Source organism: Danio aesculapii, chromosome 16 (assembly GCF_903798145.1).
Source record: "Danio aesculapii chromosome 16, fDanAes4.1, whole genome shotgun sequence".
NCBI lineage: Eukaryota > Metazoa > Chordata > Actinopteri > Cypriniformes > Danionidae > Danio > Danio aesculapii.
Window position 1 is genome coordinate 33,420,895 of NC_079450.1, and position 72,089 is coordinate 33,492,983.

General features: G+C 33.8%; 3 protein-coding genes across 3 annotated transcripts; 2 read left to right on the top strand and 1 right to left on the bottom strand.

The window, feature by feature from the left end:
- Positions 1-15,463: 15,463 nt before the first annotated feature.
- On the top strand, positions 15,464-24,271 carry LOC130243496 (uncharacterized). The gene is made up of 8 exons (XM_056475673.1): positions 15,464-15,579; positions 16,222-16,545; positions 16,638-16,958; positions 18,565-18,603; positions 18,699-18,866; positions 19,310-19,357; positions 19,436-19,492; positions 21,812-24,271. Exons 1-8 carry the CDS (start codon positions 15,507-15,509, stop codon positions 21,886-21,888), a joined length of 1,107 nt encoding a protein of 368 aa, XP_056331648.1. The 5' UTR covers positions 15,464-15,506; the 3' UTR covers positions 21,889-24,271.
- A 1,609-nt stretch (positions 24,272-25,880) lies between these two features.
- tuft1a (tuftelin 1a) lies at positions 25,881-52,557 on the top strand. Its single transcript, XM_056474886.1, has 12 exons — positions 25,881-26,049; positions 35,487-35,561; positions 36,865-36,966; positions 37,531-37,617; positions 37,708-37,773; positions 37,868-37,945; positions 43,119-43,229; positions 45,692-45,915; positions 46,001-46,106; positions 47,279-47,362; positions 49,680-49,774; positions 49,896-52,557. The coding sequence occupies exons 1-12, from the start codon at positions 25,993-25,995 to the stop codon at positions 49,966-49,968; spliced, it is 1,158 nt and encodes a 385-aa protein (XP_056330861.1). The 5' UTR covers positions 25,881-25,992; the 3' UTR covers positions 49,969-52,557.
- Positions 52,558-55,283: 2,726 nt separating this feature from the next.
- On the bottom strand, positions 55,284-65,059 carry c16h1orf43 (chromosome 16 C1orf43 homolog). Its single transcript, XM_056475324.1, has 7 exons — positions 64,860-65,059; positions 62,526-62,627; positions 59,960-60,068; positions 59,822-59,875; positions 58,251-58,417; positions 56,429-56,487; positions 55,284-56,050 (listed from the first exon to the last, which is right to left on the bottom strand). The coding sequence occupies exons 1-7, from the start codon at positions 64,914-64,916 to the stop codon at positions 55,843-55,845; spliced, it is 756 nt and encodes a 251-aa protein (XP_056331299.1). The 5' UTR covers positions 64,917-65,059; the 3' UTR covers positions 55,284-55,842.
- Positions 65,060-72,089: the final 7,030 nt, after the last annotated feature.

Sequence of the window (72,089 nt, forward strand, 5' to 3'; positions counted from 1 at the left end):
GACTCATTTAACTCAGTCTAGCCAGCAGCCAATAACTGATGACTTTTTAACTTACTAGCCACTCCCTAGCAACCACTTACAGCACCCTAGCAACTGTCCCATAGACTTCCATTGTAAAAGACTCCCATTTACTTAACATTGGATCAACCTTTGTGAGCTCATAACTCTGCATCAGACTGTCCTACAGACTAGAGTCTGGTCTCATTCAACTCAGTCTAGCCAGCAGCCAATCACTGATTACCTTTAAACTTACTAGCCACTCCCTAGCAACCAATTTCAGCACCCTAGCAACTGTCCCAGAGACTGTGACTAGCTATTCTAACACACGCTAACAGTTTTAACATCCTACTCACATGCTAATCTTGCTAGAAAGGTGCTAGCAACACGATAGTGACATGCTAGTCATGCTAGTAACATGTTAATTCATGCTAGAATCATGCTAACAACATGCTAATTCATGCTAGAAACAAGCTAATTCATGCTAGAATCATGCTAGTAACATGCTAGTTACATGCTAGTTAATGGTAGAATCATGCTAGTTACATGCTAATTCATGCTAGAAACATGCTAATTCATGCTAGAATCATGCTAACAACATGCTAATTCATGCTAGAAACATGCTAGTAACATGCTAATTCATGATAGAAACATGCTAGTAACATGCTAGAATCATGCTAGTAACATGCTAATTCATGCTAGAAACATGCTAGTAACATGCTAATTCATGCTAGAATCATGCTAGTAACATGCTAATTCATGCTAGAATCATGCTAGTAACATGCTAATCCATGCTAGAATCATGCTAGTAACATGCTAATTCATGCTAGTAACATGCTAATTCATGCTAGAATCATGCTAATAACTTGCTAATTCATGCTAGAATCATGCTAGTAACACGCTAATTCATGCTAGAATCATGCTAATAACATGCTAATTCATGCTAGAATCATGCTAGTAACATGCTAATTCATGCCAGAATCATGCTAATAACATGCTAATTCATGCTAGAATCATGCTAGTAACACGCTAATTCATGCTAGAATAATGCTAGTAACATGCTAATTCATGCTAATTCATGCTAGAAACATGCTAATTCATGCTAAAATCATGCTAATAACATGCTAATTCATGCTAGAATCATGCTAATTCATGCTAGAAACATGCTAGTAACATGCTAATTCATGCTAGAATCATGCTAGTTACATGCTAATTTATGTTAGAATCATGCTAGTTACTTGCTAATTCATGCTAGTAACATGCTAATTCAGACTTGGCTTTTCAAGCCACCATAAAGTTTGTCCTCAAACTTTAATATCTAGTTCTTCTTCTTCTTCTTCTTCTTCTTCTTCTTCTTATTCTTCTGAGACTAATTTCTAAGTGTATCTCCTCCTAGGCCTTTCAAGCTACATACTTCAAACTTTCGTCAAACCTTCGAACTGGTCTGACTCGGGTTGCTATATCTTTTCTAACTGATCCGACCTTGGGTTTTCCGAAAAACGACCCAGAAAAATCCCAAAAGTCCCATTGACTTAACATTGGGTCAAACTTTGTGAGCTCATAACTCTGCATCAGACTGTCCTACAGACTTCTAACTGGACTCATTTAACTCAGTCTAGCCAGCAGCCAATAACTGATGACTTTTTAACTTACTAGCCACTCCCTAGCAACCACTTACAGCACCCTAGCAACTGTCCCATAGACTTCCATTGTAAAAGACTCCCATTTACTTAACATTGGATCAACCTTTGTGAGCTCATAACTCTGCATCAGACTGTCCTACAGACTAGAGTCTGGTCTCATTCAACTCAGTCTAGCCAGCAGCCAATCACTGATTACCTTTAAACTTACTAGCCACTCCCTAGCAACCAATTTCAGCACCCTAGCAACTGTCCCAGAGACTGTGACTAGCTATTCTAACACACGCTAACAGTTTTAACATCCTACTCACATGCTAATCTTGCTAGAAAGGTGCTAGCAACACGATAGTGACATGCTAGTCATGCTAGTAACATGTTAATTCATGCTAGAATCATGCTAACAACATGCTAATTCATGCTAGAAACAAGCTAATTCATGCTAGAATCATGCTAGTAACATGCTAGTTACATGCTAGTTAATGGTAGAATCATGCTAGTTACATGCTAATTCATGCTAGAAACATGCTAATTCATGCTAGAATCATGCTAACAACATGCTAATTCATGCTAGAAACATGCTAGTAACATGCTAATTCATGATAGAAACATGCTAGTAACATGCTAGAATCATGCTAGTAACATGCTAATTCATGCTAGAAACATGCTAGTAACATGCTAATTCATGCTAGAATCATGCTAGTAACATGCTAATTCATGCTAGAATCATGCTAGTAACATGCTAATCCATGCTAGAATCATGCTAGTAACATGCTAATTCATGCTAATTCATGCTAGAAACATGCTAATTCATGCTAAAATCATGCTAATAACATGCTAATTCATGCTAGAATCATGCTAATTCATGCTAGAAACATGCTAGTAACATGCTAATTCATGCTAGAATCATGCTAGTTACATGCTAATTTATGTTAGAATCATGCTAGTTACTTGCTAATTCATGCTAGTAACATGCTAATTCAGACTTGGCTTTTCAAGCCACCATAAAGTTTGTCCTCAAACTTTAATATCTAGTTCTTCTTCTTCTTCTTCTTCTTCTTCTTCTTATTCTTCTGAGACTAATTTCTAAGTGTATCTCCTCCTAGGCCTTTCAAGCTACATACTTCAAACTTTCGTCAAACCTTCGAACTGGTCTGACTCGGGTTGCTATATCTTTTCTAACTGATCCGACCTTGGGTTTTCCGAAAAACGACCCAGAAAAATCCCAAAAGTCCCATTGACTTAACATTGGGTCAAACTTTGTGAGCTCATAACTCTGCATCAGACTGTCCTACAGACTTCTAACTGGACTCATTTAACTCAGTCTAGCCAGCAGCCAATAACTGATGACTTTTTAACTTACTAGCCACTCCCTAGCAACCACTTACAGCACCCTAGCAACTGTCCCATAGACTTCCATTGTAAAAGACTCCCATTTACTTAACATTGGATCAACCTTTGTGAGCTCATAACTCTGCATCAGACTGTCCTACAGACTAGAGTCTGGCCTCATTCAACTCAGTCTAGCCAGCAGCCAATCACTGATTACCTTTAAACTTACTAGCCACTCCATAGCAACCAATTTCAGCACCCTAGCAACTGTCCCAGAGACTGTGACTAGCTTTTCTAACACATGCTAACAGTTTAAACTTCCTACTGACATGCTAATCTTGCTAGAAAGGTGCTAGCAACACGATAGTGACATGCTAGTCATGCTAGTAACATGCTAATTCATGCTAGAATCATGCTAACAACATGCTAATTCATGCTAGAAACAAGCTGATTCATGCTAGAATCATGCTAGTAACATGCTAGTTACATGCTAATTAATGCTAGAATCATGCTAGTTACATGCTAATTCATGCTAGAAACATGCTAGTAACATGCTAATTCATGCTAGAATCATGCTAGTAACATGCTAATCCATGCTAGAATCATGCTAGTAACATGCTAATTCATGCTAGAATCATGCTAGTAACATGCTAATTCATGCTAGAATCATGCTAATAACATGCTAATTCATGCTAGAATCATGCTAGTAACATGCTAATTCATGCTAGAAACATGCTAGTAACATGCTAATTCATGCTAGAATCATGCTAGTAACATGCTAGATCATGCTAGAAACATGCTAGTAACATGCTAATTCATGCTAGAATCATGCTAGTAACATGCTAATTCATGCTAGAATCATGCTAGTAACATGCTAATTCATGCTAGAAACATGCTAGTAACATGCTAATTCATGCTAGAATCATGCTAGTTACATGCTAATCCATGCTAGAATCATGCTAGTAACATGCTAATTCATGCTAGAATCATGCTAGTAACATGCTAATTCATGCTAGAATCATGCTAGTAACATGCTAATTCATGCTAAAAACATGCTAGTAACATGCTAATTCATGCTAGAATCATGCTAGTAACATGCTAATTCATGCTAGAATCATGCTAATAACATGCTAATTCATGCTAGAAACATGCTAATTCATGCTAGAATCATGCTAATAACATGCTAAATCATGCTAGAAACATGCTAGTAACATGCTAATTCATGCTAGAAACATGCTAGTAACATGCTAATTCATGCTAAAATCATGCTAGTAACATGCTAATTCATGCTAGAAACATGCTAGTAACATGCTAACTCATGCTAGAAACATGCTAGTAACATGCTAATTCATGCTAGAATCATGCTAATTCATGCTAGAAACATGCTAGTAACATGCTAATTCATGCTAGAATCATGCTAGTTACTTGCTAATTCATGCTAGTAACATGCTAATTCAGACTCGGCTTTTCAAGCCACCATAAAGTTTGTCCTCAAACTTTAATATCTAGTTATTCTTCTTCTTCTTCTGAGACTAATTTCTAAGTGTATCTCCTCCTAGGCCTTTCAAGCTACATACTTCAAACTTTCGTCAAACCTTCAAACTGGTCTGACTCGGGTTGCTATATCTTTTCTAACTGATCCGACCTTGGGTTTTCCAAAAAACGACCCAGAAAAATCCCAAAAGTCCCATTGACTTAACATTGGGTCAAACTTTGTGAGCTCATAACTCTGCATCAGACTGTCCTACAGACTTCTAACTGGACTCATTTGACTCAGTCTAGCCAGCAGCCAATAACTGATGACTTTTTAACTTACTAGCCACTCCCTAGCAACCACTTACAGCACCCTAGCAACTGTCCCATAGACTTCCATTGTAAAAGACTCCCATTTACTTAACATTGGATCAACCTTTGTGAGCTCATAACTCTGCATCAGACTGTCCTACAGACTAGAGTCTGGCCTCATTCAACTCAGTCTAGCCAGCAGCCAATCACTGATTACCTTTAAACTTACTAGCCACTCCCTAGCAACCAATTTCAGCACCCTAGCAACTGTCCCAGAGACTGTGACTAGCTTTTCTAACACATGCTAACAGTTTAAACTTCCTACTGACATGCTAATCTTGCTAGAACGGTGCTAGCAACACGATAGTGACATGCTAGTCATGCTAGTGACATGCTAATTCATGCTAACAACATGCTAATTCATGCTAGAAACAAGCTCATTCATGCTAGAATCATGCTAGTAACATACTAATATGCTAGTTACATGCTAATTCATGCTAATATCATGCTCGTTACATGCTAATTTATGCTAGAATCATGCTAGTTACATGCTAATTCATGCTAGAATAATGTTAACTACATGCTAACTCATGCTAGAATCATGCTAGTAACATGCTAATTCATGCTAGTAACATGCTGGTAACATGCTAATTGATACTGGAATCATGCTAACAACATGCTAATTCATGCTAGAAACATGCTAGTAACATGCTAATTCATGCTAGAAATATGCTAATAACATGCTAATGCATGCTAGAATCATGCTTACAACATGCTAATTCATGCTAGAATCATGCTAGTAACATGCTAATTCACGTTAGAATCATGCTAATTCGTGCTAGAATCATGCTAATAACATGCTAATTCATGCTAGTAACATGCTAGTAACATGCTAATTCATGCTAGAAATATGCTAATAACATGCTAATTCATGCTAGAATCATGCTAACAACATGCTAATTCATGCTAGAATCATGCTAGTAACATGCTAATTCATGCTAGTAACATGCTAAGTCATGCTAGAATCATGCTAATTCATGCTAGGATCATGCTAGTAACTTGCTAATTCATGCTAGAAACATGCAAGTAACATGCTAATTCGTGCTAGGATCATGCTAACAACATGCTAATACATGCTAATCCATGCAATAATCATGCTAGTTACATGCTAATTCATGCTAGAATCATGCTAATTTATGCTAGAATCATGCTAGTTACATGCTAATTCATGCTAGAATCATGCTAATTGATGTTGGCAACTGCCTAGCAACCACTCAGAATACTTTAGCAACCGCCTAGCAACAACCTAGAAACATGCTAACATATATGTACTTGTCTATGCCGACTGTTTAAAACTTCATAAAAACTGCTTCAGTTATTTACACTTTAAAACGACTTCAAACTTTTAGACTCGGCTTTTCAAGCCACCATAAAGTTTGTCCTCAAACTTTAATATCTAGTTATTATTCTTCTTCTTCTTCTTCTTCTTCTTCTTCTTCTTATTCTTCTGAGACTAATTTCTAAGTGTATCTCCTCCGAGGCCTTTCAAGCTACATACTTCAAACTTTCGTCAAACCTTCAAACTGGTCTGACTCGGGTTGCTATATCTTTTCTAACTGATCCGACCTTGGGTTATCCGAAAAACGACCCAGAAAAATCCCAAAAGTCCCATTGACTTAACATTGGGTCAAACTTTGTGAGCTCATAACTCTGCATCAGACTGTCCTACAGACTTCTAACTGGACTCATTTAACTCAGTCTAGCCAGCAGCCAATAACTAATGACTTTTTAACTTACTAGCCACTCCCTAGCAACCACTTACAGCACCCTAGCAACTGTCCCATAGACTTCCATTGTAAAAGACTCCCATTTACTTAACATTGGATCAGCCTTTGTGAGCTCATAACTCTGCATCAGACTGTCCTACAGACTAGAGTCTGGCCTCATTCAACTCAGTCTAGCCAGCAGCCAATCACTGATTACCTTTAAACTTACTAGCCACTCCCTAGCAACCAATTTCAGCACCCTAGCAACTGTCCCAGAGACTGTGACTAGCTTTTCTAACACACGCTAACAGTTTTAACATCCTACTGACATGCTAATCTTGCTAGAAAGGTGCTAGCAACACGATAGTGACATGCTAGTCATGCTAGTAACATGCTAATTCATGCTAGAATCATGCTAACAACATGCTAATTTATGCTAGATACAAGCTGATTCATGCTAGAATCATGCTAGTAACATGCTAGTTACATGCTAATTCATGCTAGAATCATGCTAGTTACATGCTAATTCATGCTAGAAACATGCTAATTCATGCTAGAATCATGCTAACAACATGCTAATTCATGCTAGAAACATGTTAGTAACATGCTAATTCATGCTAGAAACATGCTAGTAACATGCTAGAATCATGCTAGTAACATGCTAATTCATGCTAGAAACATGCTAGTAACATGCTAATCCATGCTAGAATCATGCTAGTAACATGCTAATCCATGCTAGAATCATGCTAGTAACATGCTAATTCATGCTAGAATCATGCTAGTAACATGCTAATTCATGCTAGAATCATGCTAATAACATGCTAATTCATGCTAGAAACATGCTAGTAACATGCTAGAATCATGCTAGTAACATGCTAATTCATGCTAGAAACATGCTAGTAACATGCTAATTCATGTTAGAATCATGCTAGTAACATGCTAATCCATGCTAGAATCATGCTAGTAACATGCTAATTCATGCTAGAATCATGCTAGTAACATGCCAATTCATGCTAGAAACATGCTAGTAACATGCTAATTCATGCTAGAATCATGCTAGTAACATGCTAATTCATGCTGGAATCATGCTAATAACATGCTAATTCATGCTAGAGACATGCTAGTAACATGCTAATTAATGCTAGAAACATGGTAGTAACATGCTAATTCATGCTAGAATCATGCTAGAATCATGCTAGAAACATGCTAGTAACATGCTAATTCATGCTAGAATCATGCTAGTAACATGCTAATTCATGCTAGAATCATGCTAATAACGTGCTAATTCATGCTAGAAACATGCTAGTAACATGCTAATTCATGCTAGAATCATGCTAGTTACATGCTAATCCATGCTAGAATCATGCTAGTAACATGCTAATTCATGCTAGAATGATGCTAAAAACATGCTAATTCATGCTAGAATCATGCTAATAACATGCTAATTCATGCTAGAAACATGCTAATTCATGCTAGAAACATGCTAGTTACATGCTAATTCATGCTAGAATCATGCTAGTAACATGCTAATTCATGCTAGAAACATGCTAGTAACATGCTAATTCATGCTAGAATCATGCTAGTTACATGCTAATCCATGCTAGAATCATGCTAGTAACATGCTAATTCATGCTAGAATCATGCTAGTAACATGCTAATAAATGCTAGAATCATGCTAGTAACATGCTAATTCATGCTAGAAACATGCTAGTAACATGCTAATTCATGCTAGAATTATGTTAGTAACATGCTAATTCATGCTAGAAACATGCTAGTAACATGCTAATTCATGCTAGAATCATGCTAGTAACATGCTAATTCATGCTAGAATCATGCTAGTAACATGCTAATTCATGATAGAAACATGCTAGTAACATGCTAATTCATGCTAGAATCATGCTAGTTACATGCTAATCCATGCTAGAATCATGCTAGTAACATGCTAATTCATGCTGGAATCATGCTAGTAACATGCTAATTCATGCTAGAATCATGCTAGTAACATGCTAATTCATGCTAGAATCATGCTAATAACATGCTAATTCATGCTAGAATCATGCTAGTAACATGCTAGAATCATGCTAGTAACATGCTAATTCATGCTAGAAACATGCTAGTAACATGCTAATTCATGCTAGAATCATGCTAGTTACATGCTAATCCATGCTAGAATCATGCTAGTAACATGCTAATTCATGCTAGAATCATGCTAGTAACATGCTAATTCATGCTAGAATCATGCTAGTAACATGCTAGAATCATGCTAATAACATGCTAATTCATGCTAGAATCATGCTAGTAACATGCTAATTCATGCTAATTCATGCTAGAATCATGCTAGTAACGTGCTAATTCATGCTAGAAACATGCTAGTAACATGCTAATTCATGCTAGAATCATGCTAGTAACATGCTAATTCATGCTAGAATCATGCTAATAACATGCTAATTCATGCTAGAAACATGCTAATTCATGCTAGAAGCATGCTAATAACATGCTAAATCATGCTAGAAACATGCTAGTAACATGCTAATTCATGCTAGAAACATGCTAGTAACATGCTAATTCATGCTAGAATCATGCTAGTAACATGCTAATTCATGCTAGAAACATGCTAGTAACATGCTAACTCATGCTAGAAACATGCTAGTAACATGCTAATTCATGCTAGAATCATGCTAATTCATGCTAGTAACATGCTAGTAACATGCTAATTCATGCTAGAATCATGCTAGTTACATGCTAATTTATGTTAGAATCATGCTAGTTACTTGCTAATTCAGGCTAGTAACATGCTAAATCAGACTCGGCTTTTCAAGCCACCATAAAGTTTGTCCTCAAACTTTAATATCTAGTTTTCATTTTATTGTACAAACTGTCCTTTTATTTAATGCACACATTTAATAAACAAGGAGTTAATGTTTAGTATAGTACATTTTAGATGTTATTTGTAAAATATTTTTCTATATTCTGGCAACAGAAACAGATCAAAATAAATCCATAGCAGTTGTTTAAGTGTTGCCCGCTTCTGAGTAATGTCTGCCTACTAATTAAATAAATCAGATGAATCAGTGGAATAAATGATTCTGACTCACTCATATAGCAATGTGTCACTTGCATGACAAAGCACACTTAAAACAATGTTTTTCTATCTTTTTAAATGTTTTACTTCCCATATAGGCTGTGGAAATGTTTTCTACACATTCTGATTATTCATATATCTTTCTTTGCTTTGGATACAAAAAAAAATCCCTTTTGTTGTTGTTGTTACTGCTTTGTGGCTATTTTGTCTACTGTCTGTCAATTTTTTCACTTTTTCCATAAAATATATATACACTATCAGACAAAAATTTGGGGTTAGTTTTTTTTTTATTATTAAAGTTTGTTTAATAACTGAAACAAAATTATTCTGTTCATCAAGGCAGCATTTATTAAATGTAAAAAAAAAAAAAGTTAAATACTTATTTATTAAATATTTACTTATTACTAATTTTATGTAGTTTCAAATGAAATTATTACTCCAGTCATTATTGCTTTTATTACTATTAACATTCATTCATTTGCTTTTCAGCTTAGTCCCTTTATAAATCCAGCACGTGTTTTACACAGCGGATGCCCTTCCAGCCCCAACCCAACACTGAGAAAAACACCCACACACTCTTGCACACAATCACATACACTTCGGCCAATTTAGTTTAATCCATTCACCAGTACCACATGTCTGTGGATTGTGGGAAAGAAACCCACGCAAACATGGAGAGAACATGCAAACTCCACACAGAAACACCAACTGACCCAGCCGGGGCTCAAACTAGCGACCTTCTTGCTGTGCGGCAATTGTGCTACCTACTGCGCCATTGTGCTGCCCCACTATTAGCATTAATAATAATAATAATAATGATAATGATAATAATAGTAATAATAATTAATATTAGAGTGATTTCTGAAGGATCGTGTGACTCTGAAGACTGGAGAAATTAAGCTGAAAAAATCATCATTAAAATCACTGGAATAAATGATTAAATTAAATGATAAACTACTTTTGATCAGTTTTTTATAGTGCAATAACATTTCACAATTTTACAATTTGTACTGTATTTATGATTAGATAAATGCAACCTTGGTGAGCAGGAGAAGCTTATTTTAAACCATTTAAAAATCCCACTGACCCTAAACTTTTGACCGGTAGTGTATACAGTATATAATGAAAATGATTCATGCTATGAAAATAAATAAGGTTCTTTTAAAAAAACTGTTTACTAAAAATTATTTGGCAAACAATAGGCATTACATTAAAAACATTGTCATTGCACCAATACTATTAAGAGTGCAGATCTTAATACCTGTATATAAACCAGCCTAGACGTTTGCATGTTCTGCCCATGTTCGCATGGGTTTCCTCCGGGTGCTCTGATTTCCCCCACAGTTCAAAGAATTGCGCTAATTGTGAATTGGGTAAACAAAAACTGACCATAGTGTATGAGTGTGTGTGTGAATGAGAGTCTATGGGTGTTTCCCAGTACTGGGTTGCAGCTGGAACAGCATCCGCTGTGTAAAACATATGCTGGAATAGATGGCGGTTCATTCTGCTGTGGTGACCCCAATCAGGGACAAAGCCAAAGGAAAATGAGTTAGTAAATAAACTAGTCTATTTCAACCCCAATTTATTCCATTTTTTTCTAGTGATTTAATTTCTTTGGTAAAAACTCTAAAAGTAGTATTGTTTATTAAATAAATCAAAATTAAATAAACAGTAAATAAATGTGAATCTTTCTAACAAACCAGTTGATCTTGACTCATTCTCAGCCTGCTTTTTAACTTGTAATGTACACACTATGGTCTGGTTGTCAGTTTACATGGTCTTTACACTACAACACTATCTGGCCTAGATTTTTCCTAAAATTGGTAAAGTTATTTAACCTACAGAAATACTGTATATATATGTATGTATATATATATATATATATATATATATATATATATATATATATATATATATATATATATATGTATGTATATATATATATATATATATATATATATATATATATATATATATAATTTTTTTAATAATAATTTTTATGTAATTATTTCTATTCTAATGTATGCAAAATGGTATGCCTCTTGACATTTTACACAATCTCGTTTCCTATTTTGCCACTTTAAAAAATGGTGTTGGATGGTAAAGAAAGCTCCTGTGGCTTTTGCTTATATTCAGTTCTGCAGTGAGGTACACTTTGTATGCGATGGGGAGTTTTCTGTCTTCATATTTCTTCTAGATGTTCGAACAGCAGCATTGATCTGATGGTGCTGTTAGCCTAAACACTTTGATTTTTCTCGTTTGATTGTAACAACAGAGACGATTTGGCTTACTTCTGGCAGCCTTTTTGGATGACTGTGAGTATCATATAGGACACTGTCTGTTTTTTCTGCCTTTTTAAGTGTAGCTACTTAAAGTACATCCACCTTTTCAATGATTAGTTGTCAGTCTTTTCTAGATATTTGAATTGCAGCTTCATTTCTAACAGTTATTTTCTAATACAGCTACATTGAGAAGTTTTATAAGTTTTAAAAGTTGTCAAATAGACATTATTCATGTTAGATGGAAACAGGAAAGCAACAACTGGATGGCAGTCTCTGCAGTGACACATTAAAAGTCCTAAATCAAAAAGAAAAAACTTTTATACATTTTTCCTCAGCTGATCACTTGGTATATCGTTAAACAACAGTACAAGTCATTGATTATGGCTTACTGTACGAATAATGTTTACAGATTTTTTTCCATTCCCATCAAATATGCTTTAGATTAACAACGTCTATAGTGTTTGAATGCTGAAAACTGTCCATCACATGCAGAAGCTCACAACAGGCCACAAAACTCAGATCTCAGATCTCTTTTTTCAGATGCAATCTAGAGTACTGAAACTATAATTGATTATTAAGGGAAAGTTACTTGTTTTATGGCTTGTACTGAAAACTAATATGTCTTAAAATGAGTGTCTATATACAATATAATAGGATTTATTCAGTCTTCAAATTTCCTGCTTTTGAGTATTCTTACAGTGGCTTTACTGGAATCTCAAGGTAAATTTAGGTACTGTTGCTGACCTTCGTTACAGTAGCACGCTATGAACGGCAAACCACTAGAGTAAAATCATCCGTCATTCATCTATATTGTTTGGAGGTGATTAGCAATTAACAAAAGACTCAAAGTCAGAAGTAAATTTTTTAAATGGCTCAAATTTACAACTAATTATAATTGTCAAGTTGTCTTGTTAAGATCCATGACTTATGAGCAACCATTTACAGGTTTTCTCACTTTTGTACATTTTTCAGATCAGAATGTATTTTGCAAAACACAATAGATTACCTGCCAAAGCCAGTCTCTTGCTCAAAAGTATTAGTTCATCCCTCAAAAATAAATCTCTGTGTCAATGAACATGCCAGAATTGCAGAATAGCAAGTCCTTCTGTCATTGTGTATAGATAAGACAGTCAAATTGCTTAGTCATGTTGTCAACAGTGCACTCTGAAGGGATTCTCTGATGTAAACTATGGCTACAGTTTTAATTACAAATATATTATATATTTTTTTTGCTCATAAAGTTATCATGTCAGCGTGATACAGAAAGGAAAACACAGCACTGCATCGCATAAAGAGAAATATAGAAAAGAAAATAGAAATGTTAACATACTGTAGGCCAAACTCCTTCGGGAAAAACTGTACATGCAGTGCTGTATGAATTACAGTGCAGTCTTCTCACACCTTCTGATGTTACTGTCAAATGTCAAGTATCAAGTATATATACATACATCATGGTTCATTAGATGCACCTTCACTAGAAAAGTCAAGGTTTTTCCTGGCTGCAATTTACCAATTCAGGACAGATTTTAAAAAAAGTCTAATGGAAATGTTTAGAACAATGCATTATGGCAAAATAATGTGACAACTTGTTAAGCCATTTTGCATGTTGATCAAAATGACATAAGCAATTGATAATGTCGAAAACATCAGAGAATTGTACATAATTATTTGCAGGGATTTGAAGATTGAACAGCCTGGGTTGGCTAGTTTTGAGAATTTCAATTCTGATCTGAGTACTTTAACAAAGCAACTGAGAAAAACTGTAATATATAAGCAGGTAATAAGCCAGTGGTTAAAAGTGTGAATTTTTACTTAAAAAGTGTTGCTGAATCAATTGAAATAGAAGACTGCAGTAATGACTGCTGAAATCTGCATTTTACAATATACACTACCTAATAGAATACACTAATATACACTCAAAAGTTTGGGGTCATTAAGATTTTGAAATATTTAAAAAAAAGCTTCTGCTCACCAAGGCTACAATTATTTCATCAAAATACAGTACAAATTGTGAAATGCTTTTGCACCATAAAATAAGTGTTCAAACATAGTTTATAACTTAATTTAATCATTTAAACCAGTCATTTTAAAGATGAATTTTCAGCTTCATTACTCCAGTCCTCAGAGTCACATGATTCTTCAGAAATCACTCCAACATGAATAATTAATAATATTATTAATGCTAACAGTAATGAAAGCAATAATCACTGGAGTAATAATTTCATTTGAAACTGCATACAGTAAGAAAGCAGTTATTTAAAGTTTTAATAAATATTTAACAATTGCTTTACATTTAATAAATGCCACCTTGATTAACAGAAAAATTTTCTTAAAAAAACAAATAAAAATAAAAATAAATAAATAAATAAACTGACCCCAAACTTTTGACTGCTAGTGTAAATATTTTACCAAAAATAGTACCAAACCAAAAACTCCAATCAGGCTCTATCTAACCTCACCCCACTGTGGAACAATCAGGACAACAAGCAACAACAAAAACACTTCATTTCCAAAAATAGGCAGAAGAGGGCATCACGTATTAATCATGCTTTTCATTACAAACATGGTTTCATTTTCTTTCTTAGTCCATGATTACGGTATCGGAAGAAATCACTTCTTGAATTATTTACAACTCAAATCACCTATTTACTGTAATTCGAAATCAACACCAGAACCATCAATATTCACAATCCACTGTAGCATATGCAGCAGAATTAATTTATACTCCACGAAAAAAATACTTTTGAAAATAAACACATTTATAATCGATTCAAATAAAACCATAATTTTACTAATAATCAAGTGGAAAGAAGACCTTACTATTGCTCCGGACACCAACGTCTGTACTATATTCTAGAAAATATTTATATCATGACTAAAAACATTGAGTCAAGTCACTGAAACCTCCTGGGCTGCTCCCTTTATCCTACTCACTCTGTAAACTAAACAGAAGAATATCCTTTATTAAATATCCTTTTTTAGAATATATATATATATATATTATTGTGTATTATCCTTTTTTCAAAAATACCAAATGTAAAACTAAAATGTATTTGTCTAACAGGAAAGTGAATACTGCCTTTGTGCTCTAAATGCTTGCATGGTGCCTGGAAGACTTTTTAGGTGAGATGAGCCCATAATGACATACTTCTAACAGTCTTAAACATACTTATTGGTTTCAGAAAAAAATATTCTGATAAACTAATGGAATAAATGATTTGTATGGTCATGTTATCACTATATAATCATGAAGCTGATCGATTCAATGATTTCAAATGTGAGCAAAACTACTTGTCGCTTGACATTTCACAGAAATCCCATTTCCTACTTTGGCAATCTGAAAATAACTCGGGAGAAAAAAGTTCTGTGGCTTCTGTTTATATTTTATTTGTCTGCAATGAGCTGCTTATTTGTCTGCAATGAGCTGCTTCTTTATACTTTCAACTTCTATATCTTATTATAGCAGCTTTCTGAATAGATGCATCAGTTTAAAGATGCACATAAGCGGCTGAAATGCACAAGATCTTACTTCCTCATTTCACTTTACATTTCGTTAACCTAGAAAGTGGAGTGATGTGGCCCGTGCTCACATAGAGGTCTTTTACCCTGCAGTGAGCATTTGTAGATGATGGGGAGTTTTCAGCTTTCATATTTCCTACTTTTAAATCTTTTTATAGCTGCTTTATTGGAATGCGGAGGTAAGTGTTTTTTATATGAAGTCAAATTACTTACTAAAGCAAAATGCGTATTGTATATGCACTTGGGTGTGTAAATGTGCCATGGGTGTAGCATGCATATCATCAATGCCATTTACACGTTACATAATGTTAACTTATTAGGAAGTTGACCTCAGTTGATCTTTTTGGTGTGTTTATGTACAGGTTCTGTTCTAAAATGATATAAAAATAAAAGTAATAAGAAAAGGGTTACTGTAGAAGAAATTGTGTTACTGAAGATGGTATTTGTTTTAACTGTTTGTTTGTTGTGCGACAACTTGACATAAAATTGATATAAACCTTAATGCTGATCATTTGCAATTATGTGTAGCAAAATAGCAAAGAGCAATACAGTTGTTACAGTATTATTTCTAATTAATAATAACAGGCATTTTTCTTTAAGCTTAATTAATGCTTCAGATATATTTTTCATTGTTTGGGTTGGGTTTACTGTTGTAAAGTGCTACAGAGTAAATTATGAATTAAATATTTTATACACTTACTGCATTCAGCAGGATAATTATAGAAAATGATATCTTTATTGTAAACCATGTGGTATGTCCTATCTTTCTACATCTCAGTTCTCCAAAGATTTCTCATTTCCCTTTTTATTTTCACTTTTAGCTCAGAGACCCTGTGAACAGCTTCAACAGTTGAACATAAGCTGTGTTCAGCGTGACAGCATGTCTATTCCTTGTTTAAGCATAACCCACCCACTGGAGTCTTTAACAGTGAAACTACGCAAGAATAACCCAGTTCAGGACATCCTGATCTATCCAGACATCTCTCCAGCATCAGAGAACCAGAGATGGTCTGTGAGAAAACATGCTGGAAATATTCAACTTGATCTGAAAGACATCCAACTAACAGATGAAGGCCTTTATGACTGTGAGGTCTACAAAGATCAGGACTGCCTTAACGTAACTCGATTTACCCTGACAGTCAAAGGTGAGAATGCACATTTTTAAACAAGCAAATAATCCCTATTATGGATCATAAACATGCATTGTATGACTACTACTGTATTTCTTCGGTTTTAGACTGTAAAAAATTGGAGTCTGTCTCTGCAACATTAGGCTCTGCAGTGCTGCTGCCATGCTCTGAACATCCCCAACGTAACAAAACTGATCAAGTCACTTGGAAAGTCATCGAAGGTCACAGGTCAACAGATATAACACAATATCGCTCATCATCCAAGACCTCAAACAGCACAGAGAAACTCTCGAAGCCTCTGTTTGAGAGAGTGAGACAACTAGAGAACGGTTCTCTGCTTATAAGAGATTCAGTAAAGGCTGATGAACTGTGGTATCGGTGCAGAGTGAATGACAAAACCTGCCATGAAGTGAAGCTGCAGTTCAAAGGTGCGTTTTAAAATAATTTAACTTTTTTTTCAATCTAATCAATATTATTAAACAAACTGCATTTTTTCAGTTACTTTATTTAATGATGTCTAAAATGAAATCATTTAACAACACTTCTAACAATACTACTATTTCCTGACACAAACAGTTCACCCACAAATAAAAACTCACCCTCACAAAACCCCTGAGATCTTTATAACACATTTAAAGATATTTTAGATGAAATCCAAGAGCTCTGGGACCCCTTGAATTCACAGAAAGAGTTGCAGTTCAGAAAGGTACCAAAAATGCCTTTAAACAGTCCATGTATTTCTCAGAGGTTAATTTGTAATGTTACGAAGCTACTAGTATAATTTTGTGAACACAAAAATGACTTTATTCAACAATTACTTCTTTTTATTATCAGTTCAGGCTGTGCATTCATGAGCGATATGCTGTGCTCGGTTTATGCTTGTTATTTGTTTCAAACAGAGGAAATTGTGTACAAGTATCTGGAGTAAACACCAAACAGAGGAAACTGTTGAATAAAGTCCTGTGACTCTTGCCATCTGTGTGGTGTCAGAGGTCTTGATTTTCATTTAAAAATATGCGGTACGGTGACATGTAGCACAACTGTTCTTTGGGCATCCTGAGTTCATGCCTCGCAGACCTTTCCCAATTTGATTCCATTCCATCCCGTCTCTCTCTCTCTCTTTTTCTCCCTCTTAATTTCTCCAACTTTGCTCCCAGTCAAATTACTGTCCTATTACACATTCAAATCAAAATTTAAGCCTCATTCACACTATAAGTGACTTGCAGCGGCAAAGCGACAACGACAAGTGACTGTTCATTTCAACGGAGAGTGAGCGACTTCTGGCAACCTCTGTCTACATTAGCGAGCAGGTGGGCGTGTTGAGTGATGCGACAAAGAGAATCCTTCGACTTTATGCAAATGAAGATCAACCTTCTTGAGCGACAGGCAATAGGAGCATCAGTAGAGCTTACGTTATCCTCCATGCGATAGACCTACACAGACCTGCATTTGCAGCAGATCGCCACCAAGAGCGACAGGCAGCAACAAGGTCGCTGCTAGTGTGCATGATGCATTAATCCTTTAGATTTTTTGGGACAACTTAATTGTTTTATAATTAATCTACATAAATTTGTGGGAAAAAAAACGATGGAATTAACTTAATTTATTTGTGTTTGGACAAATTGAAGTAATTGTGTGGAACCCATCATTTATTACAGTGCACTAAATTAAAAACATAAAAAATCTATAAATTTGTGTTCTGAAGATGAACGAATTGGTCTCAGGGGTTCTGAACAACATGAGGATGGGATTTTTTTTATTTTGGGGGGAACTAACCCTTTAAAAAATTCTCACTAGTAATGCATAACCTGGCAATCTTGCTTTTTATAGGACAAGAATCAGCTGAACAATTGTATTGGGGTCTAAAAAATCTTTTAAGGAGAATAAGATTTTTATAAGTATAATAAATGTATCAGATTTAGTCATTAAAACAAGACATATAATTACTCCCAGGCTGATGTGTTTATATAAAGCATGCTAAATCCAACTGATTTTTAGATTCTTAATAAAAAATTGTTTGCATTTTACTTACAGATCTTGTTATTGCTAAATCCACAACACTGCGTACCACAGGTAAGATGTGCTTGAATATATGTGAATGTGCCTGTCTGTGATTAAAATTGTCTAACCAAATGCACTGATAAAATGCAATCATATATTTAATGCAGGTACTCTTAAAACTCCTGCTGGCCATAACAAAGGCAACACTGACACAACAGCAAACAATCTGACAGCAGTAGTGACGGCCACAGTGGTGTCTCTGCTTACCATCTTATCACTGATCATCTGTGTCATTGTTTATTTCAAAAAGCGAAAGCACAGAAACAACAGCCACAGTAAGTCCACCACTGAAATCTATAAATGTTTAACACTATTGTCTGTCAGACAGACAAATGACTTATTGGAACAGAGATAGTAAGTGATGACTTTTTTTGTCATCAGAACCTCAGTTTCATACCTTGTATACTTGTTTAGCACCTTCCTGTTATATTCTTGACTCTAACAGAAAAGCTATTCAAACCAAACCCACAATCAAATACACTGAGTGCTATAATATCTTACATATTTTCATTTTGTAGATGCTTTATTCAAATGAGTGAATGTTAGTAAAGATGTGGTTATATATTTGCAAGATTAAGATAAATGGCAAAAAATATGAAGAATTTAGGAGTTTTGTAATCACCTGGGTTTAAAGACTAATGAAGCTGTGTTGCAATGAAATGTTTTAACATGTAACTTTCATGCATGATGGTAAAATGCCTCTTTTTGTCTCTTCTAGCAGAGCTCAACCGCCCGTTATCTGTATATTATTCATATGTTGCAGAAGGTACAGTAAGTGACATTCATGTTAAATGCTTAAATGGCATCAAAAAGCGTTTAAAAGGTTGTTTTTTTGTTCTGGCAGGGTATGATGTCCCGTTGTATTCTTTGGTTGAACGGACCTCAGAAACCATGTCAACCTGTAAGTTACTGCAAATTATTATTGATATAAGTATTGTATTTACCTTTTCTGAACTACACTTTAAAAATATGTAATAAAATCTAATATTTAATCTAATTTTAAATGTCAAGGATAACTAGAATTTTACATATTAACACATTTACTTCATGTAGTAAATGCATTGAGTGGAAAAAGAAGAATACATTTTCTTGCAATATTTAATTATGTTCTAATCATTGTAAATAAACCTAATATTAAGTTAATTTTAATTGAAATGTGATGACTTGGTTGATATATCAGGGATCGCCCAGATTATAAGTTGATAAAATAAAGTAAAAATTTATTAAAGAAAAACAAATGTAGTTTGTAACAAATAATTGACAAAAGCAATGTTCCTTCAGCTAAAAAAAAAGAACTTTATTAATGTAAATAAATTCAGGGCGGCACGGTGGCGCAGTGGGTAGCACTGTTGCCTCTTAGCAAGAAGGTCGCTGGTTCGAACCACGGCTGGGTCAGTTGGCATTTCTGTGTGGCGTTTGCATGTTCTCCCCGTGTTCGTGTGGATTTCCTCCGGGTGCTCCGATGAATTGCTATAGGTGAATTGGGTAAGCTAAATTGTCCTTAGTGCATGTTTGTGAATGAGGTTGTATGGGTGTTTCCCAGAGATGGGTCGCAGCTGGAAGTGAATCCGCTGCATAAATCATGTGCTGGATAAGTTGGTGACCCCAGATTAGTAAAGGGACTAAGCCGAAAAGAAAATGAATGAATATATTAAAAATTGTTTTAGATATTGACACTTTACATGATATTGACAAGCTAATTGTACTTGAAATAAGATTACTCAAATTTACTTGAATTTACTTATAAAGATTTGTTATGATTTTATCAAGTAATTATTAAGTCATTTTATTTTTCAGCGTACAGTACCAGTGTCAAATTAAAACAAGTTAACAGTTAAACTGGGATAAGTCACATAAAATTGTGTTAGAATTTTTCCATTATGCTTTCTACACTGAAAGTTTAACGTTTCTAAATCAAATAAAAAATCTGATTGATTTCCAAATGTAAACATGAAAAAGAAAATTTTTTGTTTGTTTTAAAATGTTACAACAAGGTTGTATTAATGTTGTATTAGTTGTATTAATTAGTGCATTTCTAACATAACAATACATTTATTACAGTATATGTTCCTTAACATTATTCAACGACAATATGGTTGTTTATTGTTAGTTCATGTTAACTCACAATGCATTAACTAATGTTAACAAGCATGAATTTGGATTTTAATAAAGCATTAGTAAATGTAGAACCATCATAAATAAATGCATACAAGTAAAGAGTTCATCTAAAATCTCCTTTTAAAAAATAGCATTTCTTTCCTTAGTCTTCTATGTTTATGTTCAGTTATTTCATTTTAAAGACAATGAAAATAACTTATTAAATGCCATAAAAGTTAAATTACTGAACCTACTCACAGGAGCCTTAGAATCAGATTTTTCCCCAAGTATTGTTCAAACTTAGTTTATGTTAATACATTACTGCACTGTAAAATGGTCTGTTAGTTTGACTAAAAAAATTAAGTTACCTAGTTGCCCTAAAATTTTGAGTTCATTGTAACTATGTGAGTTATAATAACTTGAGTCATTTGTTGTTTCAACTCATTTTTCTAAAGTTTTGTATTGCATCAACTTCATCAAGCAGTTTAAGTGGACTTACAAATTTAAGTAAACTCAACTTAATAGTGTAAAATTGTTGAATAAACTACTTTTTAAGTAAACTTAATCAATTTGATTACTTGAAACAGTTAATACAATATAATTTGAAGTTTTTTTGAAGTGAACAAAAGATTTGTCAACTCAACTACAAGTTTAGTTTGTTGTAACAAAAACAGAAAAAGTTACTTGGTTGCCTTAAAATTTAAATTAAATGAACTAAATATAGCTTGTTGTAACAACTAACTAAGAAGTTTACACTCTTGCCTTAAAATTATGAGTTAAATTAACTTTAAAAAGTTTGTTATAACAATTAACATCAAGTTAACATGAGTTAGATGTTTTCAACACAAGTTAGCATGACATATGTCTTTTTTTAAAAATAAGCCCAGAACATCAGCACAAAGAAACTGTAATAACATTTATTTACATTTAATTTACATTATAATTGTTTATTATAACTTAAAGTAAAGTCATCAGTTCAATAAATTCATATTAAAACACCTTGAAGCAACAATATTTTATTTATAAATAGGATATTATGAAGGATATTATAAAGTGTGACCCTCTTTTTTTTAATAATGGCAGGTGGTGTAAAAATAATATTCTGAATTTTATCTCCCAACAGTTGACACCAAACCCTCTGAAGCTCTTACATATGTACCACAAGGCAAATGTGAAGATTATCAATTCAGAAATGAATAATGATTGTTTTAATGTTTTTGACAATAACATCTTTAAGTATGTCCCAATTTAGCAATTATATGGCATCATCTATCAAAAGAGAAAATCTATCATACGCAAATAACTCTTGGTAATGCTGTTATGATTTCATTGTTTTTAATGCTGAAACGTGAAACTAATAATATGTTGTCATAAGGTCTTTCAAGCTCAACTTAAAATAGTAAAATTTGTGATTTTTATTATACCAGTCATGATGTAATTTTTGTGGGGGACAGTCATAGCATGACACAGACTGATGATCTGATAACTGAGATCTGATGCAAGAACTAAACAGTTGGAAACAGAAGTTTTAGATTCATATAGCACCTGGTTTAGCAAAGTTAAACGTATAAAATGTGAAAGGAAATACACAATAGACAGGGGTTGGGCTTCCAGAAAAGCTTATTGTGGTTTTTGAAGTTATCCATCAGTGTCTTGTTTCCATTGCTTATTTATATAATTCTTAACAAGTTGATATTATTATGATCATTCAAGTGAAACCATCTTTAGGTACAGTGCTGGAACCACCTTTATATGACATACAAAAGCAGACTATTAATCGCTGAGCCTTTTTTGTCTTTTACAAAGAGGAGTCGAAATCCACACCCTTGACACACACTGCGTATAGTATCACTGATCCATCCCAATCTGTGGAAAAATCTTGCTTAATATCAACTGTCATAAGGCATGTACAAATTGCTGAAACTATTTTTAAAATGAAGGGTCGGGTTTCTTAAAGTAATGCCAAAGGCTATTTTTCATGAATGACTGATTATTTCTACTAAGTATAGTTTACCAAATAACCAATTTATATTTAAATACAATTTAAAGCCAAAGAGCAGGGGTGACCAAACTTTTTCTTATGAAGGGCCAAAATCCAAGCTTGATTGAGAGCTGTGGGCCAAAAGTAAGTATAGCAACAGTATTACATTTGTACAACATTGAAGTTGCCACGTGTAATTTCCTAATGTATATTATAATAGTTATAAATAAATAGAAAAAATTACTTCAACCGTATTTACTGATGCATTCTATATTTTTTTGAAACTGTATATTATTTTAACAAACTTGTTACAATAAAACCCAAAAACACCAATTTATGAAACAATAGAGTTCACTGCGGAATACACTAGTCATGCTGAATTTGTCTTTGCCTTGATTTGCACGCTGACGCCTTCTGCTTTTTCTATTATTCGTTAAGTGAAATCATGTAACTTAAAAATATATCTGATTCATTTACAACATTTAATTGAAACATTTAATTTCAGTTTGCTTCTTTGTAGCTCATCAGTAAAACAAACAAACAAAAAGTTACATTAAAATAGAAATGAGAATCTCTGTTAAAGTCACTACTCAACCTTTCCCAATCATTTTCCCTCTGGCGGGCCAAATCAAATTATACAAAGGGCAAACTTTGACCCGCAGGCCCCAGTTTGGGCATCTCTGTCTTAGAGGCATTACTGAGACAATTGAAACTGCTATAAACAAACTTAAATGCATTTTTCTGTCACATTTATATGGCTTTTTTATATTTATATAAGTCTTATAAAGTTACATTTATATGTCTTTTGCGGGATTTAACAAGTCAAATTTAACATTATTGAAACGCTTGGGCTTAAGGATTTGAAACTAAGATGCTTCTAATAATTTAATGCTGATATTTCTATAAATAACTGCTTTTTTATTTATTTATTGTTTTTATTCTAGCAGTGATCACATTTAAAAGTCATTCTCTACAGTCAGAAGAGTTAATGCTTGAAAGTATGACAACATTTTATTGATTTATAGAAGAGTTCATTGCGGTTAAAGGAGCAAACTTGATAACATGGGTGTGATGCCTTTATATGTACACATTCATTTGTTTTTGTAGAATGACGTTTGGGTTTGTTTGTTTTTTTCACCTATTATGTTTTGTAATATGTGTACTAACAAAGTAAAAACAAAGAGAGACTGTATACTGACACATTTGGAGTTCTTGTCCATCATTTTATGGTATTCCAGCACACGACTGAATAATTCCTTTTATGGTATTTCTACAAGCTCTGACTATGTTGATTTCCTCAGAAGGAATCTGGCAAGACATTATGAATGAGATTCACTCAACTTAATTTATCTGTGACTAGGCATGGGACAATAACCGTTTTCAAGGAATATCGTTGTTTGGAAAAGTCAAGGTTTTAAAACCGGCAACATTTTTGCTATACTGTTCCTATATGTAAGATTTTTTATTTACTTTTTTAGGACAACAGTATCTCCAGATGTCATTTTAATTTCAATTGGTGGTTTTGAAACTAATAAAGACAGCAGAAGTCAATGATTTTCTATTTCAAATGATGAATTTCAATTGTTTAGCCTGACATGTTTACTGTTCCAAAATATTTAAAATGTTTCTCAAAATAAAGTATATTGTGTTCAAAGGGGAAAAACGTCTTAGTTTTTTGTCCAGACATTTAAAAAGAATTTATTTTAGAGCAATAATCACAATACTGTGAAACCGTGATATTTTTATCCAAGGTTATCATACCATCAGAATGTAATACCTGTGACATACAATTATTTAGTTTAAAGCGTTAAAATGGAAGGACAAATTTCCAAGAACTTTTTATCATTGGATTATGGATCTTATGTACCATCTTATAATGGAGAAGTTTCAGTACTTCACCAAAGGTTACAGTCAAATATTTGATTCAAGCCAGTGCTGATATACAGAGCAAATGGATCCAAACCTAATATTTGCAGTTTGTGCAGTTTGGCTGTTATTTGTTTGTTTTTCTCTTTTTTTCTTTCCTCCATTTTATAAAATTTTGAATTTATGTTTTCAAATATATATATATATATATATATATATATATATATATATATATATATATATATATATATATATATATATATATATATATATACACACACACACACACACACACACACACACACACACACACACACACACACACACACACACACATATGTATATACACACACAATAAATGAGTGAATATATAAGGGAACTTGTATTTGCTTATGTACAGTATGTATGTATATTTCATAATATGAAATAAAACAGATTAAGAAAGTGCATAATATAATGTATAGAATAGTGCAGTGAGCGGGGGGCTCTGTTGGAGCGAAGATAAATTGTCTCTATTTTTCAAATCGTTTAGAAATTGTTGTTTTATTGAGAAAAATGTCAATAAAAACATCTGGAAAAAATTACTATGCTCCAAAACTGCTTATCAATCTCCAGCCCTCCTTTAATACCAGTTGTGTCTGGTTTGGACCACAATGATGCAAAGTTGTTAAATATGTACTTTCAGTGTGCAATACATGCACTAATTATAGCCTGTCACAAGAAATAAATGACATAGCCTCAAATGGAATTCAGATGAATGTTAAGTCACACAGAAGTGTCATTACTTTGTAACTCTCATATTGCATTTTTTCCTCTTCACCTATATATTTTTTTATAATTAGCTAGCCTATTTAACTACTAACTTATTACTAGCACAGACAGCTTAGGGCTAACTTTTAAAAATTCCACATAACTGAAATGACCTTAAGTATAATCAGCCACATGTAGCCTACCCCGAGCTTTGTATGTGTGGACTTGTCTTGGGTTTCTGACTTACCTGAAGTAGACCTGACATGTCCCAGCTATTCTGAAAAAAAAACTGCCAAGCCTAGCTTTCTACACATATTCTGTCTGTTTGTATTACTTAATTTCCGTAACCTCGGGATAGTGGGATGAGATCGTGTCTCTCAGGTGAAACACATCAACATGCTGCGGTCCCCCGCGGGCTGAGGCGAAACAAACGGAAAGACATGCCGAAGAAATGAAGTCACACGACAGATTTCACACTGTGACGCGTTACAACGACCCGTGAAACCTGCGAGAAGGGAGGGAGGTGAAGGAGGAGAGGGAGGGGAGTGTCTATCAAAACCGTTCAGCTTGCGGTGAAAGCAGCACCGAGCCTATTTATTATTCAGCGTATCGGACAACACAACAAAACACTCCGCGCGCGCAGAGGGACATTCAGCTTCTGCTGCTCTTATTTAACTTATTTAACTTTTTAATCAAGAAACGCTAAAATGAATCGAATGGGGAGTATGTGCACATTTGATGAAATCCGAATGGATGACAGACTGGTATGTAGCAATTTATTCACTCTTTATTCAATATCTATCAAGAAAAGGATGATTTGCTGACCATATTTTTTCTCTTCAAGTCTAAATAGTTATATATAAACCAAACAGATACATGCTACACCTCACTACCACCCCACCATGGCTTTATTGTGGTAAAAGTGTAGACAGCTTGTTTTCTGGTGCTTGTTTATTTATTTTTTATTGTTATTATTTGTATATCCACAAATATCAAGGTTAAACTCTAGAGTAGCAAAATCATGAGTTTTGAGGTTGTTTTTTTTTTACCACAATAACCAAGTGTTTTGTTTGATTTGTTTTGTTCTGTTTGTCATAAATCATTGGTTAATATTCGTAGTGGACTACAGGAAGATGGTTGTACTGTGTTTTAAAGTGTAATTTATAATTTAAGTATTTAGTATTCATTTAAAAATAACATATAGAACTGGATATTTCTTGTAATTATACATAATTTACATTAGTAAGCACATTTGTAACTGGGGCACTGTAAAGTGTTACCGTATACTGAATAAGAACTAGTATTTATTAAAATTACACATCTTGCCAGATTGGGGTAAAGTTGGTTTGATATTCGCATGTTAAGACTTTTTCCGTAATAATATAATTTCAAAGTGTTCTTTGCAAATTCTAAATAGGGAAATCAAATTAACAGCCAACTATCAAAGTACACCATTGTTCACAGTCATACCTGCATGCAATTTCAGATCAAATCTTCAAAGTAGCATGGTAAACACAAAACGGACCATTTCACAAGTTATCACTGTTCAAAAATGAATGAATGTGTGAATATAAAACCAACTTTACCTCAATTCTTACCACAATTAGGTTTTTGGGTCATTTTCCCACCATGCTCATAAAAGAGAACTTTGATCCTCTGTAACGTATTTCTGCCTGGTAAAATATTAAATGTGCTCTGCATTCCAGATTAGGAAATTATCTACTGCTTGGTTCAGTCCTTCAATCATCCATTCATAGGCTATCATCAAATTTAAGTTTGTGAAAGCAGGTCATCTAAATGTATTTTTAAAAATAGATTAACAGAAGTGACAAGCTGCGCTAAACCTCCTTTACCACTCGCCCTTCTCTGTTCACAGCAGATGCTTAATCAGGTTTAATGTCACTTACTAGATATTTGGTTTCGCTAATAACCCGTGAGAGGCAATTCTGCTTGCACAGGGGGTAGTTAAGCCAAATACCAGCTGTAGTTGTGCCTGCCAATTCACCAGTATACTGTATATAAAGAGTTTTTATGTCGAGTTAGATGATTATTAACTTGATCTTTCCATCCAGTTTGTCATATCGATGATCGTTGCTGGGCAGCCTAGTGCGCTTACTGGTTTTATAGCCTATTTGCACCACACGATATAATCTATATAACAGAAAGGTCTGCATTTTGCATGCAAACTGGCCAAAGGAGTAGGAAGTTAGACAGGGCTCAAGCATTTGCTTGATTGTGGCAGGTTTCCTTCCTTTTTTAATATAATGGCCATTCAGACTGACTTAGGAATTTAACAGGTCTGATGTGATAAAGCACCGTATTGTATGTTAAGCCTACTCTTTTGCATGAATTTTATTTGCAAATATGAAAACAGAACATTGAGTCTTTTTTCAACAGGAAGCTTTTTAATGGACCCATCAAGCATTGCAAGGTCAAAGACCTACAGTATGAGTTGCATTCTTAGAGTCACATGTTTCCTTTTTAAATGACTTTTAATGATTTCATGCAATTAAGTAGAGTGAAAAAAATTAGCTTTCATTTTTCACTCTTGTTGTTTCAAAATGTGTTGGAGAAGAAAAAGCAAGAAAGTTAAAATAATCCTATTTTTTTAATGTGAAGTAAAATTCTTTAAAAAAAAAAAATAGACTAGTGTTGTAGCTAATTTGTTTTCCAAGTTTTGTCAGATGACCTCAGGTTACTGTATACAAGGCGTTTCCCATTTTTTAAATCAGCTTCACAAAAAAAACCCTTTGTTCAACCTGCTGTGTACTGTATGTATGTTTACTTTCTCTGTCCTCCATTTACTTGCTCATTCACCGCTCCTTCAATCAATACCTCTTTCACTTGTGACATGAAATTCCGAGTCAAACAACAAATATTTAACTTGTGTTTATGTGGCGTCTGTGAAAGGAAAGGTCTTGCCTCCCTCATCAAGTTCTCATTAAGAAGCAGGGAGCATGATAAGCATTAGCTCTGTGTGTCTATGATAATTATCGTTGCGTGATATACAGTACACAGTGAACAGTAGCAATAAATATGTACACAACATGAAATTTGGCTCAGTCGTGTTGCCTTGAGCAGTTACACAGAATGCTGTGGTAAAATGTCCTCATGATTCAGCTTGTCGTGTCAAGTCTTGGAAGTTATTGTACAGTACACAAATGATTATTAAGTTAGGGTAGTATTTACAAGTGATCACTGCGTAAACTCATTTGTGTATAAGAATTTTAAATGCTTTATTATTATTATTATTATTATTATTATTATTATTATTATTATTAATCTTATTATCTCTGGATTAATGATTTATAGTTATCTGTTTGAGTAAAATTTAGTTTTCAGCCACAGCAAATAAAAAATATATATATTCTAACCAGTTGTGATTTATAGAAAAAGGAAAAAAACTCTAAATAACAATATTTATTTTTCTTTTTTGTTATCAGACCTTTATAGAATAAAACAAATGATGACATTTTAATATGTTAACTTTTGGTTTATACTATGTATACAGTTCTCAGTATATACAGCATAAGTACCCCCTTATAAATATTTTCTAAGCTATACTGTATTATATTTGTGAATATGCATTAATTTTTGCATTACTATTCAGTACTCAAGCCAAATCTGGAGCTCATCTAACAAAATAATTTATGATAACAGTCCAAAAACTAGTACACCAAAATTTATTTGTCAGGGACAAATATTAAACATAAACGTAAAAAAACAGGAAACATCAAGAGAAGCAAATTATATCTAAAATTTTGTGGAGATTTTGCAGTTTATATATATTTTCTGGTATATTTTGCTTGATTTTAAATGGATTACATTTCTGTTTCAAAACATGATCCGAATCACGTTTTGAAATCGAATCAGTTTTGTTCAAATGGACCAAAATGTATTGCCTATATTGACTGAGAAATGGATAAAAACGTTCATTTTCAAAATAGGGTGTACTCAATTTTGCTGAGCACTGAATATAAATTATATACAGCATAAATATTTTGCCCCAAATGTGTCAATGGACTTTGTGGCAACAGTATATGCAAATACCCTTGATATTGCAAGACAACATTAACAATTATGAACATATTTCCATATTTTTTTAACAAATATATATTTATATATTTTATTCACTCATTCAGTCATTGTCTTTTTTAAAACCTTTTCTATACTTAATAAACACATTTGTTTTCTTGTCTAACATGCCACAATTAATCTAGGAAGTCGGCATTGTCAGTGTACAGTCTCAGGTTTCCAGCAGCTATTCAGATTTCTAGCGTGACCTTTACATCTTTTCCGAGGAAAGAAACGCTTGTGTGATTAGCCGAGTCTTTTGTTCGTCTCTTTGAGGGGTTCAGAGGCATGGATCCAATGACAGTCTCGTCACGTCTTTCAAAAATCTCTCTCTTTTCCCTCTCTTTTCCTGCCGCCCCGTCTGTCTCTTGAAGCTCTTCTCTTTGTACCTCACACCTGCGATCAGGTTTCACCCTGACCTGGTTTGATTTTTAATGAACTCACACCACTACGCTCAATCTGTCTGTGCATCTGTTATTAATCGCATGTTTGTTTTCCACACCTCCATGCCACCGCCTCTTTTTCTAGTTCCTTGGTACTTGAATATGAAAATCTTATGCTGCTTATATAATCTATGAATACAATTCATTCCTGTGTGGCAGTATTTGTTCAGCCAGAGGCTTTATGTGTGTGTGTTACAGTACAATATATGTGTCCATTGGAAAGTTTTGATATGTTACACTCTTGTGTAATTAATAATGGCTTGTTGTTCTGATGCCTCTAGAAAACTTTTTTTTTCCACAAAGTATTCCTTTTCCATTACAGGCGTGATAATTGTTTTTTGTGGGCTGCGTCTCATTTTGCAGGTGTGTGTTGCGTGCTTTTGTTAGTCTCTTGGGTTGAGGTGTGGTGTTGAACTTGGCTTGACTCTAAACACAGCTTTGCCTTCTATGGAAACACGCGATTCAGACACAGTCACAGGACGTCCAAACCATTGAACCTGTAGATTTTATAAGGTAAATATAATATATATAATGCTTTATAGATGGAGTTTAGAGTCCTAAACAAACTTTTGTAGTTTTTTCTTTGTCGTCGTTTTGTCTACTGAATGTTCGGCTGTGTTTCTTTTGCTTTGTTCGTTTTCCTGATGGTGTCATAATTGTTTTGTCTTGCTTATGGGATTACGATAAATGTGTTGTTTTGGTCTGGTGGGTTGAGGTGTGGCTGTGTGTTTTGTCTGATTTAGTAAGTGGTATACAATTATAATAGATCTTTCGACTCAGACAGGTTACGGTTGCAAACTTGCACCACTAGACTAGTCTTGAAATCCCTGTTGATGGCATGTAGTTCAATAGTGTGTATTGTAACTTCCAGCTTTACATGAAATGTTTTGACCAAACATGTTGATTTCAGAGTGTGTTTTGGTGGTAGTTTGCTGAAAATAGCATCATGTTAGGATTAGTTTGTTGTATAGTTTAGCTATCTAAGGTCATTTTCATTTACAGCATGTCCATATGTACTCTGCAGCATCATTTTGTGATAAAGCATGTATGTCACTATTTGATAATAGCCTATATACTGTATACTGTTGTACAGAGTATCTGTATTGTGTAACAGCTGGACTTTGACTGAAGTCTGTACATCTGGCATTTAGCTGGCTACATGAATACTGTCAGTATACTGTATTAATTGTACATATGATGTATAGGCTGCAGTTTATATATGATATAGTTGAAGTCAGATTTTTTCAACACATTTCTAAACATAATAGTTTTAATAACTCATTTCTAATAACTGATTTATTTTGTCTTTGCCATGATGACAGTAAATAATATTTGACTAGATACTTTTCAAGACACTTCTATACAGCTTAAAGTGACATTTAAAGACTTAACTAGGTTAATTAGGTTAACTAGGCAGGGTAGGGTAATTAGGCAAGTTATTGTATATTGATGGTTTGTTCTGTAGACTTGTTCGGAAAAAAAATAGCTTAAACGGGTTAATAATTTTGGTTTGAAATGGTTTTTAGAAAATTAAAGAATGCTCTTATTCTAGCCAAAATATAACAAATAAGACTTTTTCCAGAAGAAAAAATATTATCAGACATACTGTGAAAATTTTCTTGCTCTGTTAAACATCACTTGGGAAATCTTTAAAAAAGAAAAAAAATTGAAGGGGGGCTAATAATTCTGATATACTATATATATATATATATATATATATATATATATATATATATATATATATATATATATATATATATATATATATGGCTTTAACTGAAATCTGAATGACAGTTTTGCACTTTGGAACATTATTTCACCCATATTTTGAAACAAATTTCATGAAATACATTAGACACTTTTTAAAATTAAATGTTTATGTTTTGTAAATGAAATCACTTTTGTAAATGTATTTTTATCAGAACGCGTGGCTTCTTTTTTATTTACTTTTTTTTATTGTTTCACTGTTGTATTGTTTAACTCTGCAGTGCAGTTCTTGCTGTTGTTGTTTCTGTGTTCTAGAAGCTTCTTTTATCATGAAGGCAGATTCTAACTTGAGAAGAAAGACTGGTCAGCTGCAAAGAATGCCACTGGCATCTGACAGCACACAGTCATTTTGTTCCCTTGATATGATATGGTTATAAATTAGACCATATGTTCAGGGTAAACATAGTGTCTGATAAAGCTGTAGCCTCTTCTTGAGTGTCAGACACTGATTTAGAACCCGGTGATCAAAGTCAAAATCAATTCAAATAAATAAAAATGATCATATATACATACGCATTATTCTATATATCATTCTACAAATAACAAAATGACAAGCATGTAATAATAGTATTAAACGTTAGCTTAAATTAATAAAAATATATATTTATATATATATATATATATATATATATATATATATATATATATATATATATATATATATATATATATAGATATATAGATATATAGATATATAGATATATAGAAATATACTTGATTACTTAATCACATAATGTCATATAATTTTCTTTGACCTTCAATAATAACATGCAACTTATTGTATTTCATATTCTGTCTCATTATTACGGTTTCATCCTGGTATTTTTGTACTATTATTGTGAACTCACTTTAGCCTTTTATTTATACATGAAGTCAATTTGACTGTAACAGTCATCCTCCCATTATAACGCATTATCACTGACTGTACACATCACCGACTCTTTTTCTTTTTAATACTCCTTGTCATCAGTCTGTTGCCTTCTATGGTAAATTCTTACATAATAGCTGCTCTAATGACAGTAAACATAAATCACCTCCAATCTATTGGAGCACGACTGGAATGTGTCGCATGTGAATGTGTAATGTTCCCTCTCACCTTTGCTCTGGCTTTTTAGGCACTTGATCTTCACCCCAGTAATGACCAGGGACATTTTCACAGTCCGTTTAGACCCGTCTCACACATATTTAATAAATATGTCACAGTTTATGCTCGCTGTCTGACGCACATAAACAATCCTTTAGGACCCATATTGACTCACACTGACTGCTTTTAGACTCTTCTAGAGTTCTGAATGAACACAAACACACACTCACATGCACATTTGCAGTTGGTTTGATTGGTCCACTCTTCAATGTTGTACATTCATGAAAAAAAACTTTCTCTGCATTTATGATGTATTGATTTGAGTTAAATGATAATGTTTGTACTTAAAGTTCTGATAAAACTGTTGGCACCAATAGCCTAGTGGTGAAGTGTGCTGACATATAGCACCATGTGCTCACGGCCACCTGAGTTTGATTCCAGACTTGAGGTCTTTTTGCTGACCCTTCTTCTCTCGCTGTTCTCAATAATTTCCTGTCTGTATCCTCCACTGTGCTTTCTAATTAAAGGTGAAACCCCCCTAAAAAATAATTATTATATATACTGTATATACACCAGTTCAATGTGGTCATGTTATTGGCCCATGAACTTTTCCTGCTTGTTGTCAAACTATTTCATAACCATATTAAGAGGCAATTCAATCATAACTTAACATTAAATAGATATCATAACCATATTTATCAATATGCAGACTTTTTTGGTTCTCGAAAGCTATGGAAATTAAAAATGTAAAACAGGAAATACGTTACAACCGTTATTGTTTACATCCCTCAAAATGGTCTCTAGGGCGACGCAGTGGCGCAGTAGGTAGTGCTGTCGACTCACAGCAAGAAGGTTGCTGGTTTGAGCCTTGGCTTGGTCAGTTGGCGTTTCTGTGTGGAGTTTGCATGTTCTCCCTGCATTCGTGTGGGTTTCCTCCAGGTGCTCCGGTTTCCCTCACAGTCCAAAGACATGCGGTACAGGTGAATTGGGAAGGCTAAATTGTCCGTAGTGTATGAGTGTGAGTGAGTGTGTATGGGTGTTTCCCCAGTGATTGGTTGCGGCTGGTAGGGCATCCGCCACGTAAAACATGTGCTGGATTAGTTGGCGGCTCATTCCGCTGTGGCGACCCTGGATTAATAAAGGGACTAAGCCGAAAAGAAAATGAATGAATAAATGAATGGAAATGGTCTCTGTCTCTCTCTCTATATATAAATAAACAAAGGTCTGATAAAACTTCTTTCATATTTTAAATATTTCAATAAAAATATATATTTTTAAAAATCTTATAATTACAGTTGGTCAGAATAAAAAGTGTTTTATTTGTTGTGATTAAATTGTTGAATTAGTGAATTTGGCGGTTATTCCACCAAATGTTGATTGCTTAACCCCTTTAGAAGTTTTAACATTGGTATTGTGTTATGTTAAATTAAATAAATATATCTGAAAAAATGCTGAAATGTTTTGTTTTATTATTCATTAAAATGTTCTATATATTGACATATTTTAAGTTTGGAACAAATGTAATCAGCAGTTAAAAAACATTTTTTAGACAAGCAAAATTATAAATAGAGCAGTTTCATGCAAATGTCAACCTTGCAATGAAATAAATTAAGTTTTCACCTAAATACGGAACCTGTTTCTAAGTTTCTTTGTGTAAGAAAGTATTTTACTGTACTTTAGAAACACTAAGAAATGTTTTCAAACTATTATATTTGATTTACCAAAGTCACAGAAGTGGCAATGTCACATCGGTCACATCCATAATGGAGAGATGTCACATCAATAACAACACTTTTTCCTCATAAATGAAAAAATATTAAAACAATTCAAATGAATAATGTTTGTTATATATAGAGTCAACTCTTTTTGATTAGCATTGTTTCTTTTGGTGGGTTGTGCTGTAAACTCGCAGACGTTTTTGGTCACATCGATAACGCATGTTTTATTTTCCTCATTTAGGATATAAAACATGTTTACAGATTGATATTTTTCTGGTCCCTTAACTCTGTGGTCAGTTGTTCTGGAAAATATAAACAGAAATTTCAATATAATGTTAATATAAACTTTCTATGTGAATTTATGTTTTGAGTTTTTACTGTAAATGTCACATCCATAACGATGGAATTGCTCAATAGTTAAAAAAAAATAATAATAATAATAAAAATAAATAAAAATAATAAAATAATTATTAATAAAAAAATAATAAAATTTTTTTTTTTTTTACATTTTAATCAGATTATGCCATATAAAGTGATTCTGACAAGTGAATTTCATTATATCTTAATTTGGTCATGTGGATGTTATCATACAGTATGCTGTATATCTGTGTTTGTGTTGTTACCAGAGCTTTACAGTCTCTGCTTTGTCTCTTCCTGTGTCCAGCAGGCACAGTTTATGTTGTTGATGGAAGTCTGTGTTGTCATGGTGATATTCCGTCCGGCACTGGAGCACATTGTGCCGTTTAGATTTGTGGTGTTCCGCCTCTATCTTTGTGACGATTCAAATTTACATTCAAACACAAAGTTTTGGCAAAGCCCACAAGGCTCAAGAATTTTCCAGAAGCTGAGGAACAAATCAAATCTGACTTACTGTGTATACGCTTGGGACTGGTTCGTAAATGCCTTTCGCTTTCGTTTTTTTCCCCCTTTCACATTGAGTAACCACAGACTTTAATGGGCCACTGGCCTCCAGTCAGTCTCTTTCCCTCAGAGGGGCATTACTCAGTTTCTCCTCCCCACATGTTCCCCTCATCCACTCAGCTCCCACCCATTGGTTTTCTATAACGGTCTCTTTGTTGCATCCCTCACTCACATTCGTACATTTCGATTTGCAGAACGGCCACAGGACGCTCAGGCTGACTCTCCACGAGCAGAACCAGCAACAGCAGCAGCAGCCTGTCACAGACAAGGTAAAGTCTGGTACATACAGGTTCACTTTTTTGTCAGGCATTTGGCAGATTTAGGCATCTAATTTAATTTTTTTAATATTTCAAAATGTAAATATATATTTCCATAAATGTAAATGTAATGGATGAATGAGGTTCAATGTTTATAACCAGTTTAATTTGACCAGAATGTAAAAACCAAGAGACTAGTATTATCTAGCCTTACTTTACTTGTATATGTGTTTGTGTTTTGATTTATTTACATTCAATGTAAAACAGTTTTGTATCACATCAGATACTATAGTGGATGCTTTTGGTTTGTAGCCTCACTAAACTTTATTTATCCATTTATATGTATTTACATATAAATTAAATGTAATATTTACACATATATTAATATAATGATAGATATTATTTAGCATATTTTGATTAATTGTAATTGCAGTGTTTTTATGGTTTGTAGCCTGACTTAACTATATATTATATATATAGTATATTAAATATATACTATATCAATATATTGATATATATATATATATATATATATATATATATATATATATATATATATATATATATATATATATATATATATATATATATATATATATATATATTTACATTTTATAGAAGATATTTTTCATTCCTTTTTCATTTTGACAATTGATACATTTTTGCATGTTTTGTTTTGTTGATTATAGCCTGACTGACTTATATTTATGTTATAAAATGTGTTTTATTTTATACCAAATACAAGTTACTCCTTTATCTCTAATGTAGGGTATGACCTGGTTATTAGTGGTTATGATCTGATAGTGATTCTGTGGAATAAGCACAGATTGATTGGAATAACACATACACACACACACACGCACACACACACACACACACACACACACGCACACACACACACACACACATAGACAGTTTCTGTCTGTGTGTCTGCCAGAGCTTTATAAACATAAGGAGCATGTGGCTTTGTTCCAAAAGACGTTTTTGTAGGACCAGAGCCTCATTGTTTCAGATTCCTGAAATTGCATAACTTTCCAAGTCCCTTTCTCCCACATCTACGTCCATTCCTGCTCTTTAGGGGTTTCCTTCTGCCCTTTGTGTGTCAGTTATTTATACTTGTTCAGAAAGAGGCCCTTGTCTTCTGAAAAGACTTGCGAATTTAAAGGTGCTTTCTGAGAAAGCGAAACTGGCAGCTTTTACAGTATGAATTCCATCAAATGAAGACTACAGGACTATTTAAAGTTTCAGATATCATTGAAAGTTTTAACACATCAGCTTAATATGAGCTTAATATGTATTCTTCATTTAATTTCAGCCAGTCGGCAGAGCATTTGCTTTGATACAACCAACTTATGAGAGGAAGCCGCTGAAGTCTGATTTGATCAAGCCGTCTGACGATCAGGGTGAGGTCATCAAGGTGGGTGTGTCCTCACATTTGACTGACAGATCATTTACATTTAGAAGCCGTGGTGTACTGTGAAACAACAATAAACTGATTCTCTGAGTTTGTACAGTAGTTAAAACACACTAGACGGAACTGGTGAAGCAGACCTCAGAGCCTACCTACAAAATAAAGCACAATTTTAAAGGACATAAAATAAAAATAGGGATTTTTTATAAGTAAAGAGTGAAAAATCTGAGTTAAATTTTACAGTGTGCATAACATTTTCAGACCAACCAAGCAATCAGATTGATAGCTCCTTCATTTACCATCCACCAAACAATAGAGACACACAACTGAAAACTAGCCAGCATATTATAATTTCTTACTTACTAAATGTAGGATTTTTCTTTCTTACTATTAAACAAACAAACAAACAACTATTTTGTGTTATTTGATTAGGTAAGCCAGCATTTAATCAGTTATGTACCCTTACGACTTGGCAGAACTGGACTAATTTATAAAATCATTACACATTTCATTCAGGCTTTTGTTAAAATCAGTGTTTAAGTGCTTATGATCTTCGGCTTTATTTGTCAGGTATATCTGGAGGACCGCAAAGAGGCACAAGCCAGACACCAACAGAGTCTAAAGATGCTCTCAGAGGAGGTTTCACAAATACAGGAGGTCAGAGCGCATCTTCAGTATCATTTCCCCACTTTTCTGTATGTGGATGTTTTCAGGAGATGTGCATTAACAATGTTGTACTGTGTGCAGGTGAGATACTGTCTGAAGAGCCTCAGAGAGCAGATGGCAGCTAAAAGTCACAGAGCCGAACATAAGGTGAGACAAAAAAAACAGCACAGATACAGTATGTTGTTCTTCTGAGAGAGATTAATCGTAATGTGTTTGCTAATTCCTCGTTTCTCACCCCTAGCTGGTGTTATCTGGTGCCAGAAAAGTCAATGGTACTCATTCAGCACTGACACAGAGCCTGAATGGTTTAGAGAGACAGGTAAGAGATTTACAGTTTGTTACATTTAATAGTGCATGTTGCTTTTTTGCACTTTTTTATATTTACATTTACATTTACATTTAGTCATTTAGCAGACGCTTTTATCCAAAGCGACTTACAAATGAGGACAAGGAAGCAATTTACACAACTATAAGAGCAGCAGTGAACAAGCGCTATAGACAAGTTTCAGGCGTGTAAAAGTCTAAGAAGCAAAACATTAGTAGAATTTTTTTTTTTTTTTTTTTTTTTTAGAGAGAGAGAGAGAGAGAGAGAAAGAGGGCTCAGTTAGTGGTATAGCCAGAGAGGCAATTGCAGATTAGGAGGAAAAGTGGAGACTAAACAGTTGCGTTTTTAGTCGTTTCTTGAAGACAGCAAGTGACTCGGCTGTTCTGATGTAGTTAGGGAGTTCATTCCACCAACTGGGCAGATTGAATGTGAGAGTTCGGGAAAGTGATTTCTTCCCTCTTTGGGATGGAACAACGAGGCGACGTTCATTCACAGAACGCAAGTTTCTGGAGGGCACATATATCTGCAGAAGTGAGAGCAGATACGAAGGAGCACAGCTAGAGGTCACTTTGTAAGCAAACATCAGCAATATCACTAAATACACCTCACCTCACAGCAAGAAGGTCGCTGGTTTGAATCCCAGCTGGGTCAGTTGGCATTTCTGTGTGGAGTTTGCGTGCTCTCCACGTGTTCATCTGAGTTTCCTCTGGGTGCTCCAGTTTCCCTCACAGTCAAAAGACATGCGTTATAGATGAATCGAATAAACTAAATTGACCATAGTGTATGAGTGTGTCTGAGTGTGTATGGATGTTTCCCTGTACTGGGGTGCAGCTGGAAGAGCATCCGCTGCGTAAAACATATGCTGGATAAGTTGACAGTTCATTCCGCTGCGGTGGCCCCTGATGAATAAAGGGACTAAGCTGAAGGAAATGAATGAATGAATAAATAAATAGACATGTTTGCATACACATCATTAAAATATTATTATACATAAATTGACTCGGGGCATTTTAATTAATTGATTTTAGCTTTTAGTGTCTTTATTTTACTTTGTAAATAAATTATTATGGTAATTTCGCCACAGTTTTGCATTCAGATTATATTTGCCATCATCAAAACCTAAAAATAACATATATTTGAATAGCGTTAAATGTAATCCTTAGCAAATATATGAATTAATAAGCAGTTTTTTATGCTGAACATCATACTATTATACCCACTTTCAGAAGCAAAAGTGTCTTTTAGTGTTTTATTTTATATTTATTTAGAAAAATATATAATGCACATTACTTATTATTACTTACATATTTTAATTTGGCCTCACAGCAAGAAGGTCGCTGGTTCAAGCCCCGGCTGGGTCAGTTGGCGTTTCTGTGTGTAGTTTGCATGTTCTTCCCGTGTTTGCCTCCGGGTGCTCCGGTTTCCCCCACAGTCCAAAGACATAAGCTATAGGTGAATTGAATAAGCTAAATTGTCCGAAGTGTATGTGTGTGAATGCAAGAGTGTGTGGGTGATTCCCAGTGATGGGTTGCGGCTGGAAGAGCATCCACTGCGTAAAACATGTGCTGGATAAGTTGGCGGTTCATTCCGCTGTGGTGACCCCTGAATGAAAATGAATGTTTTAAATTTATAACTTTGATTTCTTTAAATCGTTAAAGTCTAATAATTTAGTAAAACTCTGATTTAATATACATATTCAAATTGTAATATTTCAATGTCTAAATTCATTTGTCGCATTTAAAAACACAGATTTTAGCAGATTTTTTTATTGATTTGTCTATTTTGACAAAATACTGTAGTATATTAATTTGACAAATATACACTTGTAATAATCGTGCTAAAATTAGTCATAACTTTAGTTATTAAACATTTTTAAATAACCCTATCAATACTGTATCTATGCCAATCCCTAATTCTAATAGAAAATAGAGATATATTCTCGTAAACATAACCCCTCACACAAACACATGCTGAATTTTCTATTAAAATGTATAAAAACAAGCAATAACCACTTCAGATATCATCCAAACGCTGAGCATGCTTTGCATCATGTAAAGTTACATAATATTCCATGCCAAAAAAAAAATCTGTCCTTTAGGTCATAATTGTTTCTTCATCTGTCATTCAGCCAACAGCTTATTCACACCCATATTACCAACCTCACACTCTGATAGCAAAACCTGCAGCTGTAAACACCCATCAGTGTTTGTGTTATCCAAGAAACCACACAAAAGCACACAGCCCAGGACAACACGTTATTCCACCTCTAATAATTATCCACAGGCCTTTATTATCGATGCTATTTGATCAACAGGTTTATAACGATGCCCACATTCCGCACATTCTCGTCTTTTGTGGCCTGATGAACCAAAACACGGCAGCAGCACATTCTTTCGAAGGATTGAATAGTGTGGATTAGCCTCCCAGCAGGATGTGTGTGTGTGTGTGTGTGTAGTTAGAGTTGGAGTATGGGTGGAAAAACTTGAGTTGTGACAACACACGTCAGTATTTTACTGTTAGAGCACACACCCTAGTGACGCACATACTGAAATCCCTCCCCCTGTTTCTGAAATGTACATTGTACACAGATACAAAAATAGCCCCTGGGAGAAATGTGGGTTTGTTTCAGTGGAAAACATTTGGGAGGACGTATATTATGTTTGAGTGATGATGATTTGGTTTGCAGTTCAGTACTATTTGTTCGGATTTTTTTTTATTGCTGAAACCATTAAATTGCGTAACTAATGAAAGACAGATGTGGGTTAAAGACAAAAAGGAGTTGATGTGTGAGACAGTGCTCAGCATATATGAGTACACCCCTCACTAATCTCTCATTTAAATTCATATTTTAAACAGGAAGCTTTACATTATTGTTATTTTTGTGCATATACATTAGATTAGTCAGTACTGAAGCCAAATCTGGAGCTTATCTAATAAAATAACTTACAAAAATGGTTCAAAAATTAGTACACCCAAATGTACATGTAATAGAAAAATATTAAATAAATATAAAAAAGAGGAAAAATCAAGAGAAACAAAAAATATATACAATTTTGTTGAAATGTTGTAGTTTGATTTTTTTTTTTGCAATATTTTGCATGAATTTAAATGTATTATCTTTCCATTTCTAAATATGTTCTGACTTAAATGTAATTTTAATAAATATATCTGTTTAATAAATCTGTTTTGTTCAAATGCACTAATATATATTACCCATATTCACAGAGAAATGAAATCTGAGAAATTTAATGCTAATTTTTTTCATTTATGCTGAGTACTGTACATCTTTTCTGTATGTTTACACAAGCCTAGAGTTTTTCTTGTAATGAATATGAAATGATGTACCAGTTTTAACTATAATTTCCAAAAGACACTCACTAAATGCATCAGTCAGTATAACAAACGTTGAACATCATACTATTATACCCACATTCAGAAGTAAAAGTGTCTTTTAGTGTTTTATTTCATATTTATTTAGAAAAATATATACTGCACATTACTTATTATTACTTACATATTTTAATTTGGCGTCACGATGGCGCAGTGGGTAGCACAATCCCCTCACAGCAAGAAGGTCGCTGGTTCAAGCTGGGTCAGTTGGTGTTTCTGTGTGGAGTTTGCATGTTCTCCCCGTGTTCGCGTGGGTTTTCTCCGGGTGCTCTGGTTTCCCACACAGTCCAAAGACATGTGCTATAGGTGAAATGAATAAGATAAATTGTCCGAAGTGTATGTGTGTAAATGCAAGAGTGTGTGGGTGATTCCCAGTGATGGGTTGTGGCTTGAAAAGCATCAACTGCGTAAAACATTTGCTTGATAAGTTGGCGGTTCATTCCGTTCATTTCACAGAGAAATGAAATCTGAGAAATTTTATGCTAATTTTTTTCATTTATGCTGAGAACTGTACATCTTTTCTGTATGTTGACACGAGCCTAGAGTTGTTCTTGTAATGAATATGTAATGATGAACCAGTTTTAACTATTATTTCCAAAAGACACTCACTAACTGTATCAGTCAGTACAACAAACATTTATATACATATATACATATATATATATATATATACAGTATATATACAGTATATATATATATATATATATATATATATATATATATATATATAGCCCTATTAAATGTTTAGTTTGATAAAATAAGTATCAATAACAAAATTCTAATCACATATTTTTTCATAATATTTTTCTAATTATTTTGCAAGATACTTAAAGTGCTTAACTAGGTTACAGGGTTAACTAGGCAAGTTAGATTAATTAGGCAAATCATTGGATAGGTTTGTTCTGTCGCTAATCAGGAAAATAAATAAAAAATACATTCTTAAGGAGGCTAATAATTTTGACCTAGAAATGAATAAAAACAGAAAACTGTTTTATGTTTTGTATAGTAATTTTAATAAATAAAAAATGATCAGGCATATTTAGAAGACATTTTAAATATTTAAAAAAACTAAAGACTACTTTAAGATCACAGTGCAAACCGCTACATTTGTCAGGAAGTTTGTTTGTCTATTTCATTTTTGCCATGATGATAGTATTTAATATATTTGTAAAGGTATTAGTATTAATTTATACTTATATTTTATAATCTTATAGTGCTTAACTAGGTTAACTAGACATGTTAGATTAATTAGGCATGTCATTGGACAGGTTTGCTCTGTAGCCAATCAGGAAAATTTTGAAAAAAAAAAAAAACATTCTTATGAAGGCTAATAATTTTGACCATAGAATTTATTTATTTATTTATTTATTTATTTATTTATTTATTTATTTATTTATTTATTTATTTATTTATTTATTTATTATTTTAATTACAACATCTGTTTTATTGTTTTATGCTTTACATAATAATTCAAATGAATAAATAAAAATTGTCAGGCATGTTTAGAAGACATTTTAAAGATTTAAAGACATTTTTAAAACTTTTTTAGACTCGATATATATGTATATTATATATATATATTATATATATGATCGCTTGGTCTATTATACAGCTTTTTTTGTCATTTTATGCAAAAACAATAAGGTATTTAGTTTGATACAAACTCCAAAATGAGAAATTGTATCTTTTCCTCATAAAACAAACCTGACTGTAACAAAATTCCACCCTCCTTTCACTAACACAGTTCACATTATTCTGTCTCTCTTACTTTCTTCAGGAGAGTATGGATGAGCAAGAGAAAGAGAAGATGAGGGAGGCCAGCAAACGTCTGTACGCTCAGCTTCAAGAGGCCGAGAAGAAACACCAGGAGGAAAGAGAGAAACTGCTGGTAAGTTTTCAGGATGTTCACACAGAGCGTTCATTGTTAGTGAAGGTGAATGTGAGCTGTGCTGCTGCAGTAGCAGACGTTCACTCTCGCCAACTGGGTCGGATCCAGGTTCAGGAGGAACAGTGTGTGCAGGGGTGAAAACACACATTCCTTCAGCATGATGCTCAGTTTCGTAATCGCCTACTCGTTGCGTTTTATATGTCAGAGATTTCAGTATTAGGCAAACAGCTGTTGTCAAAATGATACTGTGATATATTGAATATTGAGTCTTTCTCAGCTTCTTCTGTAGTATAATAAAAATAATCAAGCGTTCACAACTACAGTCTGCCCATAAAATACATGTACAGTAAATACACCTTTAAGGGGCTTATTTTACATTTTCTCCCACCAAACAAACAAAACACTTATTAACCCCTTTGGACTTTTTGTCCATAACAAAGGACATCATGTCAGCCCATGTTTTTGTGTTTCCTGAGCAGTTGATCTAATTAAATGCCTGCAATTCATGAGAGTGGACAATCAAATGGCGGTAAGACTCGTGTTGCATGTTGTTATTAGAAAAAAATCCACTGCACTGAAAAGCAGCACAACATCACCACTCCAGACACAGACGTAAGCCACATTAACAATGTTTTTATTTAGATTAATTGATATGTTTGCCAATATTTCATAGATTTTATATTAAAAAAAAGCACTTACTAATTAAAGTTTAAAATCTTTTGTAACACTGCAAGCTGTAGATCAGGATTTTTTCAAATATCTGTCCATTAGGATGTTCAAAATCTGTTACTCAAAATAAATCTCCAGTAAAGCTGAACTTTTTTATATTAAAAACTTTCGATGTACTAATTCATTTGCGAAACTTCATTGCGAAAATTTTATATGCAGAATATACAGATCTTACAAGTTCTTGAGCATATAGCAGATGGAAATATCTCAAATGTGGACATTATATTGAGTGATGAAGAAGATTTGTTATAAACAAGGTACAATCTATACGACAAAAACCTCAAAAGTAAAAATATTACAATCTTAATCTGTGATTTTGAAAATAAATTTCAAGATTATACCAGCAATCATGTATTTTTTTTGTATTTAAACGTTGAAATGGACAACATCTATATACTTAAAGGATGCTGAATTTTTATGAGTATAATTTGGTCTCGTTTATAAGAGCCTCAAGAACTATGAAAACATACTTTTACATTTTCCAGAATCTTGGAACATAATTCGGGTCTTAAAGCTTTTAAATACAGAATTATCATCTATTCTATGAAGTTTTTTCATCAAACAAAAAAGAATGTTAAAATAAATACACAAAAAACAAACAAACAGGTGCTTTAATGAAAATGTAGAGATGTCAATTTTCTTATCAAAAACATCAATAAATTGTTTGAGTAATTTAAATCAAGTAACTTGTTGGCCGTTAAAAAATCGATATTTACAAACATTATTTGACAGAATTAGATTTATTCTAGCATAACTGTAGATATATAGAGATGAAGACAAAATATTAGCCCTCCTGCATGTGAAATCTTCATTGTCTTTCCAATATTTCCCAAGTTCTCAAATCTGTTTAAAGGTGAGAATCTTTTTTCAACTCATTTTCAACATAATAGTTTTAATAAGCAATTTATAATAACAAAATGTTTTAGTCTTTACCTTAATGACAGCATATGATAGCTATTCTTCTATATAAAGGCTTAACTAGGTTTGCTGGGTTAGCTAGCCAAGTTAAGTCATTGGACAACAGCGGTTTGTTCTGTAGGCAATCTGTAGGAAAAAATATGTCCAAAAGAAAAATTTTATAGGAAATACTGTGGAAAAATGTACTTGCTCTGTTAAACAACACTTATTTAAATAAGAATAAAACTTTCACTGGAGAGCTGCTCATTTTGTCTTCAACTTTGTGAATTTTTACAAACTAATTTCGAGAGGAGCATGTGATATGATTGATCACAGCTGGTCTCTCATCCGTAATCAGCGATAAGATTGATTCAAGCTTACAATAAATAGACCAAATTCGCCCTACTATCTTATATTTGTTTTGGAAAAGTGCCCCCTTCCACCCCATCTCCTCCTTTTCCTCCCTTAACCAGGGGGAGCTCTCGAGATCTACCTGATCTACCCCTTATATGCTTATTGACCAGGCGGGAGCACTGGGTTCAATTATCTCCGAGCTCAGGGTTCTCTCCCGGGACAGCATACCAAACCTGCTAATAGCATCAAGCAATATCTGTGTGAACTCTTGAAATATGTAGAAAACAAAAGAAAAATTCCACACTTAGCGATTTTTTTTATTCTCCAGACTAGAGATTTATAGACATATAATATAATTGGTTCACAAAAGCCTTTGATCGGTCAATCAGAATCAAGCGTTCCAATTTCTACAAGTTGAATACAAATGCATCGTTTGTGTCTTGTGATGTAATTGTTGTTTTCTTGTGTGTCTGTTCTGGCAGATGGAGGCGCGTCAGTATAAACAGCAGCTGTCGGAGCAGAGTGAGCATCTGAAGAGGATCCAGCAGAGCAAACAGCAGCAGGACCAGCAGATTGAAGACCTGCGGCGTCTCATGAGCGGCATGGAGCAGGAGAGCTCGGGTCTCAGGGAGCAGCTCATGAGCAGAGAAGCTGAAATCCTGCAGCTCAGAGAACTCAGAGACGAGGGTCACGTCGGGACACAGAGGTAAGGAACTGACTGATTACAGTGCCTTTTTATTAATGCTGAATATTTAGGCGATGCTGTTCACACTGACTTTGTCATTCAACAGGCTAGAAGAGCTGGAAAAGGACAATGCCATTCTGAAAGAGAAGATTCACCACTTGGATGATATGCTGAAGAGTCAACAGAGAAAAATGCGGCAGATGATTGAGCAGGTAAATGAGTACAAACACAAACATCTGTTCCATCTGGAGCTAATTTGCATTTTCATCAAACTATTCTCATGTGGATCTGTTTCTGTCTCATATTATAGAATAAATTCACTCAAAAACGAAAATTCCGTTATTAAATATTCACCCCCCAGCTGGGTCAGTTGGCGTTTCTGTGTTGAGTTTGTATGTTCACCCGGTGCTCCGGTTTCACCCACAAGTCCAAAGACATGTTGTATAGGTGAATTGGGTAGGCTAAATTGTCCGTAGTGGATGTGTGTGAATGAGTGTGTATGGGTAAAACATATGCTGGATAAGTTGGCGGTTCATTCCTCTGTGGCGACCACGGATTAATAAAGGGACTAAGCCAAAAAGAAAATGAAAAATTATTCACCCTCATGTCATATTAAACCCCAGAGACCTTTGTTCATCTAAAACAGTGTTTCCCAACCCTGTTCCTGGAGGCACACCAACAGTACATATTTTGGATGTCTCCCTTTTCTGACCCATTAACTTCAGGTGTTGGAGTCTCTTCTGGTGTTATGATAAGTTGATTCAGGTGTGTTTGATTAGGGAGAGGTTGAAAATGTGTGCTGTTGGTGTGCCTTCGGGAACAGGGTTGGGAAACACTGATCTAAAGGACACAAATTAAGATATTTAGATGAAATCCAGGAGCTCTCTCATCCTCTATAGACAACAACAATCAGAGATATTAAAAGTTGAGAAAAGGAAACAAAAACATGTGAAAACGTGTCTTTAGTGGTTAAATTGTAATCATAGAAAAGCTCCAAGAACACGCAAAAAAAACGGTGAAAATTAGCTTGTATGCTAAAGCCTTCTCTTCCGCTGCCTCAGGTCAGGGTCTGCATTTAATACAGGAAATACTACATATCATTTCTCAGAACATATCCCAACACAATCTCATGTTTGGTCAGTAGGCACGCATCTACTGTACATCAACAAAAGCAATCCAATAGACTGCAGTTTTGACTACTGAATGTGACCAAAGGTTTGAAAGCTCAAATCGTTTAGACAGTTTTAGACAGCATTTACACATTTATTTATTGTCCCATACTTGTAATTGGACTGAAGAAAATGCATGTTAATTCATATGGACTGGTCATGTTACACTCAATTGCTTTGTTTAACTCAAGCTTTTTATTATTTCTGTCATCTAGCTTCAAAACTCACGCATGGTGATTCAGGAGAGAGACCGAGCCATCAGAGAGCTGGAGGAAAAGGTGGCCATGCTGGAGGCTGAGGTCAGTTTACATGGACAAACACACATTTTAATTATAGAGGCAGCCATTTTGACTGTTTTTAAATTTGGTAATTTATTGGCTTTGTTAAAATAAATCCTATATACTATTGACCTTATTCTTAACTGCGGACATGCGCTCGTTTTAGCGATTGTTTTGACTTCCGATTAGGTTTCCTATAGGAGAAATGACTAGGAATAATAAATGGCAGAAAACAGTTAAACTACTTGCTCTAAAAACATGTGTTTGTATGACTATACAGATCAAGTAGAATAATATGATAAGAAAATATCAGTTTGCAACATCAAGCAGCATAACAAGCTGTTTTAACCTCTAAAAATGAATGGAAGTGAATAAGACCGGAAGTCTTGAGCCAAAAAGATTCAAATGGCGTCGGCGCCAGTGGTATAGTGGTTAGTGCGTCAACACATGCACTCCGGTGCTAATGGCGACCAGAGTTCAACTCCCGCCTTGTGGTCTTATGCCAATGCTTCCCCTCTCTCTGCTCCCCACACTTTCCTGTCATTACTCTATACTGCCTTCTCCATTAAAGGTGAAAAGCCAGAAAAAATTATTATAAAAAAAAAAAAAAGATTGAAATGGCTTTGCCCGACAGTACGCGGAGAATAAGATAAATAGTACTCTGATCTTTCCTAAAAGTGTGTATATTTCATTCTAACGTTGTTATTTAATTACAATGAAAAAACACACTAGAGTTCAGAGTCTTTGTACCTTGAATGGTCATAACAGTCAGATTGACAGCATTCATTTCACTGCCTCTACTACTTTTGAATATGCGTGACACATGTCGCCTAGAGACTGTTCTGCTTACATAGCTTTCTGATAAAACATAACATAAAAATATTTAAAATATTAAAAACCAACATTTTGACTGTGGTGAAAATCTTTCAAAACTGCCCACCCGCTTACCTTAGGGAACACTATTGTAACACATACACAATAATAGGCTACATTACAAATCAAAAAGGTTTTTTTTATAAATTATGATGCCGGACATTCAAAGCTTAATTTTTAAATCTCAACAGAAGGTTGGAATTATAAATAAATACAGTACAGTATGACCAATACAGTACCATTAGAATTCTGGTGTTAATGGGATTTAAAATTTACAATGATTCTGGCTCTGATTCCTCTGAATAATTTTGGTTTTGAGGCATTTCTGTCTCTTCACCCAAAATGTTGATGCTTCAAAACTTTCCTAAAGAGAAAAAAATAATTCATATGAATCAAGTGGTTTATTGAAAAAGTGGTTTGCCAATCGATTGATGCAAAACGATTGTCTAAAAACATCAACAGAAGGTCAACCATGCTTGCTTGACACTTAAGAACCAATAAGGTTTATTCTTGCACATCATGTGGCCAGTTTGAGCATCTCAAGATCCAATGAGATACGTTGTTATTAAGATTCTCTTTGTGTTTGCATGCAAATCAATTATGTCTCCTCATAAAAAAATGGAATATATTGATATATTCTTTGAAGCATGAACATTCTTTCCTTTAATACTTTTTTATTTCTCTTTTTTAAAGAAGAAAAAGGGGAAGAAAAAGAAGAATTAATAAAATAAAATAATAAAAAATACAATAACATATCGGAAGTTAAATGAACAGTTGACTGGTCACATATTTCCCTACAGGTCACATTAACAAATACATATAAAGATCAGTTTACACTGTGTAAAGCAGGGGTCACCAATCTCGGTCCAGGAGGGCCGGTGTCCCTGCAGGGTTTAGCTCCAACTTGCCTCAACACAGCTGCCTGGGTGTTTCAAATATACCTAGTAAGGCCTTGATTAGCTTGTTCAGGTGTGTTTGATTAGGGTTGGAGCTAAAATCTGCAGGACACCAGCCCTCCAGGAACAAGTTTGGTGACCCCTGGTGTAAAGGCATAAGTACAATCCATTTCTCCCAATATTGCAGGTATTTGTCCAGTTGTAGCTTTAAAGAAAAAGTCATCCTCTCCATGTTTTAGCGTGAACATTCTAAGTAAAAAAAAATCTTATCTTTGCAATTTACAGTATTAATTAATAAGAAATTATCAAATATAATTTCACTTTTAAATAAGCTTAATAATGTCTTACTAATAAGTGCATAATAAATAAAAAAATACCAAAAATGTTTGTCATTTGAACACGTCGTTCTTATTGCTTGTCCTGTGTGTGTGTGTTTCACTAAAAGCAACCAATATAGAACTGAAAATGCAGTCGCAAGATAAATAAAACTCATTGTACTGCTTACAAGTAATTAATCACCTTTTATCTGTACGTGACGTGTGACCTGTGAATGTGCTTTGCTCAAACAGAACAAACAAATGCGTGACCAGATGGATTATTACCTGGGGAGCCAAAGGTCAAATTCATTCCTGCCATCAGACGGCAATGCGCAGATCGTCTACAGGTAAGACATGCGAACAGTCCTGATAGCTGCACGCAAATGTTTTCATGCAAATAGTCCAGTGCACTTGATAACGGACATACAAGAACACCCATTAAGTCAAATCCTGTGGTTTATTTTACAGCAAACCTCTCAGACCATCCAGCCAAAGCAACAAGAGTCTGCCCTTCATCAAAGTCATCGAAATTAAATCGTGAAAAAACTAAACCCAGCGCTTTACTGTCTGAAGGCCTTCACTTCTCATAATGCAGAGGTCTGTTACTGTTTTAGGCTCGAACTCTGAATGCGGGACTGTTAAAGTGAACATATGAAGAAAAACAGATTGAAGAAGTCATTTTAGTCATTATTGTGAAGCTAGATGAAGTTGGAGGTATTTATTTGAGGCTGGCCCTCTGAAAACGATGTCTTTTACTCAGCAGTAATGGACAGATTGTAACGTTAAACACCCTCATTGAGCTTTCTTTATCTCTCATAATCTTGATCATCTCGGGATTTGCTCGGCTAAGTGGACTGAAGGGGGCTTTTTCTCTGATACAAATCACAGGTGAAAATCTGGGTAAATTAGAGCAAGCGTAGTACTGGAATTGTGTTTATTTATTTTATAGGTGTTAGTTTCTGTAATTCAAATGGATTTGAATCTGTTGAAATAAATAAGCAAATAAAAAAACTATTTTAAAATGTTTTATTTTATTCACACCTATTAATTTCTATAATTCAAATTGATTTTAATTTGTTGAAATATATGAAATCAATAAATTAATGATTTTATTCAAAAGCGTTTCTATAATTTAAATTGATTGTAGATATGTTGAAGTATTAAAAAATACAAAACATTGTTTTATATCTTTAATCACACTCATTAGTTTCTATAATTCATTTTAATCAATGAAAGTCAATAAAATAAATTTATTTATTCAAACCCGTTAGTAGTACACTCGAACTCTCTGAAGTATATTTAAAAAAATGACAAAATATTTAATAGAAACGAATGGTTTTGAAGAATTCAGATTTTAATCCTTTGATGTAAATAAAATAAATTAAGACTACTTTATTCAAACCCATTACTTTCTTTAATTCAAACCGATTTTAATCCGTTGAAGTAAATAAAATATATTAAAATACTTCATTCAAACCAATTAGTTTCTTTAATTCAAACAGGTTTTAATCCATTAAAGTAAATTAAATATATTAAAAGACTTTATTTTATTCAACCCCATTAGTTTCTTTAATTCAAACAGATTTTAATCCGTTGAAGTAAATAAAATATATTAAAATACTTCATTCAAACCAATTAGTTTCTTTAATTCAAACAGGTTTTAATCCATTAAAGTAAATTAAATATATTAAAAGACTTTATTTTATTCAACCCCATTAGTTTCTTTAATTCAAACTGATTTTAATATATTAAAGTAAATAAAATATATTAAGACTTCATTCAAACCAATTAATTGAGAATTCAAACAGATTTTAATCCATTAAAGTAAATTAAATATATTAAAATACTTTATTCAACCCCATTAGTTTCTTTAATTCAAACAGATTTTAATATATTAAAGTAAATTTAATATATTAAAATACTTCATTCAAACCAATTAATTTCGAGAATTCAAACAGATTTTAATCCATTAAAGTAAATTAAATATATTTAAATACTTCATATATTAAAATACTTCATTCAAACCAATTAATTTTGAGAATTCTAATGGATTAAAATCTGTTTAAGTAAATTAAATATATTAAAAGACTTTATTTTATTCAACCCCATTAGTTTCTTTAATACAAACAGGTTTTAATCCATTGAAGTGAATCAAATAAATTAAAAAGACTTTTGTATAAATATAAAAAACTTTTTTTGGAATTATTATTATTATTGTTGTTGTTACTATTATTTCAAAAGCTAAAATATGAAACTATTTTACAGGTATACAATACAACAATAGAATAAAAATAATTTCTGTCTATTTCAACAGCTGAATATTTCAATTGAATTATGGAAAATAGCATGTATTAATATCTTATTTTAAGGAATGTGAAGTAAAGAATGAAGGATTAACGCATTTTAATAATATCTTCTTTTTGTTAAATCTAAATTGAGGTGAGGTAATATTTTCCATGGTTCTGTGTCTACTGAAATATACAAAGCATTTGGTCTCTCATTGCAAGAGTCCAGAAGCCCAGCAGTGCTCCTCCTTTATCACTAATAATAACTGATAACTGAACTGCTGAAAGAACAGAAGCAGAGACAGTGAGTCAACACATACACACACTCAAGCTAAAACAGAGAACTGCAACAAATATTTATACCTTTCTCGACCAAAAGCCACGCAGCAGAGAGAATCCAGACTCACTTCCTTGAAAAACAAAGGGGCCTTTTAAAAGCGTTTCATAAGTCTCCAAGAATGTAACACTTGTCCAGCACTGAGTGACCAGTTCAGACTAGCGTGACCTCTGTTCTCCAGTGCGCACTCAACCAGTCAGCCATTTTCAGCAGTCACTAAACTGCAGCGGGTTAGAGATTATTTATACTTTCAGACGGGGGTGTTGAACTATGCATTTCATTACCATGTTTGTCCACCTTCACATTTGTAAATGGCTGTGTGTATATTTTCATGTTGTGTGAACTTTAACCTTGTGAATTTCTCAGAAATGCTTCATATTAGCATGTAACATTCTTTATTTTTTTGTATTAATAATAATGATAATATTTTTGTAGTAAATACGAGTGGTTTGTGATGCTTGAATTAATGTGTGTTGTGTGTTATATTTAAATAAATTAGTTTCATTAACGCCGTTGTCCTGCCTTTTCTTGTGTCAAAAAGGAAAGTGTGTGTCAAATGGTAAGCTTTGTGGCATCTTGAAGACGATGAAATACATATGCTATTAGGCTTTTATAGTATTTACGCTGACAACTGCTATAAATTCTCTTCTTTGGACACAAAAGTGTTGGGGAAAGTTACTTTTGAAAATTGCATTACAATATTGAGCTATTCTCCTACAAAAGTACAGGGTTCATATACATTGAATTATTTATTTAAAGATTTATTTTTGGCCTTTATTAAGCAGATAGGACAGTTTTACAGACAGGAAGCGAAGTGGGAGAGAGAGGGGAGGGTAGGGACGGGAAATGTCCACGAGCCGGGATTCGAACTCGGGACGCCCTGAAGTGCTACTGCACCATATGTCAGCGCGCTAACCACTAGGCTATTGCACTGACCATATACATTTTTAATACAAAAATTCCATGACTTTTCCATGACTCTCAATTAAATTTTCATGATCTAATGTTTCATGCAATGTCTACATACGTGTGGTAAAAACAACACATGTTAATTTATTATAACATATAGTAAAACACGCAACAATCTAGTTTCAATTTATATTCATTTATTTTATTTTCAGCTTAGTCCCTTTATTAATCTGGGGTCGCCACAGCGGAATGAACCGCCAACCTATCCAGCATGTGTTTTATGCAGCGGATGCCCTTCCAGCTGCAACCCATTACTGGGAAAACACCCATACATTCACCATCTCATTCACACTCATACACTACGGACAATTTTTAGCTTACCTAATTCACCTGTACCGCATGTCTTTGGACTTGTGGGGGAAAACAGAACCCGGAGGAAACCCACACGAACACGGGGAGACCATGTAAAGTCCACACAGAAATGCCAACTGATCCAGCCAAGGCTCGAACCAGTGACCTTCTTGCTGTGAGGTGATAGCGCTACCCACTGCGCCACCACGCCGGCCCTTTATAAACATCCTTATTGTAAACGTATACAAACTAAATAAAAAAGAATATATTATTATGTAGACAGATATATAGTTATATACCTGCTAGACAACCTTATTTGATTGTTATGATGATGTTATCAATAATGTTTGTGGAAATCATTGCTTTAATACAACACATAATTACCTAATACAGAGAGTTCTACAGGTCAGCCACAGAAGACTCAGACACTTGATTAGATCAAGAAGATTTATAATACAGTGAAAGTCCACACTGACAGTCTCTCAGCCATACATACATAGCAATACATAACTCAAACAACACTGTTCCTCATATACACACACACACACACGTTTAAATAAACTACAGTAATTAAACTAAATTAAAATTGCACTTTAGTATTACCGTCAATAGTCTAATCAAATGATTTTCTCCCACTTTTTGTTAGAATGATGTCCGGTACATGATCCTATTTGAACACTTTTAGCTAAAGTTGCTTTAATAACAAAAAAAAGAACTGGTGTAACAGTTAGTTAGCAGAGCTGCTTTTAAAACACATTAATATGGAGTCAATCTAGGGCCATATATACTTGCAAAATAAAACAAAGTTTTGCAAACAAAAAAAGCATTGAGCAAAAATAAATAACTAAATGCAAATCTCCAAAAATCACAAAGTGAAAAACTATTTGAGAAATAAAACTTCATTTTGCTAACAAAAATAAAGAACTGCAAAGGGAAAATTAAGGTTTGAGAAATAAAAATGAAATTTGCAAACAAAAACAGAACTGCAAAGAAAAATCAAACAGTGCAAAAAACCTAAAATATTAGAAATTAAAAAAATTATAAACTATATACAGTTGAAGTCAGAATTATTAGCCCCCCTTTCAATTTATTTTTCTGTTTTTAAATATTTACAAAATGATGTTAAACAGAGCAAGGAAATTTTCACAGTATGTCTGATAATATTTTTTCTTCTGGAGAAAGACTTATTTGTGTTATTTCGGCTAGAATAAAAGCAGTTTTAAATTTTTTAAAAACCATTTTAAGGTCCAAATCATTAGCCCCTTTTAGCTATATTTTTTCGATAGTCTACAGAACAAACTATCGTTATACAATAACTTGCCTAATTACCCTAACCTGCCTAGTTAACCTAATTAACCTAGTTAAGCCTTTTAATGTCACTTTAAGCTATATAGAAGTGTCTTGAAAAATATCTAGTCAAATATTATTTACTGTCATCATGGCAAAGATAAAATAAATCAGTTTTTAGAAATGAGTTATTAAAACTATTATGTTCAGAAATGTGCTGAAAAAATCTTCTCTCCGTTAAACAGAAATTAAGCAAAATAAACAGGGGGGCTTAATAATTCTGACTTCAACTGTATATATTTTTTGTATAACATGTTTTTACAGCATTGCCTTTACAAAACCCGTCCAGTCAGTTGCAATACTCATTTTGATTTGCTTTTAGTCATCCGTGAGTTTGCGATGCTGTTTTCACTTTGCATTTCACATTTCTGCACGTTTCACTTTGTGGCCCTGATTTGACAAGAGGGGAAGGAAACTTGGGAGTTTACAGCAGGCCACGAGCAGAATGCGCAGAAACATGAAGGGCAATGTGAAAACAGCATGGCAAACTCACAGTTGACTATAAAGCAAATCAAAATGACCATTGCAATTGACTGGATTTGTAAAGGCAATGCTTAAAAAATGTTTTGCAAATATTTTAGTGTTTTTTTTTTTTTTTTTTTTTTGCACTGCTTGATTTTTATTTGCAGTTCTTTTTTTTTTTGTTTGTAAATTTCCTTTTTATTTCTTAAAACGTAATTTTCGCTTTGTGGATATTTTTGGAGATTTGCATTTATTTATTTTTTGCTCAATACTTTATTTTTTGTTTGCAAAACTTTCTTTTATTTTGCAAGTATATCTGGCCCTAGATTGACTCTATACGTTTATGACTGATAAGCAATTCCAGTTAAAGTTATCATCTCAGTTAAACAAGCGGCTTTGTTTGTGCTCTTTGGGCAATAAAGATACAGAACTCTCCCAGTTCCTATGAAAAGGCCTTTTCCATAAAGGAAACCTGCTAAACCGTGGCTTTGACTTCCAGCACAAGAAAACATCTTCCTGTAAACTCTGACAGGAAAACATAACATGAGCAAACGCAATATTCCTGCATTGTTCTCAAAGCAGCAGCTGACATGAATCCCACAGATTTCATCACCTCTTCTGCCATTTTTTTCACATTCTCAGAGTGATTCGAGGGCTTTTTTTTCCAGCGTCTCCCACGGTGTGGATGATGATTTTTCAGTCAAGATTTACTCACCCAGTTCCTCTAAAGCGTGCTCTCCAATGTGTTGTAGTTGTCTTTGAAGTTCTTGAGCTCCAGGAAGTGTTTGGGCCTCTTGCTGCGCTGACCGCTGGACGGCAGGTAGGTGACCTGGATGGTGGAGGTGGACGATGGGCCGGGCGAGCTGGTCAGGTCTTTGGCTGCTGATTGGTGCTGCTGGTTCAGACTGCTGCTGTTGGAGTGACTCTTTACACTGAGGGGGAAAATATGAAGTCAATCTAGGGCAATATATACTTGCAACACAAAAACTATAGAGCAAAAATCTTTAAAATAATGAAATTTTAAAAAAAAAATTTTTAAATAAATAAATGAAAAATAAATAAATAAACAAAATAATAAAAAAAATAATAAAAAAATAAATAAATAAAATTAAATAAAAAAATAAATAAATAAATCGCAAAGGGAAAATTGAGTTGACAAATAAAAAGGACTGCAAGAATAAAGAAATAAAGAACTGCAAATAAAAATCAAGTAGTGCAAAAAATTTTTTACAAAACCTCTCAAGTCAATTGCAAGTAAGAAAAGTGAACGTTTTAGACATGAACAGAAAACGGTGGCCTGCAGAACTTACAGAGCAGCCAGTTCAGTCAGATCTTCTTTATACTTCACAAACTCTGCTTCACCAAACACCTGCATGACAGAGAACAAACGCAAGGCTATTGAATGTGTATTGTGTACTGCGGCGCCCTCTGCTGGACAGAACAGTTAAACGCAGGCAGGAAATTAAAAACTGCATTTTACAAAGGCACAATTAATACAAAATCACTATTTTTTTGTGAAATCTGCAATTTATATACAACATATTGAATATGTTATATATTTTGCTGACTTGTGTATTTAAATAATCCCCAATTCTTTAGAAGAAGGTTCCAATCCAAAGAAATGAGCAACTTAAAAAATTTTTTCACTGGATTTTTTTAATTGCATAACAAGAACAATAGCATACAAAAAGAGGAATATAGTGCATACATTTTTTTTCACATCAAAGGAACAAAACAATAGAGAATAAAAACAAAACATAAATAAAATTACAGGGGATGTATAAATTCACATAAGAAAATGATTCCAAACTTGCATACATCGTTATAGCTTTTTTATTTTTAATGTCTTTTAGGGTTTCGATATAATGCTTAAGATCAATTTTAAACAAATAAATGTTAGGTTTATCATTGGACCATTTTTGTTTGTGTTCATGGTACTTCCCATATATAATCATTAACTTAATAAACACATTTTGCTCTAAAGTTTTATTATTATTATTGTATGTCAACAAAATACCTTAACAAAAAACTAAAGTTTTAATTTTGTAAGATTAAATATAAGATATTCAACATCAAACCAAAACATCTGGGTATATGTGCTTCCAAAAAACAAGTGTTTCATCAATTCCTCCTCTAAGTCACAAAAAGTGCACGCAGATTCCATGTCTCTAAAGAAATGTGAACAACTTGTTTCACTGGATAAATTAAATGAATTACATCATATGTCACTTCTTTAAATTTATTGGTGAGACACAATTTACTAGATAAGTTCCAAACTTTTTTCCACTCAATCTGCTCAAATAAAGGTTTGCATTTAGGAACAATGTGGTTCTGCATAACTTTTTAATGTAAATGTTATTCAATTTATTGTCTAATTTTTACACCAATAAGCAATTTTAACTAGTGACACGGATCGCCATGCTAACGACGTCACATACACCAGAGATTTCTGGTTTGGTTTTATATAAAAAAAAAAATAAAAACAGCACCAAAACAAAAATAAAAAAAACGCTTGAATGTGTTTTTCATTTTATTTAAATTGACAGTGTAGTGTTTAGCATTTAGTGTAATCAAATGGCTAAATTTTAAAGAACATTAAACTGCAAATGTTGCATAATATTTGATTAACCCTCATTACACATTCTAAATTTGCAATATTGAGAATTGAGTTTATGATAATGTGTGTTATTAATTATTTAGAAATGCTAATGAATAGACACACAAATCAAAATACAAACGTTTATTTTGAATGAGTTCAACTGTTTGACAGCACAAAAATCGGAAGTTTTTTTATTATAATTTTTTAAATGATTGATATTTCATATAACAAAACTAAAACAACACAACTAATAGTGTTGGTTGTCTTTGTTTGTTTGTATTCTTTTAAATGTTAAGCCACATTGTACAAATATTTCTAGAAATATTTCTAAAATTAGATTGATTTTTTTCTCCTCCACCATCCTGCTTTCATAGGGACTATAGGAATTACCAAAAATTCATTCTCTCACTAACTAGTGTGTAACTCTATTTTAATTAAATGGCAACACTGATTTTTACTAGTATTGGGCACTTGTCGAATATAAATTAAGACTTTAAACTAATTTCAAGCCATGAATTGAGACTCAGACTGACCCCGGTGCCGTGTCGAGCATTGTCATAACCCTCCAGCAAGCGATCCAGAAGTGCACTATGATTGAACTTGACCAGAGAGTGAGAGATTCGCAGATCCATCAGCCACTTCCTGTACTGGCGGCCCGTCAGAGCACTCGCACTGCGACATATATCCTGAAGCGGGAGATCTAGAGGCGAGACACAAGCAGATCACATCAGGCTGAGCCTATAAGTGTAGAGTTGTACTGTAGGTGTTACTGTGTAAGTGTACAGTTCTGTTTCACAAGATTAACACATGACTATTTTTCTGAAGTAAAACCAGAAGTATACACTATTTCATAACAGTCCCATAAAAATCATGTTTTAGGTCAGTTTAGTATGTGGTGTTTTGTGGATTTGATCTAATGCATTTTTGACAACTTCTTTCACAGTCTAATCTCACAGGTGGTCAAACACATACAAACAGTCACAAATTGTCACCTACTTCTAAAATACCAACATTTTACAAAGCTATCCATTAGGTTAAAATCTGAACTTAAACATAACAGCACACTGTTAAAGCACACTAGTTTGGTGGGATTTAAACATTGCAGTTTGAAATCATCAACATTATAGAATATCAGGGGGCACATGAAAGGTTTATGATCATTTAAGGGTGAGCAGATGTTGAGTACATTAAAATGTTTGGTTTAACTGTGCCTTTAATAGCAGGTGTTACAGGCCGTTGATTCTGTAGAGGGCCTGACATTTTGTGGATGGACAAATAAAAAAAGTGAAAATTTCCCCCAAGGAGAAAACGGCAGGAAACAGAACTATTAAAAACACTTTCATTTCTCACTTTTTGCATGTTGTAGCGGTCTCAGACGTCGCTGGTGTCGCACGAGTTCCCTAATAATTAGGAAAACCCTTCAGCTTATGGGTCTTATTTCTGTTTTAGTAACTACATTAGTTCAAATGTATGCAGCCATTCGATTTTATTAAAATAAATTCTGAAATAAATGTTTAATAAATATGTAATAAGTGTGTATTAAATACTTGATAACATTCTGCTATTTATAAATATAACATTAACTGTTAATTAAACTATGCATAAATGTTCAATTAATTTTTTTTCTATCTTTTTCTATCTCTTCTATCTTTTTATCTTTGACGATTATTGAATTACTGAACAGTTATTTACTACATTTTACTATATTGTATATAAAATAAATACTTAAAAACTAAATACTAAAGATATAGTAAAATATCAAGATATAAGTAAAATACTAGAAATAATAACTGAGAACAGAAACTTACATTTTTGCCTCCAAAATTAGACTAAACAGATAAATAAAATATAAATAAAGTGCCAAAAAAAAATAACAAGGGAGACTGTAGTAAAATAATTAATATATTAATAATTTAGCTTATACCACTTAGCCAATCACACCAAAATATTAAATCAAAGCTACATTTTAAACAGAAATATTCAACAAAAACTAAAAACTGAACTGAGCTCAGATTTAGTAGAAAATAAAACAAATAAACAAATCAAACAGAATGAGCTTGAACTGTGTGATGTTGATCTGCAGAGAGGCAGAAGAGAGTCTTACCAGAGTCTCTGATGGCATCTAACGCTTGCATTCTGTAGAGATAGTTATAACAACCTGCACAAACACAAACACAGATGTATGTTCACTTCTCCAACACTGTTAAGAGGAAAAGCTGAAAGGGTCTTCATTTCCTCTCACCAATCTGGCCCTGATGCCTCAGTCGGTCGTCATCTTTAGAGAGCAGACGTGGCTCATAGCGAATGTCATTCACTTTAGACAAACACAAATCGATCTCTTCTCTCAGCTCCTGTGAAACATGCGGTTTTGCTTCAGTGCATTACAAACAACAAAAGGCATAAAAGTAACATAACTAAAAGTAAAAACAAAAGATATTAATGTTTATTTTGAATGCCATACCAATGAATGTACTTATTTTCAAACTTTTACCATTTATCGCATTCATTGGAGATTTGTTGCAAAGAAAAAAAATTATTTATAGGCACAAATACACACTTACTGGCCACTTTATTAGGTACACTATTAACTACTTATTATCGAAATTATTTAATCAGACAATCAAATGACAGCAACTTGAAAAGATGTGGTCAACATGATCTGCTGAAGTCAAACTTTACATGCGTTCAAGTCATGTCTGATCATTCGTATTTCTGCACATGAACGTCTCTACAAAAGTTGCTATTAAAAATTTTGACATTTTCTTTAACATCAGAGTTCAAGAGTTAGGGCAGTCTTAATGAAAATCACTGATCTATAATAGAGAATTAAATATCTTATTATATATATATATATATATATATATATATATATATATATATATATATATATATATATATATATATATATATATATATGTATATATATATATATATATATATATATATATATATATATATATATATATATATATATATATATATTAGTAGGCAGAATCCTTGGATGCATAATAAACTCTTGTTGGTTGAGCACCTTGCTGAACCTGTACCTCAAAAAATTAAAGCAGGCAAAAAAGGTTCCAACCTGGTCATTGCACAGTATATCTGTTAGTAGGGTAACGGATCACAAATCTCATGGTTTGAATCACATAATTTTTTTTTGTCATGGATTGGACCATTTTTCGGATCAGCTAAAAAGTGGAGACAAATGTCATTTGCTTTCTGTTTATTACAAAAACAGTACTGCAAGAAACTTTTGGTTTTGTGAAATAAAAGGAAGAAATAATCAGCTGAATAAAAATAAATTGTAAAATATTCTGTCCTGTGATTTAGCGTGAAATTGAAATGTGAAATTTCTGTTATTACTGTTGCTGATGACGCTAAAATGTAGAAATTTAACATTATAATTTGTACAACCCATATTTATATTTAGTCTAATTTTCAATAAATGATTCAGTTATTCACACATAACTTCATGTTTCATTGCTAGATATGTCATTTTTTAAGAATTATTCAGTGGAATGGTTTTGAAAGCTGGCCACCTATTGGTTAAATAATGTAATTGCTGCCTACAACTTTCATTTTTGAGCATATGATGGTGATTTTAATCTTTACTATAAACATCAGTGGCTTTAATCTAAACTATAAACTGTTCTCCCAATACTGCTGTGTTATTTGATTGTTTGTAACTTCATAACATACTCAAAAGACTAAAGACTGAATCTCTTGATTTTTGCGCTTTTCAAACAGATTTGAATGCAGTAATTCAAAGGATTAATAAACATATGCAAATCACTATCATTTCTAATTTTTATTGCGTGGGTGTTAAGATTTCCATCTTTTAATGATTAATCGTGGAGCTTACACTGAATGCATTAATACTGGCTAAACAACTAGTGACAGAAAACATCTTTAAGCCAAGAAACCCACCACCACATCCCGAATAACGCACCACAACTTCTTTCATCATCATTATATTTTACAGGAAAGCCAAAATACTTTCATATATGTGATTTGAATGACGTGAGAGGCGATTTCTCTGCAATCATTACCAATTTAGGATTAATCTACAAGTAAAAAACTGTATTGATTTGCGGGTCACGAGTGTTCCAAACCGTGGGTTGTGATGCGTACAATCATGGATGAACTGTGATCATTACACCACTGACACCTGAACCTAATAAAGTGGCTGCTGGATTGCATATTAGGGTTGCATAATTTTGAAAAAAATCTGATATTGCGATATTATATTTTTCTGCAATAAATATTGTGATATTCATACAGTTTCACAAGATTTCTGTATACTGTAGTGTTTGAATAGCACTGTTTGACGGTTTTCTGGGGAGTCTAAGAGAACAGTATTCAGGTACAGAAATTGAATAATCACAATACAATAAATGCTTTTCTTACTTTGCTTCATCTTGTTTCTGGTCCAAATATCTAAAAAATGCTTAGATCAAGTAAAAATATTGTTTTGTTTTCAACTTAAGAAAAAATAAGTCAAAATTACAAGTTTTTCATTAAAACAAGTGTCAGTGGGGTAAGTAAAATAATATTGTTTTCACTTTATTTAGCATAAATCATAATTTATAGCATAACTATAATTCAGACTCAACACTGTATATCTTGCAATGTGACTATTTTGGGTGCGCACATTGCGATACCGATGCTGAAATGATATATTGTGCAGTCCTAGTGCACATACACATATATAATATATACACATATTCACATATATACACATATATATATACACATACATACACACATATATATATAAACAAACTGATGTCAGGAGAAGCTGTTCATACCTTTGGTGCATTGTGGCCCAGCGGGGCATGCGGCCCTCTGCGAGACTTCATAGCGAAGCGCATAATCTGCCTTTTCATAAAGATGAACAGCAGCACAAACACCTGCATAAGGACAGAGGGCTTCAATCAACACATTTCAAATGCCAGACACAGACATCATAAGCTCTGCTTTATCTGAGCTGGTATTTTTAGCAGATAGAGAGACAGTGTTGTGCAAGCATGACAGTAGTTATCATTTACAGCTATATGAAGAAATGGGGAAACTAGGACTGTGCGATTTGGGGAAAATATCTAATTGCAGTTTTTTTGGCAGAAATGAAACACTCATTTTTCTCTTTAGCAAACAGTAAGCACAAATAAAATGACCTTCTCTTCTTTAAACAATCTGAACTCAAATTAGAGAGATAGCTTATTATCAAAACAAACTACTGTAGTGTAGCTTATTATAAAAACAAAATAATTATACAAACACAGAAAACTCAGCAAATTAACATAACTAAAACAACTCTGAAATTGTACTTTGCTGTTGCTTGCTACTTGCTTGAGTGTCACTGGCAATACTTTCAGTTGACTTTTTAGCAAGACACTCATCGCTCAGTTGTGCTCACTCAATTGGCTAGTAAAACTGTCATACACAGACGGCAGTCATGCATTTGCTCTGAGCAGGGGAAACAAAATAATACAAATATATTTCATATCACAGAGGCTTGTGATTATCTTATCGAAACATTTCAAATAGCGATTGCGATTCGAGTAATCGCACAGCCCTAGAGGGAAACCACTTGAAAAATGTTCTGTTGTCTGTTTTTACTGGATTTGTTAGATATAGGTTTGATTAAAACGTCATTACTTTTTTTTTCTTTCTAAAAAATCTAAAACAAAAAATTATATTTCATAATAATTCTTCCATGTTTTAAGTAAAACATATAATTTAGAGTATTTCTTTTTTAAATTACAACTTTTGTTTTCACATGAAATGAAATCGATCTCTTCTCTCAACTTCTGTGAAACATGCGGTTTTGCTTCAGTGCATTACAAACAAGTATGCTACAAAAGACATAAAAGTAACAGAAATAAAAGTAAAAACAAAAGATATTAATGTTTATTTTGAATGCTATACCAGTGTATGTACTTATTTTCAAACTTTTCCCATTTATCACATTCATTGGAGGAGATTTGTTGCAAAGAAAATATCTATAGGCACAGATACACACTTAACAGCCACTTTATTAGGTATATATAATACGAATACAAAACCACAGAAAATTCAAAGAAACTGAGAATCTTCAAGTGGTCTGTTGATATTTTTTTTCATAGCTACACTAACAAAATTTAAACTTAATTTCACAAAGAAATATATTGTTATTATTATTGTTTTTAAACCACAGTAACCACCTTAAATCAGCCATGCTTTGGCATGGTTTTGGTACATTAAGCCACGTTAAGCTTTTTATGAAAGACTTCAGTGAGGGGGAAAACGCTTAACGTCACTTTATCTATGGAATTTGGACTCGTTCTTTTTACAGTAGCTGGGGTAATTACAACCAGGGGCGTAGTGGACATTATAAAAGTGGGGGGGACGGCTGTATGAGATCATATGTTCATATAATTATTAATCACCTGTTTGTAAATGGTCTGTCTCTAAAAGTGAGGGGGACGGATCCCCCCCGTTGCTACGCCCCTGTAATTTACAAGTCAGGTTTGACAGAAATTTGGGTTTCTCTGGTTGATGACAAGGTACATTAAGTTTTTTCAATTTCAATTCATCTTTATTTCTATAGCGCTTTTACAATGTAGATTGTGTCGAAGCAGCTTAACATTGAAGATGATTCACGTTAAGCATTTCAGAATGTCCCATGAAAATTGAGGTAAAGTAATATTATTAATAATATTATTATTCACACATTTGTTCAGTGACGCTTCCTATATTGTTTACCACGGCACCTGTAAGTGTGACTTGAAAACAAAATTAACACTGTTTATTTGACTGAACAATGTTGTAGTTTGATAGTCATTGGCTGCTAACATGATTTCACTATTTAAGTTAGAGTTTGCAAATAATACTATTATGAAATTATATTATTTAGGGGAAAGTCTGAATATAAAATCAAGTCTACCTTTATCCCATGAAAAGTACATTTCGTTTTGAGACCACAACTTTAAAGCGGAAATGTCCTTTATCCGCATTTTGTTATACACTCACTTGTGGAAGAAGAAATTACACAAAGTGATACACATTCCTTCGACTGCACTACTTGTGCTATTATTTTTAAAGTCAAATGTTTATTAGTAGTAATTGAAGAATTATTACACGTTATTCAGTTTGGTACTCACCAGGCAGCCGTAGGTCATAACAAGAACAACGTTTACTCCCGAAAGATGCGTTCCCATTGTGAGGCTTTAGTTAAAAGGGCATAAAAAGAAAATACTGCTCGTTACTGTTAATGAATGGCAAAATTAAGCTAGTTCTTATTCAGGTTGACGGAGGCATCTTCGGGAGAGTTTTTTTGTTGACATCTTCTGTGGTCTCTTCGTCGGGTGTTTTTAATGAAATAAAATCTTCCGCCTACTTGTCTTTGTCGTCACCTGGTGGTCTGGCATAAATAACGCATCCAGATCAGAGTCCACCAGTTTAATCCATTTCCAATCCATTTTATAGAACACTTGGTGTCATTCACTGAAAAAAACTAGGCCAATAGGATTACATAGTAATAACCAATAGCAGTAGTATAGTAATAGTAATATCTAGGTCACTAGGCCAATAATAATTCTTAAATTAAAACTTTGAACTCAGATCTTGTCCTCGTGGCCACTCAGAGATTTGGGAATGCACTTGTTGCAAATTAGATCAAATTTACTTTGTTTTATTTAAAACTAAATAATTACTGGGAATCATATTAAAAACTATATTTCAAGCCGCGAAAGATCCTTTGTGAACTTTCTGAATAAATCCATGTTTCAAACAGTACAGAATGTATCATCTCACTCATTAGACTTTACTACCACCTACTGGAATTTTTAAGATTCTTATTTTGAGGATTATTTTCATTTTAAGAATACAAAAAACTTTATTCTTTGAAATAAACAGATAGTTTACACACAAAATAATTGTGTCATCATTTACACACTTCTGTGCCATTTAATGCTGTTTGCATTTCTTCGTATGTAGATTATTTTTCTAAGTGTTTACTTTGCTTCTTTTCACATTTAACACAATGATGAATGGAAATCTTCTGTCGTGACAACTTCTGGGTCAATTTTATAATAATTAATCGTGGAATTTTCTCTATAATTTGCATTAATTCAATTCAGGATAACCAATAATGACTTTTATGTGGTCATTTATTTTTATTTTCTCCAGGGCTGTAAGTATTACATGTTGGATGTCTTTAAATTAAGGTAATTAATAAATATTTGACCTATAAATATTTAATTTTTAATGCCTGCAAGATTGTGTGTGTGTGTGTGTGTGTGTGTGTGTGTGTGCGCGTGTGTGTGTGTGTGCGTGTGTGTGTGTGTGTGTGTGTGTGTGTGTGTGTAGCTTGCATTGGTCCATCTGTAACTCCATATAAGCAGTGATTTTGAAGTTTCTTCTGGTCATTCAGGTTACGTCTTCTGTCTGGGCTTCAAGCCAATCTTCATGGCGTCCAGAATCAGGTTGTTTGTCTTGGTCGGGCATCTCAGCTGAGACCTGTCCACCAAGGGTGACCCTACCGGTAGCTATGAAGTACCAGTGGGGTGTACAAATTTTTGAACTTAAGATTTTTTGTTTTTGTTTTGAATAGTTACAGTTTTGGCTTTGAAACTGACTGATCTAATGCATATGCATAAATATTTTAATATAAAGCATCCTGTAAAAATATTAATTTAAAAGATAGATCTGTAAGGGGAGTATTCATGCTCAGCACTGGGCATATATATATATATATATATATATATATATATATATATATATATATATATATATATATATATATATATATATATGAAAAGAGATCTGAGTGGTTTTATTAATGCATTATCAAAATTAAATTGTTAATATTAGTTAATGTCCTGTGTGAGTTCACATGATTTAACAATGAAACTTTATTTTCATTAACTAACGTTAACTTTTTTTTTTTTAAGTTTTTTTTTTTTTTTACAGTGGAATACTGGCAACAGTCACTGTAACAGAGCAGTAGTGTAACTAACTGCAAACTGCTTACAGTTAATTGCTGTACGGTAGTTCTATACTCATGCACAGCATAATAGCTACTGCATACACATTAATGGTATATTATACAGTATATAGCTATTGTTGTTTTACTGAAATGAATCAGTATTCTCAACTGTTATTAAAAACAGAAAGCATATTAATTCTTCAGACAAATGTATTTTATTGCTTTGGCAGCAAACAAATAACAACAGAAAATGTCAGACAAAATTAAACAAATCAGCATGTATGAATAAATTTTCTGATTACAATGAAACAAAGAGGTTAAATTAATGAACAACACATGCAGTGTGTATAGGACTTGTGTGGTGAAGTAGAGTGGGAACTCCAGGAGCTGAGTTTGACACAGATAATATACAGTGTTGGGGGTAACGCATTACAAGTAATGCGAGTCACGTAATAATATTACTTTTCTAAAAGTATTTCTTAAAACTAATAATATTTTAGTCACTTGTTAAAAAAAATGTAATGCAAGTTACTTTATAGTTTAATAAATTCACTTTAAAAAAAAAAATTGCAGAATTAAAATTAATGTTGAATCCCACACTCAATGAGAGAATTTTGAGCCTGAAACAAACAGAAACCAAGATGGCAGAGCCTTACATTTCTGCGCTGGAAGTATTCTCATTTTGTGAACACATGGAAGACAAGTAAAAGGGGATTATTTGTCTCAATGCTCATTTTATTTCACTAATAAGACAAAAAGTACAAAAGCATCAAACACTTTGCTTTAAACTGTCATTAATCTGTATATGGAGCATGTACAGCTCTAGTCTCAGGAAGTTCTCAGTAAAAGGTAAATAAAGATTATACAGAGTGTTGTTAATTGCAGAGCTCTCTATAAAAAAGAAAGTTCTGAAAGAGATCAAACCTCAATAAAAGTCAGAAAAATGTACGCAAAAGTAACGCAACACATTACTTTTCATAAAAAGTAAGGCAGCAAGTTACTTTTTTGGTGAGTAGTTCAACATCCAATATATATATATATATATATATATATATATATATATATATATATATATATATATATATATATATATATATATATATATATATAACTCAAATCCTACTCGTTTTACAGTAAAATACTGTTTTCATTTATTACAGCAAAAGGCTGGCTATTTTAGGGCTATTTTACACATAATCTACAGCAAGGGTTAACAGTGTACAATTTAAATAACTGCCACAGAGAAGACATCTAACAATCTAAGCCCACCTCCAACCCCTTCCATTTGGAAGGACATCTATTTATCATTCATTCATTCATCCATCCATTCAGGAAATACCTAACTAGACCGTCAGTTTACAGTCATTGCTGAGGTGTGTAATTCCTATTTTTTTCCACATGCTGCACTTCAGTCTGTAAAAGACAAAGACAGGACTAACATGCTTGCTGAAATCCAGCAATGCACAATATGTTCTCCAGTGTTCTTCAGTTAAATCTTCACATATGCTCTTGTAAGTTTCCTTCTTCTGCATGTTGTGTGTCCATTACTTGTAAAAGAAACACCTGCGACAGACAAGACACCTAGCTAACTATCTAAGCCCACCACCACCCCCTTCCTCTTGGAAGGACATCTATTTTTCATACATTCATCCACCCATCCATTCAGGAAATACCCAAGCAGAACATCAGTTTGCAGTCATTACTGAGGTGTGATTCCCATTTCTCCACATGCCTCAGTCTTATCTGCAAAAGACAAGAACAAGACTAACAAGGCTCGACTTGCTGGCTGATCTCCAGCTATAAACAAAGTGTTCTCCAGTGTTCTTCAGATAAATCTCCACAGATGCTCTTGTGAGTTTCCTTTTTTTGCATGTTGTGTGTCCATTACCTGAAAAAGAAACACCTGCCACAGACAAGACATCTATCTAACTATCTAAAGCTGGGCTCAGACTACAGGATTTTTAGCCCAATTTATTTTCACTTGCCAAGAATCGGAGATGAAATCTTGTCAAGGACTTTGGTCAGTTCTGATTTTCAGCACAGATTATCTGGTTATGTGAGCCGTTTAAATATAGAATCTTGAACACAAATCAGAGCCTCCCCAATCATAGCAAACATGTTTGATATCCTGTCACGGTTGTAGGTGTGTGCGCACTTCTGAGTGTCTGTTGGTCACATGGTTTTGTTTTGTTTTGGTGTTCCACGTGTGTCTGTTACGTCAGTGTTAGGTCACGTGCTATGTGGAGTCCGGCTGTCCTGATTAGCCTGCCAGCCGCGACTCGTTATTTTAGTTATATGTCAGTTCGTTGTTATTTTTGATATACTTTCTATCTGTGTTCAGGGCTGCCGTGGAGAACCGTCTGACACCCAGAGCTACTCTGTTCCTGTCTGTTTTTCCCCAATCCCTGTTTTAGCGGGAAACCTAATCTTTACGCAGCCGCGTAAGGTGCTTACCGGGTCCCCACGGAGAACCGCTTCGCCCCTCTCCACGAGACGGGTCGCGATGTGGCCTTCATCGGCGACTCAATCGTGTACCACGTCCGCTCTGCTTCCTCCAAAGGTAACAAAGTACGCACTTTTTGCTTCCCTGGTGCCCGAGTTAAGAATATTTCTGCACAGATACCTACTATCCTGAGCGCTGCCAAGAGCCTTGGTGCCGTCGTCCATGACACCGGGCTCCGACAGACGGAGATCCTGAAGAAGGACTTCAGGCGCCTGATCGAGATGGTTCGACGCACCTCGCCCGCCACGCAGATCATCGTTATTAGTTCAAACTATATTAGTTTAAATGAAGCAACTCCTCCAGGATTCTTATATAAGCATGAGGCTCGTCAAACTGGTCGTGGTGGTGGAGTTGCGTCAATCTTTAGTGATATTCTTAATGTTAATCAGAGAAACAGACTTATGTTTAGCTCCTTTGAAGTATTAGCGCTTAATGTTATGCTTCCGGACACTATGCAAAATCCTATGTTATCTCTCGCTCTAATCACCATATATAGACCCCCAGGACCCTATGTCAATTTTCTAAAAGAGTTTTCTGATTTTATCTCTGACTTACTAGTTAAAACTGATAAAATACGAATTGTAGGAGACTTTAACATCCACATAGACGCTAACGACACATTAGGGCTCACGTTTATGGACTTACTACATTCACTAGGGATAAAGCAAAATGTTATTGGTCCAACCCATCGCTTAAAGCATACACTAGATCTAATTCTGTCTTATGGAATTGTGGTCATTGATGTAGACATTATACCACAAAGTGATGATATTACAGACCACTACCTCTTACTATATAAGTTGTGTTTACCTAAAATTAGCAGATCTGCTCCGATATATCACCCTAGTAGAATTATTGTTCCATCCAACAAAGATAAATTTCTAAATAACTTACCTGATCTTTCTCTATTTCAAAATGCACCCACAAACGCAAATGACCTTGATGTAGTAACCAGCAGTATGGATGCCATCTTTACTAGCACTCTAAATACTGTGGCACCCATCAAACTAAAAAAGGCTAGAGAGAATAAAACTACACCATGGTATAATAGTCATACTCACGCTCTCAAAACAGCAACCCGTGCCCTGGAACGTAAATGGAAAAAAAACTAATTTAGAAGTTTTAAGAATTGCGTACAAAGACAGTATGTCCAGCTATAGGAGGGCTCTAAAATCTGCCAGGGCTGAGCACCTCCCCAAACTGATGGAAAATAATCATAACAATCCTAGATTCTTATTTAACACCATTGCTAAATTAACAAATAATCGGTCATCTTTGGAATAAAACGTTCCACCGCAAATTAGTAGTGATGACTTCATGAATTTTTTCAGTGATAAAATAGAAGGCTTTAGACAGAAAATAGGAGATATTAAACTTTCTGCACCGCCTTATACTTCAGATCCAGTAAACATCCCACCGAATCAAAATAACCTACAGTGCTTCAAAATCATAGAACAGGAAGAGCTAGATAAAATTATAAATAGTTCTAAACCAGCTACGTGTATGTTGGACCCAATTCCAACAAAATTACTGAAAGAATTGCTACCTGTTATAGGAGAACCTCTTCTTAATGTCATCAACTCTTCTTTATCTTTATGCCATGTTCCAAATCCTTACAAGCTAGCTGTTATTAAGCCTATTATTAAGAAACCACAACCCGAGCAACGTAGCTAATTATAGGCCTATTTCAAATCTTCCGTTTATGTCTAAAATGCTAGAAAAAGTCAATTATGCTCCTTTCTGCAGACGAACAATGTTTTTGAAGTGTTTCAGTCAGGTTTCAGAGCTCATGACAGTACAGAAACTGCATTAGTGAAAATAACCAACGATTTACTCTTAGCTGCTGACCAAGGGTGCATCTCGCTATTAGTTTTACTCGATCTTAGTGCAGCATTTGACAACATTGACCACAGTATCATCATAAATCGCTTAAAGTCTACAGGTGTCCAGGGACAGGCTCTACAATGGTTTAAGTCATACTTAGCTGATCGTCACCAGTTTGTGAATATTAATGGACAACCTTCACAAGTCAGCCCAGTAAAGTATGGGGTGCCTCAAGGATCAGTTTTAGGTCCTTTGCTGTTTACAATATACATGCTACCCCTGGGAGACATTATTAGAAGACATGGGATCAGCTTTCACTGCTATGCAGATGATACTAAATTATATATTTCAACTAAACCTGATGAGATGTCTAAACTGTCCAAGCTAACTGAGTGTATTAAAGATGTTAAAGACTGGATGACCAACAATTATCTTCTCTTAAACTCAGTAAAAACAGAATTATTACTTACTGGGCCTAAATCCTATACACAGCATATCTCACAACTCGACATGCAATTAGAGGGATACAAAGTTAGCGTTAGCTCTACTATTAAAGATCTGGGTGTCATACTAGACAGCAATTTAACTTTTAAAAATCATATATCCCATGTCACAAAAACTGCCTTCTTTCATCTGAGAAATATTGCTAAGTTACGTAGTATGTGTCAAGGATTGGCCAGGCTCTTCCAACAGTATCACGCAACGAGCATCCTCACCTGAGTACTAATCACGCACAGCTGCACCCAATCACTCCAACTCACTACAAAAGCACACACCTCACTTCACTCAGTGTCCGGTCTCGTTCCAACGAAGCGGACTCATAGCGATTACCTCCTGGTAGTCACTATCTACTTGACTCATCTCTTGTACTTACCTGATCTCTGTTTCCTTCCCGTCTGTCCAGTGTTCCCGGTGTCCTGTCAGAGTTGTGTGTATCGTCAGTCTGTCTTCCCCCCAAGCCCTATGGTGTGTGCATATGGTCATCCTCAGTGTCTGTCATCCATCCTACTTCAAAGAAGGATTATCAGCTCTACCGAACTCCATTTACTTCCATAATTATACCTTTCTGCTCCGCTG

Coding starts and splice junctions, on each gene's coding strand:
- LOC130243496 (XM_056475673.1), top strand. CDS start 15,507: ATGATGGGGAGTTTTCAGCTTTCATATTTCCTACTTTTAAATCTTTTT. Junction 16,959..18,564: donor AGTGAAGCTGCAGTTCAAAG/GTGCGTTTTAAA, acceptor TTTTACTTACAG/ATCTTGTTATTGCTAAATCC. Junction 18,867..19,309: donor GCACAGAAACAACAGCCACA/GTAAGTCCACCA, acceptor TGTCTCTTCTAG/CAGAGCTCAACCGCCCGTTA.
- tuft1a (XM_056474886.1), top strand. CDS start 25,993: ATGAATCGAATGGGGAGTATGTGCACATTTGATGAAATCCGAATGGAT. Junction 37,618..37,707: donor AGGTTTCACAAATACAGGAG/GTCAGAGCGCAT, acceptor TACTGTGTGCAG/GTGAGATACTGTCTGAAGAG. Junction 49,775..49,895: donor AATGCGCAGATCGTCTACAG/GTAAGACATGCG, acceptor TTTATTTTACAG/CAAACCTCTCAGACCATCCA.
- c16h1orf43 (XM_056475324.1), bottom strand. CDS start 64,916: ATGGGAACGCATCTTTCGGGAGTAAACGTTGTTCTTGTTATGACCTAC. Junction 59,876..59,959: donor GAGGCATCAGGGCCAGATTG/GTGAGAGGAAAT, acceptor GTGTTTGTGCAG/GTTGTTATAACTATCTCTAC. Junction 56,488..58,250: donor ATGCTCGACACGGCACCGGG/GTCAGTCTGAGT, acceptor TCTGTCATGCAG/GTGTTTGGTGAAGCAGAGTT.